Raw genomic sequence first — 72,089 nt, 5'->3', positions numbered from 1 at the left:
TGCAGACAGTGGGGTTCAACTGGGCTGGAATATCCAAGATGGCACCCTTGCACGGCCAGCGGCTGATGCTGCTGGTGGGCTGGGCTGAGCTGGAGCTGTGCAACACAGAGCCTGCCTGTGCCCACCCCCCTGACCCCCCCACCCCTGGTGGCGTGGGCTTCTCAGCAGCATAGCAGTTGGGTTCTGTGATATGATAAAACTGTAGATTTTGATCTTCATCCCTGGCTCCTGATCAGAGTTCCTAAAACCCTTGTAATTTGCTAGGAGACAAGAGTGATCATTTTTATTTGGTAATGTTTGTTGTCATATTTGGGTTTTGTCCCCAGCTCCTGGTAACATCTTTTGTTATTCATAATAAGCCCCTTTCAATCACACCTGAGCTTATATTAATGAGGTGACTTTTGGAAGGCCCCTAAGGTTGGGGCCTGGTTGCCAGGGAAACCAAGGTGTGATTAGAGGGTTGGAACTTTTAGCCCCACCCCCCGACCTCCCAGAAAGGGAGAGGGGCTGGAGGTTGAGTCAATCACGAATGCCCCATGATTTAATCAACCATGCCGATGTAATGGAGTCTCCACAAAAACCCTAATGAATGGGTTTGGAGAGCTTCTGGGTTAGTGAGCATATATGGAGGTGCTGGGAGAGGGGCACACCTGGAGAGGGCATGGGAGCTCTGCACCCCTTCCTTATACCTTGTACCTCTTCATCTGGCTGCTCATCTTCTGTGATATCCTTTATAATAAACTGGCAAATGTAAATTAATGTTTCCCTGAATTTTGCGAGCCATTAGAGCAGATTATCAAAACCGAGGAGGGGGTTATGGGAACCCCTGATTTATAGCCACTTGGTCAGAAGTACAGGGGACCACCTGGGACTTGAGATTGGCATCAGAAGTGGGGGGCAGGGCTTCCCTGGTGGCGCAGTGGTTGAGAGTCTGCCTGCCGATGCAGGGGACACGGGTTCGTGCCCCGGTCCGGGAAGATCCCACATGCCGCGGAGCGACTGGGCCCGTGAGCCACGGCTGCTGAGCCTGCGCGTCTGGAGCCTGTACTCTGCAATGGGAGAGGCCACGACAGTGAGAGGCCCGCGTACCGCAAAAAAAAAAAAAAAAAAAAAAAAGAAGTGGGGGGCAGTCTTTAGAGATTGGGTTCTTAACCGGTGAGGTCTGTGCTGACTCTGGGCAGTTAGTGTCAGAACGGAGTTCAATTGTAGGACACCCAGTTGGTTTCCTCCAAGAACTGGAGAATTGCTTGGTGTAGAAAAACCCACACATCTGGTGTCAGAAGTGTTTGTGCCTAGAGGAAACAGGAAGAGTTTTTTTCTTTAGGTTCCCAGAGAGGGAACCCAGGAGTGAGCATTCTATAAGAGACTCAGGTGAGAGCCGCAGGGCTTCTGACCCAGCCTGGATGTTACAGGCATCACTTCTGCAGCACTCTATTGGTCAAAAACAAGTCATAAGCCAGCTCAAGGTCAAGGGGAGAGGATTGCACACGGTGTGAATACTGGGAGGGGTAAGTTCATGTTTGGAGACCAGGTCCTGCACTGTCATTCCCAGCACCCCATCCATCTCTCCAGTCCTGGTTTCGAGGACTCTCTGCTCTTCAATTTCCTCTCTGTTGACCAGTGTTTCAGTCTAGCTCATCCGGGTGCTTGGCAGGGCACCAATGTCTACTACAGGGCCTGGCACCAAGTAGGTACTTAATAAATACTTGTTGAAGGAAGGAAAAGAGGAAGAGGGAACGAGGGTGGGAACAAAGGAGGGAGGGAGGAAGGGTTTCCTACAATCAGGGTCATAATCCAGCCTTCTCCCCAAACCTCAACACATCAAGCTCCTGCCCACTTTAGGTCTTTGCACTGGCTGTTCCCTTTGCCTGGAATCTTCTTCTCTCCCAAGTGTTTCATGACCAGGTCCCTCTTGTCATCCAGGTCTCAGCTCAAAAGTCACCTCCTCAGAGAGGCCCCCCCCGGTCACCCAATATCTCCATCCCCACTAGCCACTCTCTTATTACCCTAAATTAGTTGCTTCAAGAGCACTTACTGTCTGAAACGATCTTATTTATTTATGTAAGTGTGCATTGTCTTTCTCTCTGTCTCCCTGCCTCTAGACCAAGGTTTCCTGATCTTGGCACTATCGCTATTTTGGGCCAAATAAGTCTCTGTCTGGGGCAGGGTCACCCTCTCTGTTGTACAATGTTTAGCAACACGCCTAGTCTCTATCCACTAGATGCCAATAGCATCTCCTGCACACTGTGATAATCAACAATACCTGTAGACACTGCCAAATACCTTGGGGCAGGTGTGTGTGTGTGCACGCGCGCATGCCTGCATGCACACGCAAAATTATGCCTGGTTGAGTACCGCTGTTCTAGACCACTGGACCTCACATTTTGGCGTGCGTTAGAATCACCTGGAAGACTTAACACAGATTGCTGAGCCCCACCCTAGAATTTCTGATTCAATAGGGCTGGGGTGGGACCGAGGATCTTCATTTCTCACAAGTTCCCAGGTGATGCTGGGACTGATGGTCTGAGGACCATACTTTGAGAACCACTGGTCTGAATGCTCCATGAGAGGAGGGAGGTTGTTTTGTATCCCGAGTGCCTGTCACAGTGGCTGCACATAGTGGATGCTCACAAATACTTCTTGAATAAACCACCTTACAGTCTCAGCAGGAAGGAGACAGCTCCAGGGTGAGGGTGGGGAGCTTACAGTGAAAAGTTAGCTGGTGGGGGAAAGAGGGAGATTTACGTATTTGAGGAAGGGGCGTGAGAGAGAGTACTTGAAATTCCTATTGGTCCTGGTGTTTTAGGAGGCCAATTCCCACAGCCCAGAGTTGGGGCAGGGAAGGCTAACAGGGCGGCAGAGGACACTCAGCAAGCCTGTGTTGGCCTCTACCTAGGTGGCTATGTCTCGGCCATTCATCTAGGATTTCTCCTGCGTTCTCTCTGATCCGTTACTCCTTATCATCCAGAGATTATTTGCCACAGGAGCAACTGGCAGCAGGATTCCCGCGAGGCATGTTCCCTCCCTCTGAGCCCCTGGCCTCTATGAGAACTGATGTTTGCCTCCACCCCTTGCTGCCTGACACTTGGAGGATTCAGCAGCGGACTCGGAATGTGATGGGTCCCTCAGGGGTGAGACGATTCCTTATGCAGCTGCAATAATATTAATCGTGACAATGAGAGTTGACACTTATGGGGGTTTCCCATGGGCCAGAGTGAAGGCACGTGCAAGTGTGGCTTCATGTGCACCTCACAGTGGCTCTATGAAGTAGGTCATGTTGTTCCCCCTGTTTTCTGGATGAGAAAACGGCAACTCTGAGAAATGGCATCATTTGCCTAAATTCGCATAGACTAGTAGAAGAGATGAAGTGGGATAATACGTAGGTCTTTCTGACTAAAGCCTTGTTCTTAACCTCTCTACGTTTCTCAGACTGCTTTGGTAGATGCTAAAATGTGTCCTGGGTCAAGGGTGGGGGAGGGTTGGTGGCCTCCCCCTGCCTCAGGGCCTCTGCACTTGCAGGTACTCCACCTGAAATGCTCCCCACCCCCCAACCTGGGCTTCCTTGCCTCTTGTAGGTCTTAGATCAAATATCACCTTCTCAGTTAGGGCTTCCTCACCAACATACTTAAAACTGCAAACTGCTCTCCATCGCAGTTGCCTCCACCACACGGAATAGTCCCTGTTTTACTTGTTATGTTTATTGTCTGTTTCCTTCAACTGGAATGTCAGCCCCACAGGGGCAAGGAGCCTTGGTTTGTTTTGCTCACTGCTGTATCCCCAATACATGGGACAGTCCCTGGTGGATATTAGGAACTTACTAAACATTTGTAGAAGGAAGGATGAGAGGGAGGGAGGGAGGAAGGAAGGAGGGAAAAAATATGGAAATTCTCAGTTAAAAGTTAACAAAGTTTCCTTCCTTTCCTTCTCAGAGCCTTCATCACAGTAATGTATATATTGTACATTTAAAGAAAGAGATATAACTTCTGGCATTTCTCAAGCTTATTTGACGACAGAGCGCTTTTTGGTGGAGCTGAAAGTAACCTTGACTGTCCCAAGGCACAGTCTCTGACCACCCTCCCCCTGCCCACTGGCTGTCTCTTCTCACCCCCACCCTGCCTCCTGCACTAAGGGCACACACCTAGATATCAGGGCATGCGGACACCCACCTGCACACCCATTCGCCTGCTGTGGCAGAGATCTGCCTGTGTGACAACACCGACCTGCTTGTGGAGATGCAGGCCCGCCTTTGAATGGATCGATTGTCAAAGGCGGAGAAAGGCCAGCTCACCTTTGAAAGAGGCCACTCACCAGGCAGAAGCAGGGTGGCCTGAAGTGGCGACAACAAAACAGGGCAGACGATGAACCCGTGAGAAGAAGCTGGGAGACGCAGGGGCTACGAGAGCTTGACTTTCCTGCTCCAGGAGGACCACAAAAAGCCCAAGCACACTGGGACGGCAGTTTCTACATCTGTAACTGCAATCAGAACCAACAGCTCCGGGGGCCAAAGGACTCTGGAAATCAATGACATCTCACCCAACTGACCTCTGAGTTCCTGCAGCCAGGTGGACCTTCAAGGCAACCAGACCCAACCTTGGAGCCTTTGCATTTTTCTGTACCTGCAAAGCCACCGCTCTGTACGACTCCATCAGTTAAAGAGAAATGGTGTCAACAATATACACTTCGAAATCAACAGGCCTTGGTTCAAATCCTGGCTCAGGCAGTGACTGCCAAGGGGTCTCAGGCAAGTCACTCCACCACCCTGAGCCTCGGTTTCCTCCTCTGTAAAATGGAGCGATCATATCTGTCTGACTTACTTTTTTTTATTTTTTATTTTTAAATAAATCTTTATTTATTTATTTATTTATTTATTTATTTATTTTTGACTGTGTTTGGTCTCCGTTTCTGTGCGAGGGCTTTCTCTGGTTGCAGCGAGCGGGGGCCACTCTTCATCGCAGTGCGCAGGCCTCTCACTGTCGTGGACTCTCTTGTTGCAGAGCACAGGCTCCAGACGCGCAGGCTCAGTAGTTGTGGCTCACAGGCCTAGTTGCTCCGCAGCATGTGGGACCTTCCCAGACCAGGGCTCGAACCCGTGTCCCCTGCATTGGCAGGCAGACTCTCAACCACTGCACCACCAGGGAAGTCCTGTCTGACTTACTTTCTCCCTTTTTGTTCTCCCTACAATCAGGTTCCTTCGTCCACTCTATACATGCCATTCTGGGCTCTTCTGACCCACTGTGATCATCCTTGGGCTCCGATATCCTTTAGCATCTGCCCTCCCATGTGTGGTCCAGAGGAAGGATCACCGGGCTAGGCATGCGGAGGGCTGGGTTCTAGTCCTTGTTCTCCTGTGCTGCCAGGGTCCCACTGTGTCATACACAGTGTTATTAGGGGTGATATTTTCCTTTCTTTTTTCATAACCTTTTGTTTCCCCTGATTTCCAAAGTAATAAAAAATGAGAAAACAAAACTCAAGAGATGCACTTCTAATATTTTATGTATATCCCACCAATTTATATATATGTGTTTGTGTGTCTGAATATGTGTGTGTGTGTGTGTACATGCAAACACATATATACAGGTATATAGTATGCTTTTCCAAATGCTTACAGTGTGCCGGGTTTTGCACTAAGCAAATGAAATATGTCATATTCTTTAATCCTTCTGCTGACCTTATGATGTATGTACCATGATCATGCTCCTTTTCTGGATGGGGAACCTGTGGCTCAGAGAGATTAAGTGCTTACCTGAGGTCACACAGCTACTAAGTGGTAGAGGCTCCCACAGGCAGGCAGAGCTACCTGGGTGGGCAGGGAGAGCAGAACAAGTTGCCTAGACAAGGTGATGCAGGCCTGGAGTCCATTTAAAGCATGTAGCATGGTGGGTGGGTCGTGCTGTCTTATAGAAGTTATGCATGTTCTCTGCACAAAATGAAGAAAAGCAGATAAACACAAAGAAAGGAATAAAAATGAATGCCAGACCCACCCACCATCCAGAAATAATCAGAGTTAAAATACTGGTGAAATTTTTTCATTCCATCTAATTTTTTTCCCTTCCATCTAATTCTAGAATCAATGCCTCTCATCTCCGAGCTATGGCACCTCTTCTTGCTGCTTTATTACAGACTCTTTTTCCTTCATAAAACACCACGGTCATTTCCATGTGCAATTAAGTATTCTTTGGGAAAAAATTATTATAAAAAGTTGCATGGTTATTCTGACTATGGGGTAATTTATCCCTGATAGATTTACCCCCAATTTTACTTATTTAAATTGTGTCTATATTTTAGCTGTTATATAGCTGACATTGGGATGAACATTCTTGTAGATAAACCATTCCCCAACATCCTCAATTATTTCCCAAAAAATTCCTAAGGGAGGAATTGTTCTGTCAAAAGGAGTGCAAAGTACGAAGCGTTCGACGCCCATTGCCAGGACAAGAGGACACCTCTGCTTCAGGCCCCCGGACCTCTCAAATTCTGCCTGCTTCAGTGCGAGAAGCAGCCCACTACTTGGAGTAACCACTGAGCTCCCAGCAGCATTTGGCTCATGAAACCGTCCTGAGGTCTTTTTCTCCACAACCCCAGCAGATTGTATATATTTTGCCTATAGTATTGAATTCGGTTTGAAAACAAAAGGAAAGGTAAGGTATTAATAGGTCTAAAGAATCTCAGAGTAGATACCAATCCATCACTCTCTAAATGGTGTAAATCAGATAAAATCCTGCTCGGGTTGGGAGACCTGCATTCTAGTTCTCATCTGCGTGGTCTCTCCGTGGGACCTTGAAAAAGTCACTCCACGTCTGTTTCCTCCCCTTTCGTAAGGAGGGCATTGGACAAGACCACTGAGGAAGCTTCCAGATCTAAAGTGCATTGGTTTACCCAGCCCCTTGCTCTGCAGATGCTTACCTTTTAAGTTTATTGGAATGACTACATTTTAAAATTATGGAGCTTGAGGTCCAGCATGGAAAGTGTCTTGCTGAAAGTCACACCACAAATTGTCAGCAGTGTCAGGGCCAGAACCCAAGTGCCTGAAGTTCTCCAGGTCTTCATAGCTTCCTCTCTGCCACACATCTTCTGATGAGCCTGTGCCCACGTCTCTCAGGAGGGGCGTGTCTGCGTGCATATGTGCACGTGTCTGTACGTGTACACTTATCTGTGACTGTCCACAGTTCTGTGCGTGTGCACGTGTCTTTGTGTCCAGGTATGTGTTTGTATATGCGTCTACATGTTTTTCTGTGTGCTCATGTCTCTGGTATGTGCAGGTCTGAGTGTATGCACATGTCCCCATGAGTATATACTTCCGTCTGTGTGTGTCCACATCTCAGGGGACACGTGCATTTGTGACAGTCTTGTGCAGAGTGGGAAGCTGACCGCAAGGCAGAGCTCTGGGCTGGGCTGTCACCTCTTCGTGGGTGGGGAGCGGGGAGCAGGGAGCATCCCTGCTCCCTGGGGTGGTGGAAAGTGCTCCCTTAGAGAACATGGGTATCAGATCATCCCTCCGTGGCAGCCGAATCATAGGTTTTTACCCAGGCCGGGCATCTCCCGCTCTGGGAGTGCTGCTTGGGCAGCCCCTGGTGGAGAACCAGGACTCCTGCTTGGGGCTGGCCTTGGAACCACCCATTTTCTCACTCTACAGCTGGGCAGTGGCAGTCATTCTGTGGGGCACTTCACAAGCATGGGGTGCTTACCACAGGCCACGCCTCACGCTGGGGCGCTGGAGAGAGGAGATGGGTGATGGGCGGGGCAGGCATGGGGGAGGCTCTTTGCTAGAGTCCTCAGTCCAATGCGGGGTCGGGGGGGGGCAATAAACAGTGAGTATCCATAAACATTGGGGGCTGTGATGGATGTGAGAACCCAGGTTGTGCAGGACCCAGAGGCAGGCAGGAGCACACATGGCTGAGCTGCCTGCGTGGGCAGAGAGGGCAGGACAGTTTGCTTAGATGAGGCAACTTGGGCCTGGAGACTATTCAAAGTGTGAAGCAAGGTGGGTAGGAAAGAACTATCTTATACAAGTCAGGTGCACTCACTGTACAGAATGAAGAAAGCAGACAAACAGAAGGAAGTGAATGAAAATGGACTCCAAGCCCACCCGAGATCCAGAAACAAACAGAGATAAAATGCGGTGATTATTTTTCTGTGCAAGTGTATCCTTGCTAATCAAATTGGGATCACGCCTTCTATAGCATTTGGCAACTTGCTTTGACGCTCATGCAATACCATGTTCATAAACATTTCCTGCACCGTAAGCATAGCTTAGAGGTTCTGGGCATGGACAGTGAAGACTTGGGCCCAAACCAGGCCCCACTGCTTGTGTCAGACTGTTAGTTCTGAGCCTCACTTTCTGTATCTGTACAGGGAAAGAAAATCGGGGCCTCCCTCATGGGGCAGTTGTGAGAATTCAATGGGCCTAGGACACCTAACACAATGCCTGGCATGTCCTAGGAGCTTACTTTTCTCTGAGAGCAATTTTAATGGCTGCATACTATTCTAATGTATAGATTGCTCCCCATTTGTTCAATAAATCCCTTATTTCTGGGCATTTAAGAAGTTTCCACCCTTTTCCTGCTGTGAAAACACACTGCTTACTCTGATCACTGAAAGAAGAGTAAGAGCCCTCTAAATAGATGGAGCAGGGGCCTTCTAGGCAGAGGGGTCAGCAAGAAGCAGCCAGGCACCATAGGGAAATGGCTAGAAATTCTGCCTGGTGGGTGTTAGGGTGAGGCAAGGTTGAACTGGAGAGACAGACTGGTGTCAGGTCCTGGAGGGGGCCTGTGGCTACTTCGGCACTTAAACACTAGCTTCTTGGTGACAAGTCTGGCAGGGGATTAATAATGTAGAGTGGAACTGCCACTATTTGCAGGCCAGGGGCCAGACCAAGGAGGGAAGAGAAGATGGGGAGGGACATGTGAGAACATTCCAGCAATGAAAAAGAGGGGGAGGGGAGAAGGAAGAGAGGATGCAAACTCAGCATGACTCTGAGAGACTGACAATCTTGGCTCCACTACTTAGTAGCTCTGTGACCCTTGGCAAGTTACTTAACCTCTCTGTGCCTTAGTTTCCTCATCTCTAAGATAGAGATAATAAGGCTACCCACCTCTTGGGGTTGTTGTGAGGGGTAATTGAGTTAATATGTATTGTTCCCAGAACCATGCCTGATGAATAATAACTGCTGTATGTATCAACGATTGTTATTATTTCATTATCATAGGAGACAGAGTGAGAGGGGCCATCACAGAACGACCTTGTCGTCCTCAGGTGGAGCATACATGGGTTTAGGTGGACTGAGTCCCCCGGGACTGGAGGTTTGGGAGCTGCTTCCCCACTGGGCTCCTTGTCTTGTCCCCAGGATCCCATCAGAGCAACAGCACCCGGTCCTGGAGAATGAGCCTCCTGGGCTTTCTCTGTCCTGATTCTCTCCCCGCTGGTCCTTTCAACCCCTCCCCTTTCTGTGACTCCCCCAGCACCCCTCCACCTCTCTTTATCTACCCCTCCACTCTTTCCCATGGATTCAGATCCCGAGTGTGTAGGGTAGGCGTACCTTCAAGGCTTGGTCTGAGGTCCCATTGGAGTATTCAAAATGGACAGACAGACAAGGTAGGATCTTTGCCCTGGGAAGAGTAGCCTCCCGCATGACATTTCCTCTGCCGTGCCAGGCAAAGAGTGCATCTTCTTCCCCACCCTGAGCTACATGGAAAAGTCTCCCTCTACTGCCTTAGCCTGGGAGACACCAGGCTTCTGGAAGGAACTGGCAATGACAGCTCTGGGTGACCACGTGCTTTCCGCCCAATACTGCACTGATTTCTCTCCACAGCCCTGTGAGGGGACAGCTGCCATCCCCACGCACAGAGTGGGGAGAGGCCCCACTCAAGGCATCCTGCAGCCAGCAAACTCTGTGTGCTCCTACCCCTGTGCCCCTCCCCTGTGCCCCAGTTAGCAACAACTCAGCTGCCTGGGCTGCAGACACAAGGGCCTGGGCCCCTGCCCAGCCCCACCCAGGCCCTGCTGGGTGTGGGGAGCTGAGATAGTGGGAGAGATGCTGCCCAGGGCTCAGCTGATAGGGCCTGGGGTGAGGTCAGCGCTGGGAGGTCCCATGGAAGAAGTGAGTATTCAGGAGACATTGGTAAGAGGGGAGGGGAGTTCACTGCTGATGTGGGAAGCCGGAGCCAGTGATATGAATGTCCTGAATGCCAGGGAGAGACTACCTGTGGGAGGCAGGAGAAGCCTGTGTTCTCAGGACCAGATGGCCATGTACGTGCAGTGACACGAGCATCGGTGACCAGGACAACTTGCTGAGTGCCTGCTCGTGCCAGGCACTGTACCTTGTCCTCGTTTAGCTTCCCCCTCTTTCATACGGGCAGTTATTCTTGTCTGTACTTTTCAGATGAGAAAACAGGCTCAGAGAGGTGAAGTGACTTGCCCAAGGCCACACAGCTAGTGCCTGGCAGAGCCAGGTTCACTCCCAGGACTGCTGAACTCCAAACGGACATCTCACTGCAGAATTGTTTCAGGATCCAGGAGAAAGAAGGTGCACATTTCTAGTGTTTTCCAAACCTGTCTGCCTGTAGAGTCATCTTTAAAATACAGAATCCCAGGTTCACCCCAGAACTACTGAATCGGTCTGCATTCCTAGTGAGAGTCCCATCACAGAAAGGGTGCATCCAACCACCCAAGATTGGATCGAGGGCTATCTGGCACAGAGGAAAGTGCTTACAGAGGGCATGTGGACAATCCTGGTTGCAATCTCACTCCCCTCCTCCCTTGCATCCCTCTCTGCATACAGGGAGAAAAACTATCTGCCTTGTAATATGAAGGACTAAAGAGACTATCTGGGAAGCCCCTGGCTCACTGGGAAGCTCCCGAGGGCTCAGCGAGGTCTCTCTTCTTTGGGTTCCAGGATTGAAGGTAAGGGCTTTACCTTCCTTCTCTTGGAATCTTCCATAATAGCACCAGGCATAAGTCTTAAACCATTGACTGGTGCTCAGTATAGAGTTACTAACAAGTTCCAAGTGCATGTTTAGATATAAGCCCAGCTTTTATTAGTCATTAACACTTTAGTGTGAATTAGTGTATAGACCCACTAAGTCAGGAAGGTGGGGAAAAGCCCAAGCCAAACTGTTTGGGAACCAGGTCAGAATGTGAGGGAAAGTGCTCCTAAAGGAGAAGGCAGGGCCTGGGGGGAGATGTCAGAACTAGAAGAATCCCTCCCGTTCTTAGAGAAACTAAGGCTTAGAGGCTGAAAATGAATTGTCCAAAGTGGCCATCTGGTTGTGCCAAGGGCAGAATTTTCTCCCATGATCATCAAGCACTTACTCTGTTCCATTGTCCGCCTAAGCTCCTACCCCATTCAAGCTCTCCCACCCCAACTCACCCACCTCCTGCCTTATATCACAGAGTGATACCACAGAGTCAGGACTTATATTTAATGGAGCCTTCCCACTTTCCCATTCCAAATAGCTTCTTGACATCTTTTGGCACGCATCTCTGACTTAACATGTCCAAAATCAATGCTTCATTTTCTAGACAAACCTCTTCCACCCTAGTCTTCCCCATTTCAAATGGCATCAGTATCCAGGTGATCCAGCCGAAAGCATAGATGCTGTCTTAGATTGGCCTTCCTGGAAGCAGGGCCTGAGCCAGGGGTCCTTGTGAAATGGTTTCTTGGGGAAGAGCTCTCAGGAGGAAGGGAGTGAGGGAAGCAGGTTAGGGCAGCTCAGCAAGGAATGTGGTCTCAGCTGGAGACCAGCTTTAGCCGGATTCCATGGGGAGCTTTGGAGGGCGAATTGTGACTCAGAGTTAGTCCCACCTTGAAATGGGAAGGAGGCCTGCCTTTTGTAACCCTCTGTCAGTCAGTCATTAGTGGGCAGTCATTGGTGGGTTTCTGGTGAGTTAGATCCCTTTGGCTAAGGGCAATTTTCCAGACAAGGGGTTGGCCTACACTCACAGGAGTGGGGGATGGGTGCCCCAGCGAAGCTGGAGAGCTGGGTGGGGACCAACAGAATCCACTACACAATCATCCTTTGCTCCCTCCTCCATCACGTCTCACAACCAGTGCATGAGCAGACACGCTCAACTCCACCCCCAGGGTATCCCATTATGACCAGTTGTCACCACCCACACCCCCTTCATCGTGGTCTAGGCCACCACCACCATTGCCTAGACCAGCCCCCTAGCCTCCTTCCCAGCTGGTCTCCTGATTTCTACTTTTGCCTCCACCAGCCACTCTACATCTAACCACCAGTACCATCTTTTTTTTTTTGCTTTTTTTTTTTTTTTTTTCGCGGTACGTGGGCCTCTCACTGTTGTGGCCTCTCCCGTTGCGGGGCACAGGCTCTGGACGCACAGGCTCAGCGGCCACGGCTCACGGGCCCAGCCGCTCCGCGGCATGTGGGATCTTCCCGGACCGGGGCACGAACCTGTGTCCCCTGCATCGGCAGGCGGACTCCCAACCACTGCACCACCAGGGAAGCCCCACCAGTACCATCTTTTAAAAACATAAATCATATTAGGTCACTGTCCTACGTCTAAAGCCCTCCAGAAGATGTCCATTGCACTTGGAATAATACCCCAAACCCTGAGCTTGGTCTACAAGGTTCAGACTGATCTGACCTCTCCTTACCTCATGGACCTAATTTCTTACCATCCTCCTCACTTACTACACTCCTACCTACTACCCACCTCAATTCAGCTAATTCTACATTTATAATACTCCACTTTGGGATACCAATTTCTGAATACATCAATACTTTCTTAGATATTGCTAATAACTAGAAACACAACCCCAATGAGCTTAAGCAAAAAGGGAATGCATTGGCTCACATAACTGAGAATACTGGGGGTGGGACTGTGTCAGGCATTGCTAGATCCAGGGACACAAGTGATGTTACCAAGACCCTGACTGTCCTTCTTTATCCCTCTCTCTATAGTTTCAGCCCAGTTTCCTTCTGTGTGTTGGCTTATATCTCAGAGAAGCTTTTCTCCACGGGGTGAGAAAAATAGCTCCACAAAGCTTATGATCTTATAGGCTGTTCTCTCCCAGAGTCCATAGATCTGACCTCTTGGTAGGAATCTCATTGGCTGTATTTGGATCAACTACCCACACTTTGGGCCAATTGCTTTGTTCGGCAGGGCAGTGGGGGTGGATATCATGATTGGCCAGGCGGTAGGCACAGTAGAAGGAACTGAAATTGATGTTTCCACAGGAATCACGTGGTCTGAAAACCTGGGAGACAAAGCGAGAACTGTCCCTCACACTTTTCCACCCAAAGTTATCCTTGGTTCAAATGAAAAGGAAACAGCAATTACTATAAAAATCAGGATCCATAAATACTATAATTGTTTTCACACAGGTCATGATGCCGGTAATGCATCCTTGCTAAGGCACAGGGAGGTTGTGAGTCACGGGCAATTTCCAGGGCTAACACTGTAACTACATTCCTTCATCTATCACTCCAGAAACTGTCCAAGAGTGAGTGAGAACTATGATAATTTTGAATCCCCTCTGAATCTTAGGGACTTTGATATTTACACCATTGAAAGTATAAAATTAGTTGAGACATCTCCCACAGATTATCAAATACCAGTGCAAACACTAGAAAGCTGTTGTTACAATGAATGAACACAGTAGTTTGGGGCATAATACAGTGGTTCCTGTAGTGTGTTCCACAAGATATAGTTATCAAGGAAAGGAAGAAGAGTTACATGGTCAAATAAATTCGGGCAAAAAGTAGGTTAAACAAAATTAATCCAGTTTCTTTCATGCAGGACTTCTCAGAGCCTTTAATATGCTAAGGAATATTGTGACTTTCCAAGAGGGAGAAATAGTTTGCAACATGTCCCAAAATACTTTGTCCCAAAAGTTCTTTTTAGCATACCATCTGGTGGTTCTTACATCCCTTGGGAAACACTTGGGGCATGGAAAGATTGTAGGATTTGGAGTCAGAACACCTGGGTTTAGAGCCCAACTGTGCCATTTGGCAGCTGTGTGAACTCTCTATTTTGATCCTCAGCTTCCTCATCTGTAAAATGGGATCATTATAATTACTGCCTTACATGCTTTATTTTTGCCTTGTTGTAAGGGTTGTGTATATGAAGTCATCCATCAGAGTGCCTGGAACAACGAGCTCTTCTCTGACTTAAATTCAGCTCTTGCAGCAGAATTATCAAAGGATGCAAATACTGCCCACACACTGAATTCCCCAGGTACAGAAATCTGATAGCCTAGGGAACTCGATGGCTTACTTACGTCAGGCCTGTTAAGGCTGTCACCCAGAGAGCTGATGCCTCCCACCTATGTCACTGGGAGCTTCAAAAACGGTAAGTGTCAATGTCAAATGGTTCCTGCCAACAGGATGGGGTGCACGTATTGGGGGAGGGAGAGATTTCATGTCAGCCAAGAACAGAATCCTTCGGGGAATTTCTTTGTCCAGCAGCTATGGCTGTCTAATTACCCTCAGGACCATCAGACCTTTGAGTTTAGAAATCCTTAAGTTACTGAAACTTGTGTCATAAGCTTTGCAAATCCTACCCTATGAATATAGGATGTGCAAAAAAAATTTTTTTAAAGGATGCTGGATTTGGTGGCACTGAAGTTTTACAAGACACAGGGCTGGCTAAGAGGGTAAGTGAGATTATAGCGGGTCCTACCCAGAATCTGTTCTTTGGGGTACAAGTGGGGCTGGGAGGAGGTCACTCAGGAGCTGTCAGTGGCCATCTTCCCTGCTGAAAACAGGGGAGCCAAGCAGGGAGGAGAGACAGATGCACTGGCCCTGATCCCCAAAACTGGTCTTTCAAATCTGGGAGCTTCACCTGTCAGTCAATACATTTCCTTTTTCCCTTAAACTGAGTTATATTTCTGTCTCTTCAGCCAAAAGAGTCTTGATTAATAAAAGGAGTGTTTGAACTACTTATTCATAAGCAGTTATTCAACAAATGTTTACTGAGCACCTACCATGTGCCAGGCCCTGCTGTGAGCACTAGAAACGTATCAGGGAACAAAGCAGGCATATTCCCTGTTCTCCTAAACCTTCTAAAGTATAGCCTTATTGGATGAATCAACTTAAAATATTATTTTTATATGTTAATTATAGCTCAATAAAAAATAGAAAAAAATTTAATTCCTGGTTGTAAAACTAATACAAACTCATTGGAAATATAACGAAACAGTAGAAAGAAGACATATGCAAAGAAAAGTAGAAGGAAGAAAAAAAATCACTTGTAATTCCACCATCCAGGGGAAACCATTAATATTTTCATGTATTGTGGTTTTTTCAAAACAAATATGTTTTTAAAAAATGAAATAACATGGGATATATAGTTTTCATTGTGTGTTTCCACAAAAGCCATCTTGAATATATTCCCATGTCATTAAATATTCTTCAAAACTATCTTTTTGAAAAAACATGATTCAAAACAGCTGCATGACATTTTGCCACATGGATAAACAGAATTTTTAAAAACAAATCTCCTATGGTTGGGCAACCAGGTTATTTCCAACATTATGCTGTTATAAATAACAAGGAGATGAACATGCTTGTACAAAAAACTTTGTAGCTCTTGATTTCTTTAGATAAACCTCCAGAGGTGGAATTATGGTTGGCCAAAGGAAAGGAACATTTAAATGTCTTTTTTTTTTTTTTGCGGTACGCGGGCATCTCACTGTTGTGGCCTCCCCCGTTGTGGAGCACAGGCTCCGGATGCGCAGGCTCAGCGGCCACGGCTCACGGGCCCAGCCGCTCCGCGGCATGTGGGATCCTCCCGGACCGGGGCACGAACCCGTGTCCCCTGAATCGGCAGGCAGACTCTCAACCACTGCGTCACCAGGGAAGCCCCTTAAATGTTTTTTGATGAACATCACAGTTTGCCCTGCAGGGAAGTGTATCTGCTTGTATTGTTACCTGTGGGAGAGGAGCAGGCCCTTTTCTCCTTACCCTTCCTCTTGGGATTTAGCAGGGTCAGGATTGGGTGGGCATAAATTTTAAGGGAGCACCAAAAAAACTCAGTAATAGTATTTTAATGCACAACTTAAAAAATCAAAATTAATGCAAAAAAGTCCATGATGAACAAAATATCATTTTAAATAAAAACACTGCCATGAGCCTAAAGAAAAATGTACACCCCAGGTACATAGTTATATCTATTTTTAAAAAAATATCTTTTCTAGAATGTTAAAGCAGTTGAAAAAATATGAAAAAAACTGAAAAGTAGATGTTTTAAAATTCTCAATATTAAGTTTAAATATTTGGGAAGTATATTCACATCTTTTGATATGGTTTTATACTCATCAAACATATTTTCAAAAAGTTTTCTCTTATTTGTCATAATTTATGACTCTTCAATAGAAAATAAAACAAGCAAAGAAATAGATTTTGAATTTTGATTTGTATTGATGAGTTTGCTTCCATTCAAGCTAGGAAGGCAATATTACAATAAATTCTGGTTAGGGTATAAGTAAAATATCTAAACTTAAAATAATGTGGGTTTTAATAACCTGTTTTTCATTTTTCAATATTCTTTAATAATCTAGAAAACTTAACTTTAAAAAGCTATATAAAATATATCTATAGGGTGCACACTTTCTTTCCTTTTGTTTCAGGTTCTACTGTAGCATGGCATAGCACTTGAATAGCCCATTGGTTGTTGATTTGAAAATCAAAACAAATGTCATTTTGTCAACAAGATGACAATGGTTTCAGATTCATTGTCATTCAGTTTTGTGCACATGTTATGCTGGGTCCTGGGGATACATCCAGAGGTGAATAGAACACAATCCCTGCCCTGGAAGTGACTGTAATTTACAAAAGAGAACTGATGAGGGTGTAATAGATCATTAAGTGGACCTGGCCCTATCCTTTACCAGCTCTTTGATCTTGAACTAGCCTTCAAATTTCCTAGGCTCAATTTTTCCTCTTGTAAAACAGTGATTATAAAACCTCCCTGGCAAGGTTATGATAGGTGAGGCACTAAGCCCACCATGAATGCTCAACACTCAGTAACTGTAACTGTGATGATCAAGGTCATTTATACATCCAATTAGTTTGAGGCATTCATTCTGCAAATAATTATGGAACAGTATCTATGTGCCAGGCATGGTGCTTGGTTCTAAGAATTATACCAATAAAACTTAACCCTTGCCTTCAAGGATCTTATAATCCAGTGGGGGCAACAGACACACAAATGGCTAAATCCCAACATAATGCAATAAGTCCTTGACAGAAGTTGGGTCTTGCAGGATGAATAGGAGTTTGCTAAGCGGTGAAGAGCGGAGAGGGCATCATGGCAAAAGGGACAGCAGGAGCCGAGACATAGGGACAGGAAGAGCCTGGGAAACTGTAAAATCCGTGTGCCTGAAAGTGGTGGGTGGAGGTGATCCAGCAGGCTCTCCTCACCCTTGGAAGAGATTCCTCAGTGATCCCAGCAGCCAGGGCATGAGCTCATCCCTTCCTGTCTGCCTGTGGTCAATAGCGCTTGAGGTGCTGAGTGGTTGAGGGATTTGATCCAGGTCACAGAGCAAAGGACTCTGGGACAATTAGTTCAAAGAAGGCCAAACATCGTATTTGTTCTTTGGGAAAAGCTAGAGAAACCATGGCATTTATATTTGTTTTTCCTTTTTAAAAATTCCATCTATTAATTCACCATTCCTTCAACCATCATGCACGTGGACTGTCCCTGACATCTGGCAATAGGTGTGCTCAGAAACCATTGCCTGTAAACTGCATCTAGTCAATTTGGAACCAGGGTGAATCTGATCAATGTTAATCTTCCCACCCCACCCCACCCTGGGAACTCGGTGGAGGTCCCGGGGGTTCCTGTCTGGTTGTCTCCCTAATGTTGGGACTGTACCTGGTATAGAATAGGTGCTGGGCAAACATTTGCTGTATCAGCACAATCCAGATGACTCTGATGCCCTTTCGGGGATGTTTTTTCCCCAGGCTGGTTATGGAGACGAGCTCTCCCTTTTTCTCCGCATCTTCCCAGTTTCCCTTGCCCTCCATGGGGCCTCCCAGCCTCTCAGTCTGGAAGTTACTGAGCTATAAAGAGACACTTAAATGAACGAGAACAGCCTTTAAAGAATCCTTTGAAGAAAGACTGCAATGTGACTAATCATCTCGTAATTTATTGGTCTGTAAATTTGCATTTTCCTACAATACATTTTTCTTAATAGAGGGCCCTCCCACACGGTGGACAAAGGCAATATTTGTTAGGGTTGAGCTTCCCGTTTAGAAGAGTCATTATTATTTCAATGTCTATAGCAAGATCATATGCAGGCAGGGACCAGAAGAGGGTGGGCAGGGAAGGGGATGGCAGAGAATGGAGCTGGGGCACACAGCTTGGGCCTCATCTTTGCCCCACCCCTTCTCTTTACCCTCATCAAGAGCCCCCTGTCAGCTCCAAGTCATTCAATACCTGGAACTGCTCCCCCACTCCTCGCCCCTACCCCCTTCCCTCTCCTCCCCTCCCCTCCCCCATCCCTTGGCCAGGGGACAGGCTCGGGCAGGATTTATGGGGCTGGCCCCTGCGGAGAGGATCCGGGGATAAATCTCAGCTTATTTAGGAGCGTGATCTACATTTATTGCACTTAATGTGATCTTTAACGTGTCCAAGAGGGGCCCATAAATCCCAGCCTGGCCAGCTCAGCCAGCAGGGCCCCTGGGCCTGGCCCCTCCCCTCGCTGGGGTGAGCTAGTGGGAGTTCCTGGGTCTTTTGATTCCCTTTGCTTGAGGCTTCTGCCCTGGCTCCGCAGCTAAGGGCTGGTGCCCTCTCTGAGCTTCCTGATGCCACAGGGCCTAAGCTACACGCTCCTCAGCAGGTACCAGCGGTGTTCACCCTGCTGTCCTTCAGGCCTCTGACTAGGTAACTTCTAGGAGCCTTTCCCCAGAGCTAGATTTGAAAAGGCTAAGATTTTGCAATTAGCATGATGCAGGCGCAGAGGAGGGAGGCAAGCCTAGCAGAGGTAGTCTGCTGTAGCAGCACCCCAGGCAGGCTGTAGAGGAGAGGCAGATTCTCTGAATATTAGGATTACTATTATTCTACTAAATACGAGCCTGTGTATACAGAATAATCAATGTGGATAGCATTTTGCAATTTATAAATCATGTCTACACCCGTCCTTCCCACATCCCAGAGGAAACAATGGCTTGGAGAGGCTCCGACTCTCCCAAATTCACGAGGTTGATGAACAGCAAAGCTGGACTTGGAAGCTGGATGCCTGGCTCTTTTCACGGTCCCACGATTCCCATATGTATGGGTGCATGTAAGTGTCACTAAGAGCACATGTGTACGGCTCATACAGATGCCTCATACTGGGAAGCACACCTCGTATATGAGCAGATGCTGGAGCGCTCCCAGCAGGGATTCTGCAGACACACACGAGGTCACCACAGGTATCTTCTAATCCTTCTGCTTCTGGTTTTCTCTTAGCAAAGAGAAACCATGCCTTGCTGTTAGGAGGAGTGTGTATTGGCATGTGTGTCTCTTGAATGTGTGAGTGTGCATTTGGGGTGGGATGGGGAAAGGATGGGGAGAGAGGCCCCGTGAGCCCAAGCTCCTAGAAATGATAAAAGCAGCTTTAAGAACTGATTCCAGTAGTCAAAGGTCATTCTTGTCTCTGGGTTTGAGATGATGGCCCCAGCCCCTATTTTGCCATCGGCTGGTGGCATGCCCAGCTCCAAGAAACACACCTGTGTACACATGAGTCTGTACACACATGTGCACACACACATAAGACACAAGGGTATGAAGCCCAGGGCCCAGCAGTGCTGATGTGGTCATCAGGACCACCACTTGTCATATGTTTTCCTTGGGCGAATATCTAGAAATGGTGTCGTGTCTGTAATAGAGGTTGCAGCTGAGCAGGGGAAGGGTTAACAGTGGGTATTCCACTGAATTTAATGGAAAAGTTATATTTCTGTGCATTATTTTCTAATTATACTACTAATGCATATTCAATACAGAAAATGTAGAAAACCAGGAGCACATAATTAAGAAAAAAATTTTTTTAATCATTTGTAATGCTTCATACAGAGATGACTCATTTTTAATTTTCCAAAGTATATCTTATCAGATTTTTCCCATGTGTGTATATATTTCTTAAAAACTTGGATTTTCCCATGAATCCTACTTTGAAAACTCTTTTTTCCTTAATATATTGGGAACTGTCTTGCCTGCCATTTCACATCCTCCTGTCCAAGGCTCTCACAGGATGCCTCACATTCTAGGGCCCAAGACGGGCCGTGATTTTCCTCCCCAAGCAGACATTCAGGTTGATGACTATTTTGCACTCTTCTAAACAACACCTAAGGCTAAACCTCAGCACAACCCATTATGGGTTCCTTAGATTAAACTCCTAGAAGTGGAATTGCTGGCTCAAACGTTGTGCCCATTGGAGAGATTTCCAGTAACTCTCACTGGGCTAGAAAGCAGGATCTGCTCAAGTTGGGCAGGGACCCGCAGCTCCACTCGGTGTTGTGTAGGGTTTTGTTTATAAAGGAGAAGTTTGGGGGCTTCCCTGGTGGTGCAATGGTTGAGAGTCCGCCTGCCGATGCAGAGGACACGGGTTCGTGCCCCAGTCCAGGAAGATCCCACATGCCTCAGAGCGGCTGGGCCCGGGAGCCATGGCCGCTGAGTCTGCGCGTCCGGAGCCTGTGCTCCGCAACGGGAGAGGCCCCAACAGTGAGAGGCCTGCGTACCGCAAAAAAAAAATATATATATATGTTCTATAAAGGAGAAGTTTGGGAGTGAGCCCTTGGGAGAAGGAAGCTGGGGTCATCCCATCCCTTATGCTGTGGGGTGTGGTGGCAGAGGCAGGGACAGGGAGAGATGGAAGAAGAGATTCTGCCACCCTGAGTCTTTTGCCGGGGACCGGCCTGGCCTCCTGTCACCTGGCGCTCTGTCTTCCCGTCGCTAATGCCGTGTCTGTGATCCCCACCCTCGTAGGCACAGGGCAGGAACTGAGTCAACACGCACGAGCGAGCAAATATTTGTTGAATGGACCGATGTTTGCTGAACGTTCAAAAGTTTGCTGGTAGAACAAATGTCTGTTAAAAGAACACTAGGGTTCTTGGAAAAGCTCCTGCCGGTTCACAGGCTATTTTCCCTTCTCTGGGGTCCCTGGACCAGAATGGAGGCTCAGAACCCACCTCAGCAGAACCGCATGGATGACGTGCCAGCCAGGCAGCTTCTGGAAGACGGGCCTGGCGTCTGTCATCTCTGCGACTCTGGGGTGCAGCATATCCGCCCCCAGCCCCCCGCCACTGTCTGGGGTGTTCCAGAAACGTCGGTTAAATGAATAATTGGTTTCAGATCCCTGTTCGACTGCCCATTAAATCCCAGGGTGGCCCAGAGCAGCTGGCTTTACCCTCTCGAAAGCCCCCGTCTCAAATGTAAGATGAAAAGACGGGCCTCCCAGTGGTTTTGCACCTTTTTTCTCTAAAGTAGAATTTTCTCTTCAAACAAACCCCGCTCGAAAGTGATGCCTTCCCTCCATCAGTGCAACCCCTAGGGCAGATGATTTGAGAACTGCCAGCATCATTTGCATCTGAAGTCCAGACTAACCCAGGGGAGCCATGCCTGGGACTCGCATTGCTTGGCACCAGGAATTTACCCCAAACACAGCTGAACTGTCCAAGAGACTGGGAGGGAAGTGACTTTTAAACCCCCAGGGAGCGCTATGGATTAGATGAAAGCTTTGTATCAATGTTAGATTTCCTGGATTGTATAGCTGTGTGATCTGTTATGTAAGAGAAGATCTTTATTCTTAGAAAATATACACGGGAATATAAAGGCAAAGAGCAGCATCACACAGCCTACTTTCAAATGGTTCAGAAAAAGTACAAATGTGAATATATATGTATGAAAGAACAAAAAAGCAAATATGGCAAAATGTTAAAGTGATGCATATGGATGATGGATATCCAGGAGCTCTTGGTACTATTCTTGAAACTTTTCTGTAAGTTCAAATGATCTCAAAATAAGAAAATTTTAAAAACCATCAGTCTTTTTCAGAATGCTTGGCAAAAAACATTAAACAGGTAAAAATTCCTCACACACAAAAAATAACAGAAAAGAAGGGACTCCCAGGGAAGGAGACAATACATGTACTGTAGGCCTGATCAGATTCATCCCTTCCTAAGCTGGTAGAAGGCAGGGAAACCCCACATGTTAAGGAAGCTCACTGGCCAGAATTTGGCATGCACCGAAACGGGGGCTTGGATCCTTCTGTCAGAACCTGAAGTGGCACAAGTTCACGACACACTCGCAGTTCCCACTGGGGAATCTGGCTGAGGAATAAGAACTTTAAGATTGTGCCATTCTGAGCCTCTCAAGGACGAGGTGGAGGGGTGAGGAGGGTGTGAAGGTCCAGAGACTGTAGGAAGGGGATGCTGGTGTAGAGGGAGGGGTGACAGAGAAGAAGGGGTGGGGGTCAGGGAGGCCATGGAAGCAGGAGCTGGGTGACCACTTGGTGGGGATGTTGTCGAGAGGATTCGAGAGATGCTTCCGAGGCCCCTTCCAGGACTAGGAGAGAGACTCAGGATTCAGAGGGGCAAGACATACATGCCCCGGTATACATGCACGTGTGCGCGCACGCACACACACACACACACACACACTCACACCCATCCTGCCTGCGCCCACGAGGAGACCAGAGCTCCCAACATCCATCGCAAATGAGCACACATGTGGGTCCATGTGTGTGAGGCTGAGAAGCCCACCTGGCTGGGGGCCTCCCGAGAGGTCATCTGTCGCTTACCCGAAGTCCTGAAATCCAAGAAGCTCCGAAACTCGTGAGTTTGTAAAACAACTTGAACTGTCATGAAGCTATTTATGGTCTTTATTTTTTCCCACTTACTGTGAATATTCATACGTTCACTGCAGAAATATTAATGTATTTGCATACAGAGTACTGCTCAGGCCCCATGGGGATTATTATATCTGCGGTATGTGCACTGAATTACCCTTCTGGAATCTGAAATTCTCTGAAGTCTGAAACACGCGTGGCCCCCAGGGTTTCAGAGAAGGGACTGTGGACTTGTACTAGGGTGAAGTTGTAGTTTCCAGAAGAGGGATGGGGGAACAAATTGCAGTATGCTCGTTTGTGTGTGTGTGTGTGTGTGTGTGTGTGTGTGTAAAGGCTTGATTTGGGTGCCAGTGTCCAGCCGCAGGCAAACTTGATCTCTGTAACAGGCATCCAGATGTTGACTTTAGGTTTGGCTCCTAAATAGCAGAAGAGGATTCTTTCATTTACTCATTTTTATTTTGGAGCATCAATATGGTTGGTTGAAAACAGCAAAGCTCACTCTATACATACAGCTAAGTCTATACATATAGGTAACGTGCAGAGGAAGTGGGGAGCCGAGGGAGAGCCGGGGTCACCCACCAATCACCAGGACAAGGTGAAGCCTGGAGTGTTGTCTCAGCCACGGTCTGGCCAGGTCTCCTGCTTGACCTTTCCTGGCTCTTTGCCTTTGACCTGCCCCTTCTGCTTGCTTGCTTTCTGCTGGACTGTGCTTCACATGTCCCACCTGACACCTTCAAAGTCCCAGAGCTGGTGTGCTAGAGTGGCCAGGGCTGGTATATCTGGAGTGGACAGAGCTGGTGTGCCAGGGTGGACAGGGCTGGTGTGCCAGGGTGGACAGGGCTGGTGTGCCAGGGTGAACAGGGCTGGTGTGCCAGGGTGGAGAGGGCTGGTGTGCCAGGTAAGAGCTCTTTTAATTTCTCTTTCTGTGTGTGTTCCCAGCTCTGCCCTAGCTGGCTTGCCATCTGGAATTCCCAGAACACACCGGCTACAGTGGAGAAACAGATTCGCAGCTCTGGTTCCAAAGTCAAGACACATGAGCTGGAATCCTGGCTCTACTGCTGACACCACATGGCCTCAGGGAAGTCTTTGCTCCTTCCTGAGCCCCTCTCCTCAGCCACCCCACATGCCTCTGGGGCTGTTTTTCTCTTGGAGGATGGGATTCCGAAATGAGGTTATACGTGGATGGAGTTGTAAGCAGGGGACGTCATTTACACTCGAGTGGTGCGCTTGTTTCTGTTGTACGGCCTGTTTGGCACAGGGGCAGCCAGAGACCAAGAGGACCCCTGATGTACTGGTTCCCACCCTCTTGCACGTGTTCGAGGATCACTTTAGCAAGTATCACCCCTCGCTCACCTGCATCACCAGCTTCCTTCCCTCCGCCGGACCATTCCCATCAGCTCTCACACACAGGCAGGAATGCCCCCTCGTTTTAAAAAGAAAAAGGAAAAAAGACCCTCTCTACTAAATGCACCCTGGTATACTGGGGATTGGACTGGATTCGTGGAAAGCCTGGTGAAATCTGAGTAACACACCTGTAGTCTGGTTACTAGTCTGGTGCTGATGTCAGTGTGTTAGTCTTGACAAATGAAGTGTGGTTATGAGAGACCTTAGCGTTAGGGGAAGCTGTGTGAAGGGTATATGGGAAGGCTCTGTAGTATCTTTGCAACTTTGCTGTGAATCTAAAACTATTCCGAAATCAAAAAGGTTATGGAAAAAGAAAAAACTCTCTCCTGATTCCACACCCCAGCCCATTTTTTGCTTCCTATTTTATCGAAACTCCCCAAAAGAACAGTCACACTGTCTATGGTTCCCCTCCTCTCATTCTTTTGTGAGCTCACGTTCCAGTCAGGTCTCCCCGACACCCACACCCTCCACTCCCCCCAAACTGCTCAGTCAAGGTCTCCAGGGATTTCCCTGTTGCTGAATCCAACCTCCGGTTCTCCTCCATCCTCACCTTTCCTGGCCTCTTCGCAGGGTGGCGGATCAGCCCTCCCTTCTTGGACCGCTTCTCCGACGGGGCTGGGAGATGCTGCTCTTTCTTGTTTCGCCTCTCACATCGCAGGTTCTTCCTGCCCCATCACCTTCACTGCATTTCCCTCCTCTCTCAAACCTCTAACTGTGGCCTGCGGCCCCAGACCCCGTCTTTGGACTATCTTCACTCACTCCCCAGGTGGCTTCATCCAGCTCCACGAGTTGAAATACCACCTACCTGCTGACAGTTCCCAAGCCCACATCCTCAGCGCAGACGGCACTCCCCCGCTGCCCACTCATCGCCTGCCCTTGGACATGCGATGGGCCCTCGCCCTGAACTGCTCCTAACCCGCCCCACCCACACCTGCCTCCTCACTGGTCTCTGCCGTGTAAATGGCAGCTCCGTCCTTCTGGTTGTTCTGGCCCCAAACCTTGAATCTGCCCTTGACTTCCCTTTCTCACATATCCAGTCTCTCAGCAAATCCCGCCTCTCTCTTCATAATATGTCCACTGCGGTCCCCCTGTCCAAGCCGTATCACCTCTCACCTGGAGGAATTCAAGACCCCCCTCCTGGGTCTCCCTGCTCTGCCCTTGCCCCCTTTCAGTCTGTCGTCAAAACAACAGCCAGAGGATCCTTTGAGAACATGTCTGATCAGGTCAACCTCAAATCCAAACCCTCCCATTTCCTGCACATTGAGTCCTTACAATGACCGTCACAGTGCTACGTGACCTGGTCCCCCCTTTCTCGGCCCTCACCTCCCAGCACTCTTACCCTTGCCCACTCTGCTCCAGCCACACAGCCCTTCTTTGTGGCCTTCTTTAAGATATGTTGGCGGGCTTCCCTGGTGGTGCAGTGGTTGAGAGTCCACCTACCAATGCAGGGGACATGGGTTCGTGCCCCAGTCCAGGAAGATCCCACATGCCGTGGAGCAGCTGGGCCCATGAGCCATGGCCACTGAGCCTGCACATCTGGAGCCTGTGCTCCGCAACGGGAGAGGCCACAACAGTGAGCTGCCCGCGTACCGCAAAAAAAAAAAAAAAAAAAAAAAAAAAAATGTTGGGCATGTTCCTACCTCGGGGCCTTTGCACATGCCATTCCCTCTGCCTGGAATGCTCTATCTCCTCACTTTCTTCAAGTGTCTGCTCAAAGGTCCCCTTCTCAGTGAGGCCTTCACTGGCCGCCTTTCATAAATAGGAAAACCCCCATTCTCTCCCCAAGTTTTGACTTCTCTGTATCACCATCATCATGTGAAATACTATGTCTACTTGCTTATTGTTGATTGTCTGTTTCCCTGGCCAGACATCAAGTCCAGAAGACAGAAACTCTATTTTGTTTTCTGTTAGATCCCTGGGATAGGACCTGGTGGGTGAGAGTTGTTTTTGTTCTTGTTTTTGTTTTTTTATCAACTATCATGACTTAAGCTGGAATAAGAATCCCCTTCTGGACTGAAAACTGCCTGAAACATTCTCTGCAGTTTCTGGAAGGCCTTTCCTGTGGCCGCCAGGGCTAAGGTAGCCTGGCCAGCTGGGCTTTGAGAGCCAGCCTCTCCCTGTCCACCCATGTGAATCCCTCTGCAGGTGGGCATGGATACTCACTCATGTGCATGTGGCCTCTGTGTGTGTGTGTGTGTGTGTGTGCATGTGTGCAACAGGTGGATGAGAGTGTGGTACACACTGGTGGCTGGAAGACCCAGGTATCCATGTGGCTGCTGGGGGAGTCACTTGTCTGCTCTTGAGGATCCCTGTGACATCCCCGGGTGAGAGCAGGTCTAGGATGGAGGCCCGTGGATTTGGAGTCCAGGAGGCTGCAACCTCCTCCCTCCCCTTCTCTCCCAGCCACCTCAGCCCTGTGTCTGGCTGGCTGCAAAGTCCCCCAGGAGAGGTGTGGAGGGAGAAGAGCCCGAGTGCTGATAGGGTCCAGCCCCGCAGGGGAAGCTGGGGGATCCTGTCGGGGTGGGGTGGAGGTAGCCCCCAGTTAATGGTCTGGACCAGCGTCTCGGTGATTGGGCCCCTGCCCTGGTTGCTGAGTGCCCTGTCTGATGTGTACTCCTCCGTCTATCTCTCCTTCCTTCCTTCTTTGTCTCTCTGTGCTGCTCCCCGCTTCTTTCTTTCATCTTTTTTTAAATTAATTAATTTATTTATTTTTGGCTGTGTTGGGTCTTCATTGCTGCGCGTGGGCTTTCTCTAGTTGCGGCGAGCTACTCTTCGTTGTGGTACGCAGGCTTCTCATTGCAGCGGCTTCTCTTGTTGCAGAGCACGGGCTCTAGGCGTGCAGGCTTCAGTAGTTGTGCCACGTGGGCTCAGTAGTTGTGGCTCCGCGGCATGTGGGATCTTCCCGGACCATGGCTCGAACCCATGTCCCCTGCATTGGCAGGCGGACTCTCAACCACTGCACTGCCAGGGAAGTCCCTTTCTTTCATCTCTTTAACCTGCTTTTCTCCCTGCTCTTTCCTTACTTTTCTCCTAGTTTCACTTCCAGCCTTTCCCTCTGCCTCCATCTCTCTCTGTCTCTTCTATGTGCCCCCTTTTTGTGAGTCTCTCTTTGTTTCTGTCCTCCCGCTTCCTTTCTCACACCCCTCACCCCCTCTGCCTCTCTCTCGCTCTCTCTGTTTCTTTTCTTTTTCCAGCCATTCCTCCCTGGTTTGTCCGTCTGTCCCTTTCCGCCTGTCCCTCCACGGTGCCTAGTCTCGCTGCCTCACTCTCTCCCCGCCGGCCTGTCCAGTCATCTCTTCCTCGCCCAGCCTCGCCTGTCTCCCCGTCACCCTGTCTGTCTCTCCCTCTGTTTTCCGGGAAGGCAGCTGTGATTTACGAGCTGCGGACAGGGCCAGCTGCGGGTGCGGGAGGCCCTGATTACAGTTTCCTGGAGGAAGCTGCCTGCTCGGGGATGGCAGGGTGAGAGCGTTTATACAGGGCAGCCCAGGGCTCGGAGCACGGCTGTCAACCCTAGACGGATGGAGTGCCGGAGAAGGCCCATTACTTCATTCACACCTCTTCGGGCAAACAGTAAAACACTTACACACCGCCTTGATGCAGGGCGGGCCTCCCCCCACCCCCACCCCACCCACCCAGAAACATTCCCAGCCTGGCCCAGGGTCTGGGCCTTTCTGATGGGGAGGAGTATGGCAGGGAGCCAGGGGTGGCCCATGCCCCAGAGAAAGTCCCAGACCTCCTCCCAGGCTGGGCTTTGGCACTGACCCAGGCCAGCCGCTTGTCTCTGGGCCTCACTGTCCTCATCTGTGAAATGGGTTGTAATGCTCACACAGGATAAAAAACTAAAAATCATGTATAAACTGTAGCATGCCACACAATATAAGTAATATTATTAATATCAATTTAAAATAATATTCACATTATCTTAGGTAGAAAGAAAAGTACTCAGGATTCTAAATTTGGCCCTGCAAAAGAAGGTATCCAAACAAGGCTTGATATAATCCAAGGCTGACCTTTGATGGGCAGAAAAATATAAAGTTGGCAATTATCCCCTTTTGTCTGTTTCCTAGGAAACCCGTTCAACCCAGCACCCAATTCTAGAATCTTCATTCACATGGAGGGGAAAGTGATTATTAACAGCTACTGTGTAGCCCTCTCTCTGCCCCCAATCCCGCCTGTGGGAAGCTGCATTTTCCCAGCAGCAAAGCCTTCCAGTAGAAGGAGAGCTGCCCCGGTGAACTTCGGGCATCATCCAGGATGTGGAGAAAGGACTGGAGACCGAGCTGGGATGGTGCCACTGGCTCATGACTGGCCCCATGATTCTAGACAATGAAACCGGGGACATGTCAGTTATGGCACACTCACTGCAAGCCAGGCACGTGAACCGCCAGTGCCACCGCCATTTGTAGCACCCCTACCTTGTGCCAGGCACGGGCCACCTTCTTTCTTCACTGAGTGCCCCCAGCAACCCTGCAAGGTGGGAATTGCAGCCCACATCTCATAGTGGAGGAAGCTGAGGCTCAGAAAGAGGAAGCAGCTGGCTCAAGGTCACACAGCGCGTACCTAGTGAAACTGGGCTCGAAATCCAGCTCCAAAACCCACTTTAGTCCTCCAGGTGTGGAAGAGCAGTTGGTGGGTGGGCTCTGGGGCCCGGGCCCACTGCTGGCTTCACCACTTTCTAGCTGTGTGACTGTGGGCAAGTGGCTCGACCTCTCCTGGGCTCAGCTTCCTCAGCCACCCACGGGGGAGGATGTTCAGGAACAGCCCTTACGATGACCCTGAGGATGAACCAGGATGATGCATCGGAACTGCTGAGAGTAGGGCCTGGTACACATGGGCCACATCCAGTAAACATGAGGCCATGATTCAGGCACAAAGTGTCCTCGAGCCTCAGGCCAGCCCCTGTGTCCTGCCCCTCCCAGCTCCTGGGCTCCCACTACTGGTCTCAAAAAGGACTTGGTGTCAGTTGAACACCAGTCCTTGTAAGAGGTGAGGCAGAAGCCCAAAGCTGTAACATAAGGGGTTGGCCCAGAAATAGACTTAATTCATGAAATAAAATCCTTCGCCAACCCTCTCCCCAGTCTCTCCCTGTGCTCCCCCCCAAAAGAAAGCCTGCACAAACCTGCCTGGGGAAGGAGGGGGCAGCAGAAGCCAACAAACCAAAGTGTTAGTCTGTTTCTTTCCTTGTATTGAACTGACCGATTGGAGGCATCACACACCCAGCCAGGCCTGCAGTCAAGAGCTGAGAGACCTGGGTTTGAATCAGGGTCCACACTGGGTGTGTAAATTAACCAACTCCCTCACTTCTTGGAGCCTCAGTTTCCCATTTCCAGAATGGAACTGATTATACCTACTGCGAAGGTGGTTTAAAGAGTAAGTGAGATGACTCAGTCCCAGGCCATTAATCAACAATACTTATTGAGCATTTACCATGTGCCAGGCAGTGTCCTGGACCCTGGGAATACGGTGATGAACTAGATAAAGTGTCTTTCTTCCAGGAACTCACATGCTGGTGGGGAAATTGCAGACCATGGGGTTGAGGGGGGGGATGTCTGTGGAGAAGATACGATGAAGAAGCAGGCCACGGGGCTGGGCGAGTGTGTCTGCGGCCAGGGTGGTCAGGGAAGGCCTCTCTGCCTGGTCACTTCCCTCTTCCTCCTTAAATTATGAAAGTCCTGACCCCCAGGGGTTGTTCCTTCCATGGTCAGCCAACAAGGCCTGTGATAGGCACGGACCCCTTCCAGGAGCTGGGCTCCTCTACGCTCACAAGTGCCCTGACCAGGCCTCCGCGCAAAGAGGTAAACACACCTCTTTGGGGTAAACACTTCTTCAGGGTCTTCTGGAAACCAGGTCTCCTCCCTCCCCGAGGCACCTGGCCTGGCCTCTGGTGGCCCATCTCTCCTGCTCGAGCCCCACTCACCGGAGGTAACGGCCAGGACCCTTGGCCTAATACGGCCACCAAGGGGAGGTCCCTGGAGAGGGCCTCCCCTACTTCATCCAGGGTTGTAGGGCAAAGTTCACACAGAGGGCACAGCAGATAGAATTGCCTCGGGCCTGAGGGCAGCGGGTGTCATGGCCAGTGACCGTGGCGAGGGATCCGTGTGCACAGGTGACTGGACAAGGCAGCCTAGGGTCCTGGCTGCAGGCGTCGGGTACAGCCAGTGCTGAAGCTGAGGTCTCCAGCTATGGGGCAGCTGACCACCAGCACGTCCCACATCTGAGGGACTTCCTGGAGCCCTGGGGTGAAATTTCACAGCCTAGTCCCCATCCTCTGGCGCGTCCCATCCGAATGGAGCCCACTGAGGCCTACAAATGACCCTCTGACTATAGGAATTAAACAGTACAAGCCAGACCTCTCTGGACCCCAGGGCAGCTTTGCTATTCTGTCCTGAACATGGTTAAGGACCATGAGCTGGAGGCTGCCGAGCAAAGGTGAAAGGGGGAGATACTTACCTCCCTTAGGTTCAGTCAGAGGAGGCTTCCTGAAGGAGTGGGGTTTTTTTGTTTTTTTTTTGTTTTTTTTTTTTGTGCAGTACGCGGACCCCTCACTGTTGTGGCCTCTCCCATTGCGGAGCACAGGCTCAGCAGCCATGGCTCACGGGCCCAGCCGCTCCACGGCATGTGGGATCTTCCTGGACCGGGGCACGAACCCATGTCCCCTGCATCAGCAGGCGGACTCTCAATCACTGCGCCACCAGGGAAGCCCAGGAGTGGGTTTTTTTAAGATGACAAAAGATGGTATGATAAGTAAGTTACTGAGCGCGCCCTGTGTCTAGGACTGTGCAGAGCCCGATGCACACTCTGAGATCATCATTCCACATAACAAGTTCACGAGCCCGGTACTTCCAGAGTCTCTGACTGCAGATGGGGACACTGAGGGTGATTCACGCTGGGCGAGGTCGGAACTAGGATTCAAACCCAGGCTTGTCATTCTGAGTCCATGCACTTCGGCACCACACCACGGGGGTCCCAAGTCTTAGTAGGAGCATGGGAGACAGAGGACGTGAGACCCCAAGCCTGGCCACACTGGAAGGGACCCTCATCACCCACATCACCAGCGGGAAAGCAGAGGGATTTGGCTCCCCCAGGCCATCCACCTCTGTCCCTTTTGAGCTCGGGGTCTGGGGGTTGGGGTGGGGGCAGGCGGGGTCCTGAGAACTCACACAGATGAGACAGGAAAGGAGCCTGGTGGCCTGAACCACCACTCTCTGCGCACCTGCTGTATTCTGAGCACTCGCCACACCTGACTTCAGGTTGTCTTCACACCTACAGAAGCACCATTAACCCATCAACAACATCAACACAATAACAGATCTGTATTGTGCATCCATTATGTTTTCACAATCGTACTAAATGTGGGAGCCAGGGGTGGGCAGGTGGGGAACGGTGAACGTAGGAAATATAAGGCATGAAGCCTGCCTTCAGGGGCCTGTGATCCTTGGGCAGAGGCAGCATGTGTGCAGGAAGCTACACTGGAAGGGGAATTTTGTTGTGTCTTAGACATAATCTGTAAATGCTACAGGAGGCTGGAATGGGTTGAGGGCCCAGTAATCAGGGGCTCCTGGAACAGGGGTGCTCAAGAAAGGCCTTAAGGAAGTTTCTAGTCTCTTCTCGCTCATAGACACCCTGGCCACTCCTGACTGCATGTCCCTCGTGGGATGCTCACGTACCCATGTTCACGGTCCGCTGGTCTGCCTGGATGCTTTCTCCCTGGTCTACCTGGGAACACCTACCTCTCCTGCAAGGGCGTCAGAGATGGGCCTTTTTCCATAGCTTCCCCAGCCCTCCTGACTTCCTTTGGCAGAATTAGTGGCTTCACCATCTGAGGTCTGATGACTACAGCTTATGTGAATTCCCTCTCCCTTTCTTCACAGATACCGTGTAGGTGAGGAGTCAGTAACTAGCGGAGGTAAAGTGCTTACTTTGCACAGGGCCTGGTGCACAGCAGGACTGCAAGACTACTATTGCTGTTGATGGGCACTCAGGACAGCTTTTAATTAAGTGGAATTCACTGGATAGGGGAGAACAGGAGGAAGCACGTAGCTCAGGACAGGGGAGAGGGCGTGGGTGAGTGGGGCAGGGGCTGGCTGGCCGGAAGCCTGCCCAGGGGTGGCCAGGAGGGGGCAGGGCACGCAGGGAGGCAGCATCCAAGGGGCCTGGAGTGGTGTGAAGACCTGCGGACTCGGATGCTTGACGGGGGAGCTGAGGCGGAGGAGGAAGGAGGGAGGCCGTGTGATCCTTCATCCAGATGGATGGTTCCAGCAACAGCCCAGACAGGTAAACAGTGGGGCTGGGGCCAGACAGCCCCCGCCACCCCTTGCCCGCTGACTCTGTACTGGTGACAACTCCTGTCAAGGCTTGATGAGAGGCTGCTGGCTGCTTCTGCCCCCTTGGCCCTGCTTTTAGGAGTTTTTCCCAAAGTTGGGGCACCAGGGGCTACTCCAGTGACTCAGCTTCACAAGACAGCTCAGAGGGAGAGAGAAGAGGGGCCTTTGCTTTCTCTCTCCCTCCGTGGGAATTCAGGAGGACACTGGTCTGCCAGATCCTCTGTGTTGGTTAATGCCCCCTTCTTCCAGGAAGCCCTCCCTGACCAGTCTCTTTGATCTCCCCCTCTAGTCACTCCCTCCACCCCCACAGGAACTGATGCCTCCAACTGAAGTTCCCCGAATCCACTGTCCATCCCATTTACTTGACACTTGCACTAGCGTTTGTACAGCCGAAGCCCAGTTTGCCCTCTCTGGCTGAGTGGCCTGGGCCGCTCTGAACTGCAGTCGTTTCATCTACTTCATGGGGACATGAGACAGATACTCTGTAAAACAGATTCTGATCCTGGATCTGCCACTTCCTGGCTTTGAACCTCAGTTTCTTCATCTGGGAAATGGGGATCACCATAATGCTCCCCCTCACCATGTGTGTGTGAGGACAAAGTGAAGCCCTTGTGGAAAGAGCTCAGCCCAGGGCAAAGATGAGAGAGGTTATAATGACCTCTTCACGGACAGGTAAGCACAGGGGCTCACAGAGGCAGCCCCAGCATAGTCCCTGGGCAGGGGCTCAAGGCCCAGGGTCTTGCCCTCATGTCTTTGAGTCAGGGCAAGGGATTCAGGAGGGAGGAGGTGGTGGGGTCTGGCACATTCCCCTATCGTCCTATTGATCCAAAGACCTGTTCGCCCACATCCCTCCACTCTTCAGTGTATCTTGTGTTGTTTGCTCTGTTTTATTCTTCGTATGTTGATGACTGTTTAGTTAATTAGCCTAAAGACATTCTGGCTGAATTTGGGGGCTGATTAACCAAGTATCTCTTAACTATATGGTATTTTGATTGGGGGTGGGTGTCCTTTGAAAGTTTATTTAAATTACTTTGGAGGTCTTCAGGACAATATTTCTAGTTTTGTAAAATGTAAGATCTAGTCATCAAAATGCAATTTTAGTTAATTAACTTTAAATCACATTGTTGAGATACAGCCTCAGTTTTGTTTTGTTTCAGGACAATTGAAGACATAAAAAGAACACCCCCATCCCCAAAGCAGGAGCCGCTGTAGCAGGCGAGGGGCTCAAGCTGTTCCAGCATTTGCACAGAGGACGGAGGCTGAACCCCGCCCCCCAGAGCCTGATCTGGGGGTTCTGTTGCACTCCTAAAGAGAGCTGTCAGGACACCCCTGAGGTGAACGGAAACTGGGACCAAAGGGAAGGGCTGCAGCAGGCTCCCGCGGTCCCCCCTTCCTCATGAGGCTGGGAGTGAAAACCAGACATCCAGGTCATGTAGGTGGTGCGAGGGAGGACCAAATCTCAGCAGAACTGAAGCAACGTCCCTCCATGTTATCCCTCCTACCTGTCTGTCCATCCATCCATCCATTCACCCACCTACCCATCAGATCCATTCATCTACTTGCCCACTTTTCCATCTATCCACCCACATAACCCCTGCCCACCCTCCCATCCATCCCCCCTCAATCACCTATTCATTCATCCACCCACCTATTCATCTACCCACTTAACATCTATCCATTTACTCACCTACCTAGTCACACATTAATCCCTCCATCTTTCTCTCTCTTTCTCTCTCTCTCTCTCTCTTGCTCTCTCTCTCTCCACCCATCCACACATTCACCCAAATACCCATCCAACCACCCACTCATCCATTTCTCCAGTGAATAAATATTTAAAAAGAGGAAAATCGAAGTAACATTAAGATCCCTGGGGTAGGAAAGAAGAGGGAGTCTGAGGACATGAAAGAAGAACCACGGTGCTGAAAATGGTGAATAAAAAGGTGAAAAGAGGGGGCTTCCCTGGTGGCGCAGTGGTTGAGAGTCCGCCTGCTGATGCAGGGGACGCGGGTTCGTGCCCCGATCCAGGAAGATCCCATATGCCACGGAGCGGCTGGGCCCGTGAGCCATGGCCGCTGAGCCTGTGCGTCTGGAGCCTGTGCTCCGCAACGGGAGAGGCCACAACAGTGAGAGGCCCATGTACCACAAAAAAAAAAAAAGTAAAAAGAAAGAGAAATGCCTGAGGAGGTAGGTGGGCCAGGCCTGGTCCCAGTGGGCCACAGGAGGTGTGAGTCTGGGGCCTGAGGCTGAGCTGGTCGTGGGGCAGAGGTGACAAGGAAGGCAGGGGCCAGCAGGAACCCCAGACCCTGGGGTCTCCCTGTCACAGCCCTGGTGCCATCACCACCAGTGACCAGCAGCCTTGGCACAGGCAGGAGCTGGCACCGGAAGAAGGGAATTTGATATGGAAGAAAGCAGCAGCCCTGAGTCTAGATTGGGCTCTGCTTCTCATTGCTCGCGTGACCTCCCTGAGCCTCTGTTTCCTCGCTGGCAAAATGGACATAGTCTTTCTATCTCCTGGTTTGCTGGAGGAGCAAATGAAATAATGCTGGTGAAGAGCTGCACACAGGTGAGGTTGTTGGAAGCGGAAGAAATCCAGATGGGTCTGAAGTAGCTGGAGCAGGGCTGGGGTAGGGGTCCAGCTGCGGGGTTGGAGACCTATGACAGCAAGAGGTGAGCCGGCAATTATGTTCAGAAGGGATATATTCAACCCCGCTGGCCCAGCTGATTGAATGGCGAATAACAGGATGTTTTTAAAAAGGTTTCCATCTGCCCCTCCGGCCCGCAGGCGGGAGCTACCACCCTGGCACCCTCTTCACTCATCCACTGTCGAGGAGCGTGAAGCATGAAGGCGAAGGAAGAGCCCAGGATCCAGATCAGACCCAGCTGCCTCTGGCCATGTGACTTTGAACCGGCTGGTAACCTCAGGGCAAACTGAGGATGGTTGGGTGGTTGAGAGTAAATAAAAAGACATCCCTTCTCTCCCCCTCTGTCCTCACTTTGTTCCAGAAAATTATTCAAGGCTGATGTAAAGTACCTGGCACACAGTGGGCACTCATTCATCCAAAACCACTCTCAGAGCGGCCTCTTGGTGGCTGGCCCTGTGGCCCCCGCCCCTGTGGCCCAGCCAGAGACCCCATCCCGCCTCTCCCCTGGGACGTGGTGGGCTTTGGGGAAAGCAGGACCAGCGGCCCCAGAGGAGAAGGCTGGGGGCACGGGGGCCCGGGCAGCTGCCCTGGGACGATCTGTCAGGTGCAAGCTGGGCTGCGGAGATGCGTCGTCTCGGGGGCATCCCGGCATCTGCACTGCCTGTTTCTTTCCTGGCACTCAGTCATCAATGCGCGGCCGCTGAGCACAGGTTCTGGCTTCCGGAAGTGTTGGGGGTGCCCAGCTGGGGGCCCTCGAGCCTCCAACTGGCTTGGACACAGGGTTCACTGAGCCCAGGGCTGGGGAACCAGAGGTGGGGGTGGGAGGTGGGAGGTGTTGTCCCAAACAGACAGACAGACAGACGGACCGAGCCAAGATGGCCCCCAAGCTTAGTCACTGTTTCAACTTTTCACATTTGAACCCAACACAGCGGATGTCAAACTCAGGCCCCTGCCCAGACTCCCACATCCTCCCTCCCTGCTCCGGGCCCCTCTGCCTCCGCCTCCTCGCCCCCCACCCCCGCCGGGAGTTTATGGATGGCTCCCAACCTCACCCTGACACTGTGGGGTCCTCACTTCCTGTGTTTATCTTGGAGAGGGATGGGGCTCTCTCCTCTCACCCACCGGGGCGGCTGACTGGCCGCCCCACGCAGGTTACAGCGCCTACGCTCATGGCACACAGCACGCGCGCGCGCGCGCATGTGTGTGTGTACGCGCACACACACGGGCACCGGTGTGTTGGTGTCCCGGGCAGTGTCTGCGGGGCCAGGAAGCCCGGCTCTCCTTCCAGGATCTTCATGTCCCCTGAGCAGGTCTGTAGGGGTGTGAGGGGATAGTGTGTCATCCCTGGGGACCCGAGTCATGTCAGGTGGAGGCAGGCACACAACGGACTGGCTGCATCCCCAGGCACAGCTCTCTCCGGCCTCCCCCGTGTCGCCCTTGCTTTGCCAGGAGAGCCGAGGCTCAGCGAGGTGACGTGGCAGCAGAGTCAGAGAGCGGCTGAGGGGGTGGACGGGAGTCGCGAACCCAAGGTGTGCCTTTTTTTTCTTTCCTTCGTAGCTGCGTGGTTTTTCACCCCAATTGGAAACATTAAAAAGTATAATGAAGAAAAATAAAATAATCCATAATTCCATGAAAGAGAACCATTGTTAACATTTTGTATATATCTTCCAGACTTTCTTCATGTATATATACATGCATATAGAACTTGTTTAATTAAAAAATGGGATTGTATTATGCATACAGCTTCTTTCCCTCCTTTCCCCCTTCCCTCCCTCCTTCCTTCCTTTCTATCTGTTTTACTTTTTATTATTACAAAACTCAACATATACGAATGTAGAGAGAATAACACAAACCCCCAACACACGGGTACGGGGCACGGGGTTCCGGTAGTAAGTCTGGGTGAGCATCTTGTCCGGAAGTCGCTGTCCTTGCCCTGGATCATTTTCTCAGAGAATTGTCTGGACCAAGGGAGCACAAAGGGTCTGGAAGATTCTGCTCCTGGTACCCAGTGGCTTCCTCCCAGAGCAAGGTTAACCGTCCACCGCCCTTCTCCCACCTGCACCCCCAGGGAGGGTCCAGTTCCCTCCCCTTGGAAACACCAGAGGTCCCACTCTGAAGGCTGGGAGGGGTCCTTGGGGTCCCTGAGAGGTAGGACATGTGCAGGGAGAACCCAGACCTCCCCCATCTCCTCTCATACCATCCCTTCCCTCACCATTGCTCTCAGCAACCCCACAGCCAGCTCCAGCTGCCCTAACCCTTGGAACCCCTCTTCTCCCATCCAGAGGAAAATCTGCTCAGCAGCCAACAGACGTGATGCCTAATGACCAGTTTGATTTCCTGCACCGCATTGCTCACACATGGAGCACCCAAGGGTCCCAAAGGTGAGCAAGGCCCCTTGGAGATCGGGCAGTGGAGGAGGCCTCGTGTACACAGCAGACAAGTGTTGGGGGCTGTAGCCAAGGAATAGCATTAATCTCACTCAGCCTTGGTCTCCTCATCTGTGAAACGGGGATGATACTTGTACCAGCCTGGTTCGATTGCTATGAGCACTAAATAAGGTCATATACCAGAAGCACCTTTACACGTGACAAGAGCTAAACCTTGTTTGCTGTTATTTTCAAGGGAGCTGATGCCTGATCCAAACGCAGCATGTTGGTGGCAGAGCTGGCCCCCCTTACCCAGAGAAACAATGTAAAGGGCACATCCTCATGGAGCTTACAACTAAATCATTAAAACAAATGATCATAAATTGTGCCAAGTACCATTAGGAAGACAGAGGACTGGACTGGACTGGAGAACAGATTGGGTTACCAGTTGGAGGCCTCCCAGAGGAGGTGACATTTAATCAGAGACATGAAAGATGAGATCTCGGTCTTGGGAACAGTGGGGAGAAGAGTGTTCCACACAGAGGGAGCGACATGTGCAAAGGCCCTGAGGTGGGGGATGAGCTTGTTGAGTTTCAGGGAACAGAAAGGAAGCCAGAGTGGCTGGAGCAGAGTGAGTGAGCAGAGAGTGGCCGGACAGCGCTGGGGGCGGGGGTGGGCATGGCTCCTGGGTGTCATGCATCTCCATCCTGGCTGATGCCTGGCTGTTGTCTGATTAGGCTCCACCAAATCCCTCTTCCTGGCATGTGAGTCCACTTGCCCCTGGACAGGGCTTGGGTCTTTGTTCCCTTTTGCCTCCCCCAGTACCTCATTCAAGGCTTAGCACCCAGGGCCCCTCGAAGCCCCAGACCCCTGGGTGGGCGGGCGCCTTCTCCAGGCCTCTCCAGACTGTGCAGCCCTGACTTGGCCTTGACCAGAGTATGCAGTGGGCCTGGGGCCAGGCCAGGGCTGTGGGAGGCCGGTCTCCCTCCTGCTTTCATCTGCCGGTGAGATCTCTTTCATCGGATCTGTTGTTTTTAGACCATGTGCTGGGCTGTGGACAGTGAGTGAAAGTTCAGGAACACACCCTTATAAATCTGCACAGAATAAGAGAAGGATCCAAGCATCCGGGTGTACAACACCCCATGGGCCCTCCCCTCCCCCATCCCACCAAGGACTCCTTGGGGCCTACCGTCAGGGGAAAAGCTAAGAAAACTGAGGAACTGGGTGAGTGACAGGCAGACTGGAACTGGAGAGGAACTGGATGCATGGAACCCAGCACCAGAAGGGCAGGGTCTTGCTCAGCATCACATGGCATGTGGGACCAGAGCTAGACTAGAACCCAGGACCTGAGCACCCAGCGGGGGATGGATGCTGTAAGGGAGATGAACTATTGCTGTGAGAAGCACCCAGGTGTGGGATGGCACACCAGGCCAGAGTTGGGGCCTCTGGACCAGCTGGGTGACCTTGGGTGACCTTGGGCAAGTCCGTACCCCTCTGAGCCTCTGTTTTCCTCCTCTGTAAAGGGTTTCTGCCTATAATGTTGAGAGGCCCTGAAATCACATGACACCAGGCCAAGGGATTCTGTGAGCTGCAAACTGATGTATCTGTGCAAGGCTCTTCATCTTTGTTTTTATAGTTGTTTGTTATTTTTTAACCAATCAGTGCTGCACTCCATCCTTGCAGGTACATTCTGTTACTGTCCAGCTTGGGTTAAAGGTAGGTGGCAGGGGTTGAAAATCAGACTAACTCACATGACATATTTAGCAAACAACACAGTGCTGATCCAGCATCTGGCACCAATTTGCATGCCTCTGCTGACAGGCAGCTCACCACTGAACAAGGCTGCCATGTTTCATGGTGGAACAGCTCTGATTAGTCATACAGTGTCTCTCACATTGAGCTGAAGTCTGCTCCCCATGCTGATGTCTCTGGCCCTGGAATAATCCCAGTTACCCATTTCTGTGGTGATCCTTTCAGAGTCCCATGGCCCTGGGTATGCTGCCCTGCCAGCTCCAAGAGGCCAGGCTGATTCTGATTTCTGGGGTCTTTCTCTTCTCTTTTCTGAGTTTTCTATGATGACTATGTGCTGCTTTTTCTATTTTTAAAATTCATTTTAAATTATATTATTTGTGAGAACCAAACAATATAAAAAGAGGAAATAAAAGTCCTCCCATTTCTCTCCCTCCAAACCCCACTCTACCCGAGGCCCAGAGGAGCATCCTTCTAAGTTTTTCTGTGCCTTTGGTTATATATATACATAAACACAGAACCACATAGAGACCACTGAGCAGGCTACACAGGGAAGGGGTTGACCTTGCCTGCAGCATGCACTTGAATCCTACCCCTTAACCTCAGTTTGCTCATCTGTAAAATGGGGCAATTGTGGTACCTACTGTGCAGGATCATTATGAGAACTAAATGAGTTAATGCACACGAAGTGCTTAAACCAGTGCTGAGCACATGGGAGCCATCGGAGGTGTTTATTTTTCCAATTAAAAACAAATGGGGTCATATGTGCATTTCTTCCTGCAACTTGCATTTTCATTGTGGACAGCTTTCCATGTGGGCACAGGTAGTTCCGTCTCATCTTGTTAATGGCTGCACGGTGGCATGTTTGTGACTGTACCCATGATTTGTCCATTTTTAATACCAGGAAAAGTCATTTTTTAACAAAAGCCCCAGGGTGAGGCCCTTAGGCAGCCAATCGCCACTGTTGGTGTCATTTTTTTTTTTTCCCTTGGAAAACCTTTAGTTCTCTCCTTGGTGGCCCACAGTGTCCCTGAGCAGGCCAGGCCAGCTCTTGGGGGTAGGGACCAGGCTCTGACCCAGAAAGCAGCTGGGCTCAAACAGGATTTAATCCTGGTGGTGGTGGTGGTCGGGAGAGGGTGAGTGCAAAAGAGAAGTGACCCCATAATGCCTGTGGTGTGGCTAGGGTCCCTCAGAGAGTGGCAGGGCTAGTCAGGGAAGGCTTCCTGGAAGAAGCAGGATCCGAGTGGAGCCTTGAGGAGTAAGAGGGAGTTGGATAGAGCTATGTAGCAGATACGGATGGGGTTGGGGGAGGTGTACTTGTCGCAGAGATGAGCCCATATGGGACAGTGAGGGTTTGGGGTATCTAGAACTAAAAAGCCACACACAGGAAAAGGAAGACCTTGAATACCAGGCTGCATGTGGGCTTCCCCTGCCAGGAATAGGGAGCCACTGAAGGTTCTGGAGAGGGGGAGTCTCCACTCTGTGTGACCCTGAGAAAAGCTCTAAGCCTCTCTAAGCCTCAGCGGCCTGTGGGCCTGGAATAGATTTGGGGGAGGTGTAGGGGGTTCCTTAGGGGCTAAAATTTGGGATCGGGCCCTGCTTGCTCTAATCAAGGGGACCCAGAGAAGTGGGGGCAATGTCAGAGGTCAATCCCTGCCTTCAGATCCCTGCTTCACAGAATTCAAACCGTTTCCTTTCCTTTTAACCTGCCGGCTTTCCAGAGAGATCTGATTTTGCAAACATGTTTTCTTAGCCGAGGGGAAATGAGTGCTATGCAAACAATGAAGATAGCTGTGCGTGATAAGGGCCTCCAGGCTGTTCTGGCAGCCTGGCCTGAATGGAAAAGAGGGACCGGGGTCAGGTGGCCCTGGCGCCACTGGCTGCTGTAGGCATGGAGAAGGCACAGGGCCTCAGAATGTTCAAGCTGGATGGGGCCTTGGGCATTATCCTCCCCAGAGCGGTCCAGGGAGGGCAGGGACTTGCCTAGGGCACATAGCAGGAGGGCCTGACCCTCTGGTAGTGCTGTCCCCTGCACTCAGTGGGAGGGCTGGCCAGACTCCCTTTGTCTGTATCGGGCTGTGCTGCTTGACCCATGCTTGGATCCTGTGTCTGGCCGATGGTGGCCCTGGAAGGTCCTCTCCAGGTAGGGACTCATGGATCAGGGAGGAATTGGGTGCTTGGGGTCAAGGAAGGGGCGCTGGGGTAAAAGGTGTGTCTTCTGCCTGAGCACTGGTTTTAAGCCTTGATGGAGAAAAGGGCAAGCGAAGAAGCTACCCAAGCCGTTGTCATGGAGACCACGAAAGACCAGGGCCCAGGGATGGCTGCCGCATAACACGGTGACAAATCCTGAACTAGAGTTGGCCTAAGCTCACCCCGTGGCCACCTCACTGCAAGCCCCACAGCAGCTCTGGCACCTGGAAGCTCAGGGTAGGGGGTGGGCACACCCGGTGAGGCTCTTTCATGGAGCACCTGTAGCTGGGGCGGCAGTAAGGCCCCTACCAAGACATTAAGACTCTGAGCAAACTTGTTACAGGACGCGGTGGGCAGGGCACGCCTTGGGAGGTGCAGGGAGCAAGCGGCCTTCCAGCTGGGGGTGGGGAGGGGGCCTGGTGGGGAGATGAGGTCTAAGAACCTTCTTCACCTGGGTATTGATGTCAGGGTGATCTCATGGGTACCTGCAGGCCCGTGAGGCCTGGGTCCTTTGCTCTACATCGAGCCCACGTGCTTGGGGTCTACTGGGCTGACCCCTCAGTTCAGAATGAACAAGTCTCTCTTGCCCTCTGGGGTGCCGGGCACTGTGCCAGGAGCTTTCACACCTGGTGGGGCTGGTATTTGTTCCCAGATAAGGAGAGCGAAGTTCCTCAGCGGCCCTGAAAGTCCCCTCTCGGGGACATTCACACCCCACCCCACCCCCCGACCCCCCTGCACCATGTGCTTTTCCTAGGAGAAGCTGTTAACAGTGGAATTGCTGGCACTGCAACGGACTAAAAGTGGGAGACGTTGCTGGGCTATTTGCACTCCTGGGGGCACCCACAGCTCCAGCCAAGCACCAGGGAAGAGAACCAACTTCCATGGCTGCCCCAGCTCCCCATCAGTGCCTCCTGTTCCACTTTGGGAACCAGGGATGTGGGATGCTTTCCCACATCATTTCATCTTCCTGAGGACCGCTCCACTCAGAACCACGCAGCGAGGCACAGCCGTATCCCTTCCACTGTCTCTGCTGGTCAGTAAGATACCAAAGTCAGCTTAGCCACTGTCTCACACACGTGACCAGCAAAAGACTCAGGGCTTGGCCTGACCTAACCTTGGACAATGAGGCAGGCAAGAGGGGCAGGCAGTCCCAAAGGCCCCATCCTTCCCTGGAGCCAATCTCCTTTGTGCAACCTCTCTGGGCCTCAGTTTTCCCACCTGTAAAATGGGGGTCATAGAAACAATACCTCATAGGCCTGTTGTCTCTCTCTCCAATGCCTCACAAGGGCACTGATCAAACTTAGAGGCCAAGGTTCACCTGCTCCCTATCCTATACAGCAGGGGTCCCCAACCCCTGGGCTGTGGACCGGTATCGGTCTGCAGCCTGTTAGGAACTGGGCCGCTCGGCAGGAGGTGAGCAGCGCGAGCGAGCAAAGCTTCATCTGCTGCTCCCTATCGCTCCCCCTCACTTGCATTACCCCCTGAATCATCCCCGCCCTCCCCCACCCCCCACCCCGTCAGTGGAATAATTGTCTTCCATGAAACCAGCCCCTGGTGCCAAAAAGGTTGGGAACCACTGCTATACAGGACTAGATTCCCTGTTTGCTTCCCATCAAGCCAGGGCCACCAGCAGCCCATGGGCGGCCATGCTGGGTCCATAACTTGGCACCTCTACTTCCCAGCCTACTCCCCAGTGACCTTAGGCAAGTTCCCAAGCCTCTCAGAGCCTCTGTTTCTTCCTGTCTAGAATGGGGACTATAGCAGCACCTCACTCACTGAGTTGTTTTGAGGATTAAGTGAAACTTAGCCCGGGACTTAGTATTTAGTTTATACTCAAAAAACATCAGCCATGAATGCAGCTGAGAAGCACAGTAAATATGGAGAATAGAAAGTGTTTCATCCCCAGGGAGGCCACATCCATCTCGCTTTATTAGATCATAAGTGCTTTTAACAAGGCAAACAGCAGACGGCAGGCAGCCCGCCAGCAAGGGCCAAGAACCCAAGTCTAGTCCTTCAAGCCCCTGGACATCAAAAACAACAACAGAAAAGGCCGAACATCAAAGAATGAACAACAAGTCCAAACATTTCACTGAGCTCTTATCTTAATTAAAGCAAGTCATATGCAGGGGTTTTGATGACACAAGTTGAAAAGCCAGGGTCTAGTTTTATTGGATTTTGCTGACACCCACAGAGAAGTCTGTGACTTGCCCAAGGTCACCTAGCACCCTGGGGCCGGAGTCAGGGCCCAAACCCAGGCCTCAGATGCTAGAGCCAGGGTCCCTTCCATAACCCCTGGCCCCTGGCCTCAGCCTGAGCAACCAGGATCCAGGGTTGGAGTGTCAGGGAGAGGCATTAGTTCATTCATTCATCAATATATTTACTAATATTAAATGAAGATCTATCTTCCAGGCACTGTTCTAGGCTCTGGGTTTACATCAATGAGCAAGATACTGTGGTGGGGAGGAGAAGGGAAACAGATGTCAACAAATAATACAAATACCTATTTCATTGCAACTGTGGTAAATGCTATTCCCTATGCCCCTTCTCTGAGCTCTGGGATTCCTTAGTCAAAAGAACATAATAGAAGTGTTACTGTAACACTTTCTGGGCCCACACCAACTTCCCTTCTCTTGGAACCCAGCCACCATGGTATGAGGAAATCCAAGCTGCTCCATGGAGAGGTCCACACAGGGAGAAACGGACTACCAGTCATGTAAGTGTTCCATCTTGGAAAGGGATCCCCCAGACCCAGTCAACCAGCCCCAGCTGACACCCTGTGGAGCAGAGACCAGCTGTCCCTTGCTGTGCCCTGCCCAAATTGCAAATTCACAAGCATAACAAAAGATTGCTGTTGCGTTTCAAGCCATTAAGTTTCAGGGTGGTTTGTTATGTGGCCACAGGCAACTAGAACGGTACGTTTCACTTTCCTGGGGGTGGGGTAGGTTCAATGGTGACCTCATTTTATAGATGAAGAAACTGAGGCTCAGAAGGGTAAAATGGCTTGCTCGACATCACACAGGCAATGAGTGGCAAAGCCGGATTCAGTGACTTCAAATCCTGTATTTTTCCATCCTACCTCATTACTGTCGGCTCAGCAGCATGGCCACCAGGAGCATCTGCATGAACGCCTTCCTGACTCAAAAGCAGTAAACTCCAAAGGTGAGCTTTCAGGCTTGGTACAAAATGAGTGAGGAGACCATTTTTGAGCAAGGAAGCTTCCAGCATTCTTAGAGCCCTTCTAACTGTGCCATGTGGATGGGTGTCTGCTAGTTGTTTAGTAAGGAGACTCCATAGTGATGTTTGAGACAAGCAAAGAGAGGCTCATTTCCCTGTTCTGGGTCTTTCTTTCCCCATCTGCTGAAAGGGAATGAGAAAACCATCCCTGTTCTGCTCAAGCTGCGGCCGGAGATGAGCTTACAGATAACGTATGACGTCTTCCCCAGAGGCCCCTTGTCAGATGCGAGAATTCCATTTGGAAAGAAATGAATAATAGCTAAGACTCCCACGATGAGAATTTTAATGCAAGGAAGTCCATGGTAGGCAGGCAGGGAGAGGGCAAAACCTATCCCTGGAGGCTTTGTAAGTAAAGCCCCCTCCAAAATGTGTTGCTCCTGAGGCTGGAAACAGCCTAGAAAGCTACAGGTTGGGAGGCAGGAGCCCTGGGTTCTGATCCCAGCATTGCCCCTGATATGCTGTGTGACCTTGGCCAAGTCACTGTCCCTCTCTGGATCCTCATACATACAATAAGAAGATGAGCCAGCTGATTTGGAAGATCCTGATGGTTGCCAACAAATAGGCAGGGATGACCAATCCCAAAAAATCTGTGAGAAACTTCCCCAGCCCCCAACCCCAGAAGCTCACTGAGTTTAGCAGCTGGTGAAGAACAAATCCCTTGGGCTGTTTCTAGAAGCAATGATGTAGGTGAGCTCCACTAGACAAATCCCACCTCCCCTCCTCCTCCTCCTTCTCCTCCATTGTCATAGTTATTATTTATTTGACTTTTAGATGGGCCACCCAGAGTTCTTTTTAAAGATAAAAATATAACTCAGAGCTTCCACCAGCAACCCAATCCCATCTGCATGATGGAGGGTTGCACTCAATAGATTTGTTCCCTCTAGCTCTGACCCCTTTAAGGTCTTATAAGATGAGGGAGCGCACTTTAAATATCAGATTGAAGATAACGATGCCAATATTGATGCTGATGAAGGTGGCCATCCCATACCAGCACTCACTCTGTGCCAGGCACTGTGCCCACTTTATAGGTACCATCTCGTTAATGTCTCACACTGGGCCTATAGAGTAGTCAACTCTCATTCTTGCTTTTATACAGATGAAGAAACTGAGGCCTGGAGGAGGAGAGTAATTGTCCATGTTTGCAGAGTTAGTAGTCGAGATCCAGACCTAGGCAGTCTGCCTCCAGAGCCTCACTTCTGAATAATTAGGCGCTTTTGCTCCCTGGCAACAAGAGCCAGAATCAATACAACCACTACTGCTACCATTACTGCCTCCTTTACTGAGCACTTGTTACGTGCTTATTATTATGTGTGAGGCCAGGGCTCTACACCTTGTTCTCCAAAATCCATGCTGCAGAACCAATTAAACCAAAACTTGGTGACTTGAAACAATGGCAGTTCTTTCTTTTGTTTATGACTCTGCAATTTGGGTAGGGCTCAGTGGGGACAGCTCACGTCTGTCTCGGCTGGGATGCCTGCAACACCTGGGGCAGGAAGGGCTGGGGGCTGGCTGGCCGTCCCCCTCTGTCTTCGTGGAGGCTCAGGGCTTCCCTGCGTGGTCTCTCCAGCTCAGCTCCACTCAGGGTGGTCAAATTCCTTACAGGGCGATGGGGGTTCAATGAGACGAAAGCGAAGCAGCAAGGCTTCTCCTGACCCAACTGGGAAGACTGGCAGCGTCACTCCTGCCACATTCTGTTGGCTACGAGCAAGCACTGAGGCCAGTCCAGATTCCGGGGGAGAAGAACTGAGCCCCACATCTCAGTGGGAGGAGGGTCGGAGGATTTATGGCCATCTTTAATTAATTAATTTATTTATTTATTTTTGGCCGTGTTGGGTCTTTGTTCCTGTGCGCGGGCTTTCTCTAGTTGCAGCGAGTGGGGGCCGCTCTTCATCGTGGCGCGCAGGCCTCTCACTGTCGCAGCCTCTCTTGTTGCGGAGCACAGGCTCCAGACGCTCAGGCTCAGTAGTTGTTGCTCACGGGCCTAGTTGCTCTGCGGCATGTGGGATCCTCCCAGACCAGGGCTCGAACCCGTGTCCCCTGCATTGGCAGGCAGATTCTCAACCACTGCGCCACCAGGGAAGCCCTATGGGCATCTTTAATCCACCACACTTATGCTCTTGAGTAAGGACCTGTACAACCTATGAGATTCATTTATTCACTCACATTTATGGAGCGTGGACATGCAGACACTCTTGCAGGCCCCGGGAGAGAGCAGGGTATGGAGATGTTATTATACCCACTTTACAGATGAGGCAATGGAGAGTTAAAAAGGTTTAAGTGCCAGTAAAAGGGCCCAGCACTTTCCCTGTAGACTCTTGCTGATTCTCGACAAGAGCACGAGGTGAAGAGCTCGAGGTGAAGAGGTGATTCTCGACAAGAGCACTGTGATTGCCGGCCTTGAAGTGGAAGAGCTGGATTTGAACCCTGGTCGATGGGATTCTAAGGCCAGGCAGTCACCCAGCAGCCCATGCTGCCTTGTCTTAGCATGTTCTACATCTGCTCTTCACTGTGACACTGATGCAGGGGGCCCAGAGGACGTGCGGGCACTCTTTGGGAAGGGCCAGGCTAGTGGAAGAGAAGGCCCGTTGGTGCTGTTGAAAAGCCAACCCCAAGGAGAGCGTGAGGGAGGGAAAGGCCAGAGCACGGATGATGGCGCAGCCTGAACCGGTTGCCACGGCAACTGCAGGGCCTGTCTGGAGCCAGCAGCTTGCCAGGCCTTGGCCCCATAAAGCCTGGGAGGGAGGCAGAGGGGGTGGGCCGGCAGGGCATAAATCAGGGAGTTCTATGCCCCTGACTCCGGGCAGACGATTTATGGGGCTGCTCAGAGCCCAGTGGATGCGCTGGGGAGAGAGGAGAGGATCTCCGTTCCCACCGCCCCTGGGGCCCTGCTTGGTGAGGGTTGGGCAGGAAGAGGCGCCTGAGCCTGGGAGCCCCTCCAGGCCACCCTCGGCGCTGTGGGAGGGCCCTGCCCCCACCAGGCATGCACCGGTCCCTCTGTGCCCACCTAACCAGCATGCTGCCCCCATGCTGACAGAAAAACTTCAAAAAACAAGTCTTATCCTTGACTGCTTGAGATGCATGCCGATATTTTCCATCCTATTCCGTTCTGTTCCTTTTGTAAGATGCTGGTCACAACCCACTAAATTAATGTCATGATTCAGTCATGGTTTGTGACCTGCAATTAGATAAACACTGAGCCAGAGGAAGCCAGAAGGGGAAACTGAGGCTCCCTCAGCCCTCCCTCCCCGCATACAGCTGGAACAGATTTTATCGTCATCATTTCTTCTATCATCCCCAGAAGCACCTGGGTCTGCCTCCAAGATCCAAGCTCGTTCCACTATCCAGCCAACCCAGATAGCAATCCAAGAGGGAACCAACTTCCTTAGGAGGTAAGGAGCCACCCATCTCTGGAGTCATTCAAGCAAAAGTTGAACAACTCCCTGCTGCGGTGCTTCACAGGATCCCAGCATCCCTCACGGAGGGGGCAGACCTGATGCCTCTGAGCTGATACAGGATGGCAGGCAGGCAGATGCTGACTGCTGAGTCATGAATGGGATGGGAGAGAAGCTGTGTGCCAACCAGAGCAGCCGGGCTCAGAGCTTCCGGCTGGCTCAGACAGGGAAGCAAGTGTGTCATCAAGAAGGTGAGTGTGCCTGGTGGGGCCCTGGCAGAGACAGAGGGCAGGCAGCTGGGCCCATTAGGCAGGGGGCCCTGGCACCCAGCCCCCTCTCTCCTGGCACCTCTGCACCCACCTGTCCAGACCTGAAGGCGGCTTGTGCCTCCCTTGGCTGGTCTCTTCCTCCCTGAACAAGCCCCACAATCGCTCTATCCCCTCACCTCCTGCCCCGGTAAAGGTCTGCTCCTCTCGGCTGGCCTCTCAGCCCTCTGCCTCCAAAAGAAAGTTCCTCTTACCAGGTCCTGCTGAGATGCTAAGAATTGCTGGTGACAATATTTCAGCACAGCGGAGGGGCCTAGTGCTCCAGATTCAGACGGATCTGGGTCCCAGTCCCCGCGCAGCCACGCACCAGTTTGAGACCTTGAGCAAAATACTTCACCTGTCCAAGCCTAGTTCTTTCACCAATAAAATGGGGTGATAATTCCTACCTTGGGATTATTGATAGGGGAAGATGTCCACAGCACATTAAGTTAAAAAGGCAAATATGTTCCCATGTTTGTTAAAAACAAAAAACCTACGTTTATATGTTTGCGTGCACAGAAAAGTTTGGAAGAAAACACCCAAACAGGTAGCAGAGGGACATTGGAAGCAGGGAGAGGTGGACGATTTTTATCTCAAACTCTATACACTCCTAAATTTTTGAAAAAGTTGAAACCAATAAGCATGTATTAACTGTGTCACAAATAAAGTGAAATTTTAAAAGTCTGCTGCCCCCATTCATTCTTGTTGTGAGACTTAAAAGGGCAAATGTACAGAGAAGGCTCAGCCCAGCATCCACCCATCCCTCACTCCTGGTTCATTCTTTCTTCCAGGGCTTTTGTGGAATCCCAGGGTTGTTGGGTTTTTTTTACACTGATGAGTTAAAGATGTATAAAGATATATAAAATTTCTCTTCCAATTAATCGGACAACCGATGACTCTCCTTCACAACAGAGAATGTTTGCTGACCACAGTCTGGCCCGGAACAGCTGAGTGGTGGAGTCTCATGAGTATCAGTGGTCCTCCTTTCTCTGCCTGGGAAAAGCCGCCTTTAAACGTCACACCAACCCTATGGGGTAGACACTGTTATTGGCATTTTATAGAGAAGGCGAATGAGGTTCAGAGCTAAAGGTCTCATCCAAGGTTAAAGAGATTGTGAGGGGCGGGGCTGGGGGAACCTGAGTCCTTCCACCTGACCCTTGTGCCTGGAGCCTCTCTAGGGGTTTCCCCTGGAACAGGAGTGGAATTTCCGCTCTGGGTGACTGGAGGACAGGACTAGGAGCAAAAACATGAAATGGGGGAAGCGAGGCTCAGTTACTGCCGGCCTCTTCTGCTCCAGGCCTGAGCTCAGTCCTTTTGCTCCTTTAATCCTCACAGCAGACCTCCATATCCTCAGAGCCTCCACACTGGCTGTTCTGTCTGCCTAGAATGCTGTTCCACCACAAGTCTGAACTTTGGATTTTCTCAACATTCAGGTTTCCTCAGAGAGACCTGCTCTGACCATCCAGGTTCAACGAGGGCCACCCCATGACCCTGGCCAACCCCCATCACTGTGCACCCCTTCTGGCTTTATCGGGCATAACGCTGCCACCTGGTTTACTAGGAGTTAATAGGATACACTATTGTCTGTGTCCACCCTGGAGGGCTGGGCCTGGCCTGCTGGCTAGGGAGCGCCTTTCCATGTACTTGGAATGGTGCTCTGTGCACACAGTAGGCACTCAATAAAGATCTAGCAGGCAGTGTTGGTGCTTCACCCACATCCCCTCAGCATCCTCTTCCTGTGCATCCTGACCCCAACACTTCCAACTTCCACCCCCTGCAATTCTCATGGGGGGCTTTTCTGGCTGCCTGAGTCTTCCCTGTCCACACACTGGTCAAGCCAGGGGTGGGGTGTCACTGTCCCCGGGGCATCCTTCAGGCAAGGACAGATGGAAGCTGGTGGACTAGTACCCCAGCTCCCTCCCCTCGGCTGGAGTCACTCTGGGGCATTTTATCCACTGTCTCCCTGAGCTTTGCAGAGGGACCCAGCCCCAGTTTCCCAGGACAGCAGCAATCTGCTGAACAGTACGCTGCCCTTTGTTTATTGTTTCCTCCCCCGCCTGACTGCATTAGTTTCTAGGGCCACCATAGCAAAATACCACAAACTGGGTAGCTGAAAGCAACAGAAATGTATTGTTTCACAGTTCAGGAGGCCAGAAGTCCAATATTAAGATGTCGACAGGGTTGATTCCTTCTTGCACGCTCAGAGGGAGAACCGGTTCCGTGCCCCTCTCCTACATTCTGGGGGTTGCTGCCAGTCCTTGGCGTTCCTTGACGTGGGACAGCGTAACTCTGATCTCTGCTTCCATCAGCACATGGCATTTTCCCTGTGTGGGTGTCTGTCTTCGCATAGCTGTCTTCCTTCAGTGTGTGTCTATGGGCCCACATCCTACAAGGTCACCAATCATTGAATTAGCATCCACCCTAATCTAATATCACCTCATCTTCACTTCATTGCAGCTGCAAAGACCCTATTTCCATATATGGTCACATTCACAGACACCAGGAGTTAGGACTTGAACATTGTTTTGGGGGGAACACAGTTCAGTCCACAGCACTTTCCCTGTCTCAGTCCCCCTGACTTCCCTGTGGTTCTTCCTGGGAGCACTTTTCAAATACTTGCATGCAAATCCTTGTCTTGAGTCTGCTTCTGGGGAAGCACAGGCTAAGATAAAATACTTGTTGAATGAATGACTGAAGTTTGACAGAGGAGGAAACTCACAGGGATGAGAGCCCTTGATCAGGGACTGATGCTATTGCTGGTGAGCACAGAGCTGGAACTTTACCCCGCATCTGTCTGTTTCAACAGCCCCCAAGCAGAGGGGCTATGCAGAGCTGCCTGTCGACAGCACGGTTGCTCTTAAGGTAGTGAGCTCCCCGTCCCTGGAAGGCTGCAAATGTGCCAGCAGGAATGGCTGCACAAGGCTGAGAGTTGGTTTGGGTGACCTCAAAGACCCGACTAGCCCTGACATCTGAGTCTGTACATTTTAAAAGCATGTGGTAAGAAATCCAGGCCTCAGGGTCAGAGAGCAGAATAACCTTCCCCTGACCTCCCCAGAGCCTCGCAACAAAGCCAAGTTTCCCCAGAATCAGCTTTAATTTGATGTCTCTTCTTCTCGTTTATTAAAGGGACACAAAAGAGAGAAAACCACTTGAATTGTCCCCTAGACGGGCTGGCTATAAATGTCTCCATAAAAGGGCCCAGCCTGGGCTCTGGTGCCCAGCAATTACAGCTGCCGTGAGACCCGCCCAGACGACCAGCCCAAGGCACCTCTTTGGTCTCCACCCTGCCCAGGCAGGTCACTGCCAGCAAGAGTACCTCTTGTGCGGGGCAGGCTATGGACCCCGAGTTTCCCCCAGGAACTCTATAAACACTCCCAGCTCTTGTCCAAGCACAGGGGCCACCTGGATCTGGGGGGCGCGTTCCCCAATTTCCTTCAAGGTTATAGCAAGCCCAACTGGGAGATCATGGAGGAGTTCTCTTGCACAAATGCCTTTCCTCGTCCTTCAGTTTCCTCATGTGTCTCCAGCCTCAGGCAGAAGGCTGAGAAAAGTCAGATCCTCATGCCCCTCCCCCAGAGCCGTGATGGCTCCCCCTTGCGCAGTGAGCAAAGCCCCAAGCCTCATTCTGGTTAGAGGTAGAGGGAGAGAGATGGCTAACAGAACAGCGACTACAAGCATGGACTCTGGTTCAAGCCCCTGCTGCTCCACTCACTAGCTGTGTAACTTCAGGCAAGTTGTCGAACCTCTCTGAGCTTCTGTATCCTTATACATTAGATGGGTTGAGAATAAAGATACTGACTTCACAGGGTTGTTGTAATGCTTAAATTTAGAGTTAACCCATGAAAAGCCCTCAGCATAGTGCCTGCCACCAAAGTGCACTCAACAAAAGACAAGTTTATTACCTATTGAGTATTCTCTATGTGGCCCGTATCACAGAAGATGGTGATGTCACATTCATTATCTCATTTGATAATCCCAAGCACCTCATGAAGTAATTATTATCATTGTCCCCGCTTTACTGAAGACACAACAACAGTCAAGTAGTTCACCCCCAACAGTTTCACAGGAAAAGGGGTGGAGCTAGCATTTGAATCCTGGTTTCTCTGACTCCAGGACCTGGGGTCTTTCAGGGCTCTGGTCAGTCCTTGGATAGAAAAGGAAAGTCTGTGTCTGGCTCGCCCCAGTTGTGCCACTGTTTCTTCCTTCCTTTCCCCCTTCTTTTATTCATTTAACAAACATGCACTGAGGACCTGCTGCAGACTAGAGCCTATAGGTTCCACGCCCTCAGGGGACCCACAGGCTGCGGGTCCCTCTGGCTTCCTCCAGAAACTATGGTTTTCAAGTGTAGAGTTTCAGAGTCTACTAAACCTTCCAGCCCAGCTCAGAGTCTCTTTCTAGGAAGCCTGTCCCAATCTACTCTCTCAATTCAGTCACCACAGTTGTTACCATTTCGTGACATCAACTGTGTGCCAGGCATGGTGCTGGATGCTGTCCAGGTATGAGCCCATCGGCGCAGTAGAATGGGGCAGGCCCTAGGCTTTCTGACTGTTGAGGCAGAAGGCACATGGAGGTCCAGAGAAAATGCTACTCCATAGCCTGTCCCTCCTTCTAGGGGCTGGATCCCCTGCATGTTTGTAGAAGCCAAAGTGCTTCCAATGGCTGAACCTGACCTGGCCCAACCATGACTTCATCTCCTACTCCTTGCTTTCTTGCTCACTCTACTCCAGTCACACTGGGATCCTTGCTACATCTTGAGCCACCAGGCATAGTCTCACCTCAGGACCTTTGCACATACCCTTCCTTCTGTCCAGAAGCCCTCCTCCCAGACAGCAACATGCCTTGTTTCTTCATCTCCTTCAGGTTTCTGCTCAAATGTCATTGAGGCCTTCCCTGACTACTCTGTTAGAAATTGCAACCCAGCCCCTACCCCACACTCCCTATCCTCTGACCTTGCTTCTTTTCCCATCATAGTATTATCATCGCCTGGTATATTAAATATTTAAATTATTTGTTAGCATTTGTCTCCCCACTCACTGCTCCCCCAACCAAGAATGTGATCTCTAGGAGCTCAGTACTTTTTTTTCTCTTTTGTTGACTGAAGTATTCCCAGACCTTTGCATATAGCATATATAGAGTATACAACAGCCTCGTAGGTGCTCAAAAAGTGCTTGTTGACAGGGAATCCTACTCAATGATCTGTGGTGACCTAAATGGGAAGGAAATCTAAAAAAGAGTGGACATATGTATACGTATAACTGATTCACTTTGCTGTACAGCAGAAACAAATACAACATTGTAAAGCAATTATACTCCAATAAAAATTAATTTTAAAAAAAGTGCTTGTTGATTGAATGAATGAGTGTATCTCCATAGTTCCAAAAACGCTTTGTAAATGGTAGGTAATAGTTCATAAACAGCAGGTAGGCAATAAGTGAATACGGCTTTTTAAAACAGCTGTATTGACTTACTGCCTACCGACTGTTTATTATATAGCTTTTATAATATAGCTTCAATTATTCAAAGTGTACAGTTTGATCAGCTTTGACATATGTGTGCACCTGTGAAACCAGCGCTACAAACGAGATAGTCGCCTGATTCCTCCGTCCCCCAAGAACCCAGGAAACCCCGGATCTGTTTTCTGTCACTAAAGATTAGTTTGCATTTTCTAGAATTTTACATAAATGGAATCACAGAGTATGCATCCCTGGCTTTTGCACTCAGCATAATTATACTGAGATTGATTCACGTTGCCTCGTATATCAGAGTTTGTACCTTTTTTTTTTTTTTTTGCGGTATGCGGGCCTCTCACTGTTGTGGCCTCCCCCGTTGCGGAGCACAGGCTCCGGATGCGCAGGCCCAGCGGCCATGGCTCACGGGCCCAGCCGCTCCGCGGCATATGGGATCCTCCCAGACCGGGGCACGAACCCGTATCCCCTGCATCGGCAGGCGGACTCTCAACCACTGCGCCACCAGGGAGGCCCAGAGTTTGTACCTTTTTATTGTTGAGTAGTATTCCACTGAATGGATAGATCATAATGTGTTTATCAATTCACCTGTTAATGGATATTTGGTTATTTCCAGTTTGGGACTATTACAAATAAGGCTGCCATGAATGTTTACGTACAAGACTTTGTATGGATATATGAGACTTCTGACTTCTTTTCTCTTGGGTGAGCACCTGGACTAGAACGATTGGATTCCACGGTATTTTAGGTGTATTTTAACTTTATAAGAAACTGCCAAACTCTTTTCCAGAGGGTTTGTGCCAGTTCACATTCCTATAAGAGCTCCAGTTGTCCCACATCTCATCAATACCTGATATGGTCAGTCTTTTAGATTGCAGCCATTCTGATGGGTGTGCAGTGGTATCTCACTGTGCTTTAATTTGCATTTCCCTAATGGCTAATAATATTGAGCATCTTTTCACATGCTTATTTGCCATCCATATGTCTTCTTTGGTGAAGTAACTGTTCAAAACTTTTGCCCATTTAAAAACTTGGGTTGTATATTCTCTTACTCACAATTTTTACAGTTCTTTATGTATTCTGGATATAAGTCCTTTATTAGAAAAAAATTCCCAATCCGTGGCTTATCTTTTCATTCTCACAACAGTGTTTTTTGGATAGTAGAAGTTTTTTTTATATTTTAGTGAAGTATAATTTGTCCATTGCTTCTTTTATGGATGGTGCTTTTGGTGTCTTACCTAAGAAATATTTGCCTAACCCAAGGTCACAAAGATTTCCCCCTATGTTTTCTTCTATAAATTTTTATTTATTTATTTATTTATTTATTTGCTTTAAGAGTTTACTGCTGATCATCAGAGAAAAGACAGCCAGAAGACAGCAGCAATTTCACTTCTACAAGCTAAAGAGAGTCCACATAGCTTTGGTCTCTGGCCTAAAGTTCTTGATGGCTTTGTTGCTATAACTGGTAGGTCTGGGACTCCCTGTGCTTGCTTCTAAACAAGGCTACGTTTCCACTCATTGTACCCAGATGGAGACTGACCTCCAGCCTGCATCTCCCCAGCCTATTACTGAAAACCCTTCCTGATGTTGTCTCAAGGGACCAGGGGACTAGGTCACTGCCAGCTTGTGTCTTCCACTCCAGCCTCCTCATCCTGCTGCCTGGCCATGTCTCTGCTGCCTGTGACCCTCAGTGGAGTTCTCTGCTGCCACCACCAATCCTGCCTCAGATGGGGGCCGTGGGCAGAGAGAGGTCATTGCTCCCCCTGTTACCACGCCTTTCCAAGTGAGGGACAGGTCTTTCTCTGGATTCCCCACTGCACAGCCAAGGCCAGGCTCCTTTTGATAGCAAGTTGGAAGTTTAGGTATACTAGATGGGTCACCCTCCTCAGTAAGGACTATGAGCTCTTAGCAGATGAGCGTCACTCCGAGGGTCCTGAAACACAAACTACCTTTCCCACTAAGGAGCAGGGCCCTCCTCGGCCAGGCCACTGGCCTGGCTCCTACACTAGGGCCCAGCTCGCCCCTTCCCCGGGAGCGCTCTGTGGTGTCTGCACTTCAAAGTTCTGGTCGCAACAGCCCTGAAGACCACAGAGCACAGAAAAGATTTCCTCTTCCCTGAATCGAGTCCCATCCAGGAGTCTTCATTTCCTGCCATAAGGATGACTTCTTTCTAGGAAGCTTAATGGTAAGAATATTCACTTCCTTAGGGGAAAACCACCCCTACTCTGTGGTGTCTTTTTTGGCTTCTCTTCACACTTTTTTCTTGGCCGACTTCTGAAGTTTGGAGAGTGGCGGTCTGGGAATAAGAGGTACCCAAATCACTGAGATGATGAAAGGAGGATCTGCTGCCATGAGCTCATCACCTGTCTCTAAGCTGTGCACGGGGGAGCTAGGACTTCACAAAGAGGGAGTGGGGCCGTATGCCTGGTATGTTGCCTGCATCTTTTTTTTTTTTACTTCTATGAATTTTATAGCTCTAGATTTTATACTTAGATCTATGATCCTTTTTGAGTTAATGTTTTAATATGGTATTCAGTATAGATGAAAGTCCTTTGCTTTTGTTCGTTTTTTCTTTATTTTCCTTCCTTCCTCCTACCTGCATGCCAATATTCAATTGTTCCACACCATTTGATACAAAGACTATTCTCTCTCCACTGAGTTGCCTTTGCAGAGTCAGTTAGCCATACAGGTGTGTGTCTATTTCTGGATTTTCTTTTCTATCCCATTGACCTATTTATCTATCTTTATGCCAGTACCACTCAGTGTTGTATAAAAGTCTTGAAATCAGGTGGTGTAAGTCCTCTCACTTTTCAAAATTGCACTGATGGCTTTAGGTCCCTTGCATTTCCATGTGACTCTTGGAATCAGCTTGTCAATTTCTATACAAAAGCCTGCTGAGAATTCAACTCTATACATCAATTTGAGGAGAATTAACATTGTAACAATACTGAGTTTTCTAACCCATGAATGTAATATATCTCTCTATTTGTTTAGGTTTTCTTTAAGTTCTCTCAGCAATGTTTTGTCATTTTTAGGATACAGGTCTTGCACATCGTTTTTCAGTATTTTTTATTTTTCGATGCTAGTGTAAATGGTGTTTTAGATTTTCAATTTCTGATTGTTCATGGCTATTATGTAGAAATAAATTAATTTTTTATATTAACCTTGTATCCTGCAATCTTGCTAAATTCAGTTATTAATTCTGGTGCACATTGGATTTTCTACATACAATATCATGTCATCTGCAACAGTTTTACTTCTTCCATTCCAACCTGGTTGCCTTTCTTTTCTTTTTTTTTTTTTTTTTTTGTAATTTTCCCTTATTGCACTGGCTAGAACTTCCAGTACAATGTTGAACAGAAGTGGTGAGAGTTTTTGCTGAGAGTTTTTATGAGGAATGGGTGTTGTTTTTGTAAATTTTTTCTGCATCTGTTGGGATGATCATAAAGTTCTTTTCCAGTTTGTTAATATTGTGAATTAAATAATTAATTTTCAAATGTTAAACCAACTTTGCGCTCCTGGGATAAGCCCCACTTATTTAGATGTGTTATGCTTTTTATATATAGTTGGATCCAATTTGATAAAATTTCATTAAGAATTTTTGCATCTTTGTTCTTGAAGGATATTAGCTGTAGTTTTCTTTTAATGTCATTTTCTGGTTTTGGCCTAAGAATAATGCTGGCCTCAGAGCATGTGTAGGGGAGTATTCCCTCCTGTTTAATTTTGTGGAAGAGTTTGTACAGAACTGATGTTATTCTTCCTTAAATGTTTGGTAGAATTCACTGGTGATTGCTGAGGATTTCTTTATGTGACGGTTTCTAAGTATTCTGCAATTTCTTTAATAGATGTAGGGCTACATTTATTTCTTATCTATTTCTTTCTGAGACTCCTTCGGTAGCTTGTGTCTTTCAAGGAACCTGTCCTTTTCATCTAAGTCATTGAATTTATTGGCACTAAGTTATTAATAATATTCTCTTATTATTCTTTAAATATCTGTAGACTTTGGATGTTATCTTTCTCATTGCTGATATTGGTAATTTGTGACTTCTTTCTTTCCTGACCACTATGACTAGAAGGTTATTAATTGTATTGATCTTCTCAATAACCAGCCTTTGGTTTTATTAATGTTTCTCTTGCTTTTCTGTTTTCTATTTCATTTATTTCCTCTCTTGTTTTTATTATTTCTTTTTTTCTACTTACTTTGGTTTTAATTTGATCTTCTTTCTCTAGTTTCTTTAGGTGAAGGCTGAGGTCATGGATTTCAGACCTATTTCCTTTTCTGGTACAGATAATTAGACACATTTCCACCTAAGTACTGCGTTAGCAGCTTCACACAAATTTTGATATGCTGTTTTCACTTTCATTCTTTTAAAAAATATTTTATAATTTCTTTTTAATTTCTTCTTTGAGCTTTGGGTTATTTAGAAGTGTGTTATTTAGTTTCAGATATTGGAGGGATTTTCCAGAGATCTTTCTCTTATTGATTTCCAATTTAATTCCATTGTGGTCAGTGAGCATTCTTTGTATGACTTAAATCATTTAAAATTTTTGAACTTGTTTTATGGCTCATAATATACTCTGTCTTATAACCATTCCTTGTGCACTTGAAAAGAATGTGTATTCTGCTGTTTTGGGTGGAATGTTCTATCTATGTCACTAAAGTCAAGTCGGCTAAAAATGTCCAAGGCTTCTATAGCCTTACTGATTTTTGTCCACTTGTTCTATTGATTATTAAAAGAGAGGTATTGAAATCTCTGATTATATTTGTAGATTTGTCTATTTCTCCTTGCATTTCTATCAGTTTTTTTTCTTATATTTTGAACATCTTTTATTAGGTGCATAAACATTTAGGATTATGTCTTCTTGATGAATTGACCCCTTATAATTATGAAATGACCTGCTTTATCCCTGGTCAAATTCTTCACTTTGAAATCTAATTTGTCTGATAATAATATAGCCACTCCAGCTTTCTTTCATTAGTGTTACATGGTATATCTTTTTCTATAATTTTACTCTTAACCTATTTGTGTCCTCATATTTAAAGTCAGCTTCTTGTAAGCAGCACATGGTTGGGTCTTGCCTTTTTGTTCAGTCTAAGAAGTCTGTCTTTTGAGGTATTCAGATAATTTATATTTAATATGATTGTTGATATGGTTTAAATCTACCACAATATTATTTGTTTTCTAATTGTCCCATCTGTTATTTGTTTTATTTCTCTATTTCTGCCTTCTTCTTAGATTAATTGATTTCCTTTTATCTTCTTTGCTTATTAGTTATAACTCTTTGTTTTGTTATTTTCATGGTTGTCTTAGGGTTTCTAGTATACACATTTAACTTATCATTCTATCTCCAAGTAATATTATACCACTTCATGAATAGTATAAGAACCTAAAAGAGTATACCTCCATTTCTCTTCTCTTCTTCCTCTCCTGTTTTTATTATTTTCTTTCTTCTGCTTACTTTGGTTTTAATTTGATCTTCTTTTTCTAGTTTCTTTAGGTGAAAGCTAAGGTCATGGATTTCAGACCTTTTTCCTTTCCTGATACACATACTTAGTGCTACAAATTTCCAGCTAAGCACTGCATTAGCAGCATCCCACATGTATATATAGATGCAAAATGTATTGTTCTCATACATTATACATCTACATATGCTATAAATTTTCCATTGCTTTGCTATATTTTTTTGTTTGGGCAGTTATCTTTTAAAGAGTTTAAATAATAAGAAAAAACCTTGTATTTCAATCGTCATAATTATCATTTCCAGTGTCCTTATTTCCTTTGTGTAAATCCATATTCCATCTGGTATCATTTTTCTTCTGCTTAAAGGATATTTTAAAAAATATTTCCTACTGTGTGGATCTGCTGGTAATGAATTATTTTGGCTTTGTATATTTGTATATCTTTAAAAGTCTTTATTTTGTCTTCATTTTTGAAAAACATTTTTTCCGTAGAATAGAATTCTAGATAGACAATTTGGGGGACTGGTTTTTTCCAGTACTTTAAACACGTGGCTCCCCTGACTTCTCATTTGCATTGTCTCTAAGAAGAAATCTGCCGTCACCTTTATCTTTGCTCCTTTGTATTTACATTATGTGTCTATTTTCTTTGGCTACTTTTAAGATTTTCTCTTTACCATTGGTTTTGAGCAATTTGATTATGACGTGATGGTGTAGTTTTCTTCCTTCTTTCTTGTGCTTAGGGTTCTTTGAGATTCTTGGCTCAATTTGGAAAAATGTCAGTCATTATTTCTTCTAATATTTTTCTTTCTAATATTCCCTCTTTCCCTCATCCATTTTCTCTCCTGCCCTTTAAGGATTCCATTTACTCACATATTAGGGTGCTTGAGGTTGCCCTGCAGATCACTGATGCTCTATTCATTTTTATTTTTGTGTCCTGTTTCCTTTTGATTTTATATAAAATAGTTTTTATTGATATGTGTTCAAGTTCAGTGATCTTTTCTTCTGCAATGTCTAGTTTGCTATCAACCCCATCCTGTGTATTTTTATCTCAGACACTGTAATTTTAATATATAGCTGTTTCATCTGAGTCCCTTTTTTATATCTTCTATCACTCTATTTAAGATGTTCAATCTTTCTTCTAGTATTTTAAACATATGGAATACAGTTATAACAACTGTTTTATGTCCTTATCTGATAATTCTAACATCTATATCGATTCTGGATTGGTTTTGATTGATTTTTATCTTCATTATGGGTCATATTTTCTTTCTTCCTTGCATGAATGGTAATTTTTTATTTGATGCCAGACATTGTGAATTTTGCCTTATTGAATGCTGGATATTTTTGTATTTCTATAAAAAAATTCTTAATCTTTGTTCTGGGACACAATTTAATTATTTGGAAACAGTTTGATCTTTTCAATTCTTGCTTTGGAGATTTGTTCAGAGAGACCAGAGCAGCATTCAGTATAGGAATAATTATTCCTAATACTGAAGCAAGAGCCTTCTGAGTACTCTACCCAATGCCCTGTGAATTATGAGGATTCTCAGTCTGGTACATGGGAATAGCACTGTTCCAGACCCTATGTGAGTTCTGAGTACTGTCCCCTCTAATGCTCTGGGGTGTTTTTCCCCTAGTCTGGGGTAATTTCCGCACCTGCATATGCCTGTGCAACTTAGAGGCCCTTCAGAAGCCCTGAAATTACACACAGAAAGACCCTTTCATGTGCACTTGTCATCTAGGACCTCCATCTTATTTTCCATTGTGGTTCATACTCCATACATCACAGCAACAAAGGCCAAGAGCCCACTCTCCAACCTGGCATCTATTCTGAATCTTAAAAGCAAATCCAATGACAATGACATGAATCAGGGCCACTGCAGAACAGCCAGTTGCCATCCTTAGTGACTCACGTCACTCTTACATTTATCACTTATTATTCATCAATACCATTATCAAACTTAACAGAAAATCATCTATTAAGATGAGAAGCCCATGTAGTGTAACAAAAATTTGTTCTTGGCAACCAGACATGGAGTATGAATCTCCCTGAGATGTCAGAAGAGAATCAATTTGCCCCACCATCAATGCCCCAAGCTGAAATTCTTTTTAAACTGTACCCTACACCCCAAACAAAATTACATCACCTTTTTCCTTCATTTATCCAATTTTATACTCGTAATGTGCTATATTGATATCGATAGCATTTACTTTTATTTAATATTTTCATATACATAGTGCTATAATGCATTGCCACCTTAAAATGTACTAACTGTAATCAGATTCTTTAAGGAGTCAGTGACCAGAAAGCAAGTTAAGAGTAATCATCAGAGGAAAGACTTCTTAACACTCAAGGCTTCCCCAATCCCCCTTTCCTTTGTCTTTAGTTCTCTTCTCTCCCTACTCTCTCTGCTCTCCTTCTTTGTTATTCCTTGCCCTTTTCTCCCTGCTTCTCCCACTTCCACCTCAGGTAGAAGTCTGAGACCTGGGTTCAAATCCTTGTTCCACATCTTCTTGTTGGCTGACCTTAGTTAAAATGATTTCTTGGGCTTCCCTGGTGGTGCAGTGGTTGAGAGTCCGCCTGCCAATGCAGGGGACATGGGTTTGTGCCCCGGTCCAGGAAGATCCCACATGCCGCGGAGTGGCTGGGCCTGTGAGCCATGGCCGCTGAGCCTGCACATCCGGAGCCTGTGCTCTGCAACAGGAGAGGCCACAACAGTGAGAGGCCTGCGTACCACAAAAAAAAAAAAACCTCAAAACAAACAAACTAACAAAAATGATTTCTTAACCTTTCAGAACCTCAGTTTCTTCACACATAGAAGAGGGACAATGAAATTTACCTAAGACAGTGGTCATGGTCATGAGGATCAAATGAGATAATATGTATAAAACACCTAGCACATAGTGTGTGCTCAGTCACAGAAGACATTATTTCTTTATTTGGTGAACACTTATTGAGCACCTACTATGTGCCAGGCCCTGTGCTAGGTGCTGGAGTTACAGAAAGAAAGGAGTTTGATAGGGGAGACGGATGAACAACCAAATTACACTAAAGCAGAATAAGAGAAATTATAGAAGTCTGAATAAAGTTATCAAAGGACAGGGCTGCCTCTGTGCTGGTGGACTCTCCATCACTGAAGAGGTTTTAGATGGAGAACGTGGGCACCATTTTATTGCGATGAGAGCACATTTATGGTCTGCTGCCTGGTATCTGGGGATGAGAGTTGGGTAGAAGTTGTGCCTCTGAACTTCAGGCAGAGTTGACTCTATTCCCAGCTTGGGGTGGGGGTAAGGGGTACATGTGACTAAGCCTGGCCAGTTCGAACATAACATCTTAAGATCATCTGAGGGACTTGAAGATAAGGATCTGGAGTGGCTGGCAGCCATCTTGCCTCCTTACAATGCTGAGAACAAGGCCACCATGAAGGCAGCAGAGCCAAGGGATGTTCCAAGACCAGGCCTTGACAACATGGCTGGAACAGCTGGATCCAGCCATACCTGAAGCCAACACTCCTTAAACTTTGAAGCGAACTGAGCCATAAACTCCCCCTTGGTTTGTCATCTAGATCAGCTTAGGTACTTTTTTTATATTTCTAGTGGCCAAAAGAGTCCTATAACTGACACAACAAAGATGCTGAGATATTCAGTAAATATTTGGTGGGGAGGAAGGAGAAAGGCGGAAAGGGATGACCTTTAAGAGCCCTTCCGGCCAGAGGGGCTATGACTTGGGCATTGAAAGGACTGAATTGGTGGTTGTTTGAGGGACAGAACACCAGAACGGGCAACGCAGTGCCCCTGCATTCCTCCAACTCCAGTTTCCATTCCGGGGCACTTCCTGGTGCATTTAAAAGCGGCCCTGTGTGTGAGTGCCTTCAGGGGGTTTCAAAATAGCCTGAAATATAAACAGACTGGAAACCCACTCCTTCTCTTCCTCTGGCTGCCTTTTCTCTCTCCCTAGAGCAGAAGTGGGGGGCAGGGGCTGCAGAACCTCTACATGGAGGATTTAGAAAATATTTCAAATTAGGTCTCCCTCTTTCTGGGCTTGGCAAACCCAGCCTGCCTGGGGGGCTTTTTCCCTGAGTGCTGGGTCCAGGTGCGTGGGCAGGAAAAAGCAGTCTGCTGTGCTCTGGCTTCGAGTCCTTTGGGTCCCAGAACCTGGCCCCCCCAACCCAGCCTCCAATTTCCAAGGAAAAGGGGTCTGCAGGGAACAAGGAGCCATGGGAAGAGGCTGTTCCCCGTCAATTTCCTGCTGATGGAGCAGACCCTATCACAACGTAATTTAGTGCAACAAAAATTTATTAAGCAACTACCCTTGTGCCAACCCTGTGAGTGACCTGGGGTGGGCAAAAACAGGGATAGAAGGCACTTCCATCTGGGGTGCAGGAGATGTGTGAGCTTGCCACAGAACTGGGGTGGCTTGCTTCCAAATGTAGTTCCCAGCATGCCTCGCGGTATTCACACTCTGGAGTGGTCTCTTCCTCTGAGTCTGCAATGGCCTTGTGACTCGCTTCTGACCCACAGAATACAGCAGAAGTGATGCTATGTGATTTCAGAGAGTAGATCAGAAGAAGCCTTGCAGCTTCGACCTGTGTCTCTCTGAACACTTGCGCTGGGGGTGCTCACAGCCACCATACTGTGAGAAGCCCAAGCCACAGGGAGAGGCCGCAGATAGTGTTATGGTTAGAATTATGTCTCCCCCCGACAATTCCTCTATTGAAGTCCTAACCCTCAGTACCTCAGAGTTTCCTTATCTGGAAATAAGGTCATTGTAGATGTAACCGGTTAAGATGAGGTCCTACTGAAGTAGACTGGGTCCTAATCCAACATAATGGGTGTCATAAAAAGGGGAAGTTGGGGGCTTCCCTGGTGGTGCAGTGGTTGAGAGTCCGCCTGCCGATGCAGGGGACAGGGGTTCGTGCCCCGGTCCGGGAAGATCCCACATGCCGCGGAGTAGCTGGGCCCGTGAGCCATGGCCACTGAGCCTGTGCGTCCGGAGCCTGTGCTCCGCAGCGGGAGAGGCCACGACAGTGAGAGGCCCGCGTACCGCAAAAAAAAAAAAAGGGGGGGGGAAGTTTGGACACAGACACACACACACAGGGAGAACGTCAATGAAGATGAAGGCAGAGATCAGGGTGTTGCTCTGTAAGCGAAAGAACACCAAAGATGGCCAGCAAACCACCCGAAGCCGGGAGAGAGGCATGGAACAGTTTCTCCCTCCCATCCTTCAGAAGGAACCAACCTTGCCCTTGGACTTCCAGCCTCCAGAACTGAGGCAATAATTACTGCTGTTTAAGCTGCCCAGTGGGGGGGAGGATTAAATAGGTTTGGAGAAATGGAGAGAACTGGGGAGATGGGGGGCGTCCACATGAAACCCCCCTGAAGGCCTTACCTGTGGGGCCTTTCTCCCTCCCCACTTCTCATGTTGTGAATGCCAGGCCTCTTCTTCTGCACCATTTTGGGGTAAGGCTCAAACAGTTCAGGAAATCTGTGGCTAAAACTGCCCACGAGCTCAGTGTGGATCTGATTTGGGGACGTGGATGTGTCTGGCTCTGAATAAGAGAACCCCTACTCCCCACCCTCGGAGGTGCCAAGCAGAGGGTCACAGATCAGCAGAACCCCTTCAGCCCCCATCCCTGATCCTTACCCCACGCCCACCCCCAGGATGCAGGGCAGCAGCCCCTGTTTACTTACTAAGGGCTTTGCATTTGCCATCTGTAGCAGTCTGGGCATAGGCTCTGCCACCAAAACAAAAAGGCTCGGAAACACAGCGGCCCAGCAGGAAGGGGGCTCGCTTCTCTCTCGTGTCCAGAGGTAGACAGAAGGTCCAGGGTGTGTGGGCCAGCTCCCCACGATGGTCTAAGCTTCCCAGCCTCCTTCTGTCTTGTTGCTCCTCAATTTCCTGAGGAGGAATTTCCTCAATTTCCTCATCGACTTGGTAGAAGCTTATTCCACCCAGCATCAGGGTCCCACCAGCCTCAGGGTCCTGCTCCTGCCGGCAGGAAGGAGCAAGAGAGCATGGTGGGCAGGCAAGCGGCTGGAATCTGAAGGTTGCCCACCTCACTTCCACTCACCTTCCAATGGCCTTACCTTGCTGCAAAGACCGCGAACTGTCTCCAGACGTGCGTATCGGCACTCAGCCAGAGTCTATTAATAAAAGGAAAAAAAGATGATAAGTGGTGAGGGATAGCTAGTCGTCTCCGGCACAAATCTAATCACCAAGACGGTATTGTCAATCTCACATTCCAGGAGAAAAGGGCTCAGAGAGGGGTGGTGACTTGCCCAAGCTTGCCCAGCTAGGAAGCTGCAGAACCACACAAAGCCAGGCCTGGCTGCTGCCGCCTCAACCCCCTGCACAGAATTCAGACCCCGTTACAGTGTGGAGGTGGGGTGCAGGGGTCTTCCTATATCTTAGCCGTCCTGGGTCTGCCAATCTCAGACTTCCACCCTCAGCCTTGGATAAGCGGCTGAACGGCTCTGAACCTCAGCTTTGCCATCTGTTTAATGGGGTAATAGTTGTTGTTCATAAGGTTGTAGTGAAGAAGAGACGAAGCAGAGAAGGGGTTCGGTACAGAGCAAGGAACAGAGCAAACATTCACTCATTGCTAGTTACTATTGTTAGCAGAGCTACCTTGCTGCACCCACTGCTGCCGCACCAGCTGTTTTAAAGAATTTGTAATTCTGCCAGCCCACTGCAATTTGGGCCCTTATGCACCCTCAGAAGTTGTATTAGTTATCTGTTGCTGCATTAACAATAGTACCACAAACTTAGTACCCTTAGAACAACACACATTTATTATCTCAGAGTTTCATGGGTCAGGAGTCTGGGCACAGCTTAGCTGGGCCCCCTGGAGGGCTGCAATCACAGCGTTAGCCGGGGCAGGGAGCTCATCGCGGGAGAGGGATCCACTTCCAAGTTCACATGGTTGTCAGCAGGATTCAGCTCCATCTGGGCTGTCTTGCTGGCCGTGGGGACCATCCTCAGCTCTCACCACACAGGTCTCACCTTGGACAGCTCATGACATGGAAGCTTGCTCCATCCAAGCTAGCAAGGGAGAGAGTCTAGCAAGAAGCAAGCCAGGATCTCATGTAACATCATCATGGAGGTGATATCCCATCACCTCTGCTGTACTTGGTTGGTTAGAAGCCAGTTCCATTCAAGGGGAGGGGATGACACAAGGCATGAGAGCAAGAGGCAAGGATCACTGAGGCCATCTTGGTGTTCACCCAGAAGTCAAGGTCATGACAATTGACGAATGGACAGCTGCCTGGAACCATTGTGTCAGAGGAAAATGAAACCATACTGAGGTGTCCAGAGACACAGAAAATAGGAGCTACCATTTATTGAGCACCTACTATGCACCAGGCACTGTCCAAGTGCTTTAGACGTATTTGCTCATTTAATCTTTATAACAACCCTTTGAGAAAGTGGTTCTGAGTATCTATTTAGAGAAGAGGCCCAGTGAGACTCAGAGAGATTAAGTGACTTGCCCAAGGTCACACAGCAGAGAGGCAGCCAAACTGAGATTCAAGCTCAGGCCAACTCACATCAAAGCCCTGGCTCTAAACCCTGATGGTGCCTTGTCTGTGTCAGCCAGCTGAAAAAAGATTGGAATCAATGACTGCTGAATCTGGACTTTTCTCTAAAAATAAAAGTAAAGGTCAGGGCCCATCACATGAGGAAAGATGAAAGAATTGGGGGTGTGTGATGAGAGAAGAAAAGGAAAAAGGGGTCACAGTTGCTGACTTCAGACCTCAGAGGGCTTGTCTCAGGGAGGAAGGACCCTTTTTCTGGATGGCTCCAAGGCATGACGGGGGAGGGGCAAACTCTGGAGACCAGGGGGAGGACCGTGGTGGACCCCAACCCAGGCCAGTGTCTTCCCCCTTCTTGTGGAAGGAAAGACTCGTGAGCTTGTCTTTGCAGCTGAGCAAATATTTCTGCTTCCCCTTCGCAGGCTGGAATCAGCTTCTTCTCCAGCCAGCTCCGCGGGCCTTCAGAGCAGTGGCCTCGAGCTGTGAGGTGGAGGTCATCCCGGCCACCCCGACCAGATGGGACCAAAGAGGAGACCGCCGGGCGCAGGTCGGAGGGCACTGCTGACATCCCGTCTCCCTCTTCTGGGCCTCATCACCTGGACGACAGCAAGGGGCTCCGGGGTCTCCCCTCCTGCCCATTCTCCCTGTGGCAGCTGAGCTGTCTTTCTACAACTTAAAGCCAACCAGGTCACCCCACCCCTGCTCAAACCCTTCCATGGGCCCCTGCTGTCCTTGGGATAAATTTAACTCAGCCTCAAGGAGTTACATGATAAGGCCCTGCAATCCTCCCAGGTCTGACCTCCAGATGCTTCTCCCACCAGCTCCCATCCGACCTTCCAGGCCCCCTGAACAGTACACAGCTCCCCACACCCCACACTATCCCGAGCCTCCATGCTCACTCTGCCTGAACTGCCCTTCCACCTAGAGCACTCCTATACATCCTTTAAGAACCAATTCAAACACAACCTCTTCTGGGAAGCTTTCCCAGGCTCCCTCCGATGGAGTAGCTTCCCCTGCTCTGTGCCTAAGAGAAGCAGACATTTGTTGAGCACTGGCTCTGGGCCAGGCCATGTGCTCAGTGTTGTGCATACATGAGCTTACTAAGACCTCCCCACTTTTATCAGCATTTTTTTCACCCCCATTTTCCAAAGGAAGAAACAGGCACAGAGAGATTAAATACTTTATTCCAGGGCACACAGCCAGGAAGTAGTAAAGCCAGGACAGGAACCATCTCTGTCTGACTTCAGAATTAGTGCTCCTTGTTGTTTACTTGTATATGTGTTGAAACAAAGTAATTCATGCAAATGGTAACAAATATATTAGTAGCAAAGATAGAAAAGAAATGGTCTCTCCCTCTCTCCCCACTCCAGCTACATCATCCAGAAAACTTTTTTGAAGTTTTGAGGGCACAAATTTTTGATGGTTAAGAGTTGGTTAAGGCCTCTGGGAGTCAGACATCCTAGGGTTTACATCCAGTACCCACCCCTTACAGTTACTAACATCTCTGTGCCTCAGTCTCCTCATCCATGAAATGGGAGTGATGATGATAGCATCTACCTTGTAGATAGACTGTTCAAGGATTCAGTGAATCGACGCACACTTAGAACGACACCTGGTATGTGGTGAACACTCAGTAGGATTGATTATCATTATTTCTTATTTGAGTTCTTCTGGTCGTTTCCTCCATATATATCCATATATATAACACTTCTATTTCTTCGTGTGTCAACTTTAGACAATATCTCTTGACTCCTCACCATTAAAGGTGAGACTTTCTCTTAAATATCCCCATCTTCTCACCCTTCTTCATGATGCCTGATGGTTACATAATTTTCTTTCTCCAATTCAATGTCCACAACTCCACTCTACATCACTGTCCTTGGCAGGGACATATTTGCACATCACATTGTCCACTCAACTTGAATCCTGGAAAGTGGGGACCCAGGTGGGGCATCTTTACATCCCAGCACCAGACACAGAACTTGGCACAGGCCGAGGGGTCAGCTCTGCTTCCCGAATGCATAAATATTTCAGACAAGGGAATGGAAGCCCAGCAAAGGAAAAAGGTTGGGACAAGGACAAGATCCTCAGACTTCTAGACCTTTCCACTCACTTCATGGAACAAATTACGTTGTGACATTCTCAAGTTTCAGTTATGTCAGTGGCTCAGCCCAGGTGGACACAGGCAGGAACCGTCCTAATCCACTAGCAGGACCCCTTGGCCACAACCTCTGGCCAAAGAGAGGAAAAAGGCAAGTTTTGAGGCAAACAGGGCTGGACTGTTCTCCAGCAGCTGGAAGCTGCTCTCCAAATCTCCTGCCCCAAGACCAAACTGGGGAGGAGGTGCCTCGCTGGGCAGGGGGTCAGTGAGAGTCTTTTTCTCTCCTCTAAGGTCTGTGGGAGGTGTCCCTTATGTGGGGCTGGGAACAGAGCCGCAAGGGCCAGGGAGAAGCTCGATCCAGCAAAGCTGCCCAAACACCTGCGCTGAAGGGCCTTCTTACAGAAAAGACCAGAAATCGGCTGCCCACAGAGCTCAGCCCCATGGCAGGGCAACTGCCACCTGCTTCTGCACACGCCACATGGCCAGATGCCCTGAAACGGCTCAGAATATGAACATCAGCGAGGAATGGCTCCGCACACAATTCAGAGCAGATTTTGAGAGCTGGAAATTTCCACGGAGGAGAACTGTGCTGGAGAAAGACTCCAGAACCAGGCAAGTGTAGGGGACCATGCCCAGGTGAGCGTGTGGGGTAGATATTTTCAACCGTTTCTTGAGCAAAAAAAAAAGACCTTTTTTTTTCTTTATGGAATATTCCATTGAAACTGAATATGTAAAGTAAGTAGTAACGGTAGCTAGTATGTTATTAAACATACTATTTACCACAGGCTAGTGCTTTACTAAGCATTTTGTGACACACATTTCTTCAAGCCTCACAGCAACTCTCTGAAGTATCTTCATTCCCATTTCAAGATGGGGAAACTGAGGCTCAGAGGGATTAAAGGACTTGTTCAAGGTCATGCAATCCTGTATGTCATGCATACAGGATTCAAACCCAGGCAGCATTGTTCCAGAGCCCGTGTTTCTTACTTATTATACTAAACAAAGCCACTCTGGTTAAAACAGGCGTGGTAGCAGGGGAGGGAGATGAACCCTTGCACTCAACTGCCCCCCCCAACAACCCTTGACATACCTCTACTGAGCATCAAAGCTCTCAGGGACACAGCTTGAAAACCACTGCTGTCGGGCAATTGGGTGGTATCTCAAAGGCCTGGTCAAACCCTGTTCTTCTCAGATGAATCCTGTGACCTGGTTGGTCCTCCCCAGGGTACTCTGAGGGCCCCCGGGGCTCGGGTACTGAGATAACTAGGGGTGCCAGGAAGCAGGGTACTGCCAGGAGAAGCACCCAGACTCGGGAGACAGTGAGGCTTGAGGTGCAATCCTGCCACTGCCCGGCTCTGGCTCATCAGCTCAGGCTGACAGAAGCAGAGAGGAAACTAGAAAGAGAACAGGCTGCTCTGAGCCGACATGAGGCTGGAGAAAGGAGCTCAGGAGTGGCAGGTCCCTGGGGGCTCAGGAAGGCTGGGAGTAGAGGGAGCAGGGACTCTGCCTGTGATGTGCATCACTGTTCCCAGGGCCCCCAACCTCTGTGCCTGGCCTGGGGAAGTGCTCCCAGGTTAGCCACCGACTGAATAAATAAATGAGCATCTGGTAGCAGGAGAAGGCTGATCAGGACATCGCTACAACCATGACACAAAAGAAAGAAAAAAATCCCCAACTGCTGTTGACTGGTTTTGAACGACCACTCAAGGCTCAAAGGCTCAGCAGAGCACTGTCACCTGGTCAACTCGGGGTCGTATGCTACACCAGGGGAGGGAGACAAAGGTGGTGGCTCCCTCTATTCTGGGGGAGGGAGGGGAGCACTAAGGATTAGCCCCCACTGCCACCTCCACCACCAAGATGACGCACAAAGGGCAGGGGCCATTCACCCCAAGGAATGCAGAGGCTGGACTCTGGCAACCAACCCAACAAATGTCTGCTACAGCTACCTGATAATGTTGGTAGTGATAATCATACAGACATTGGCACTACTTACTGAACATAATACATCCCAAGGCAGTGCTAAGCACCTCCCATGCATTATCCTACTGATTCATAACAACCTTATAGTTATTACCCCCATTTTACAGATGAGGAAACTGAGGCTCAGAGGGACAAGTAACTTGGCTAAGGTCACGCGATCAGTGAGCGGAGATAACAGAACTCAGGACTGTTGGATTCCGAGGCCGTGTTCCCAACCACTACGACGTATTGCTTTCTCCTTCTCCATGATGCTGTGTGACCTTCAGCAAGTGACTCAGGCTCTCTGACCCTCAGTTTTCTCAGTTGTAAGGTGAAGAGTAACTTTGTCCTCACGGGGTGGTTGTGAAGTGTCGAGGAAATAGCCTGGTACATCACGGGCTGCTGGTTAGTGGAGCCAAGCCGAGCAGCCCCCAACATTGTTCCTGTTCAGAGCCCCCTGATGTGATGCCCAGGGAACTTAGCAAACACTCACTGCCTGCCTAGTCAGTGCCTGGGTTCTCTCACCATACGGGCTCAGACAAGTCACTTTCTGGCCTGAGCCTCAGTTTCCTCATCTGTCAAAGGAGTGGGTAGTGGAGGCAACCTCCAAAGGCACCAAAGCGTTGACATCCAATTTTAAGCAGCAAAATACCAGCGGCTCAGGTCCGGCAGGCAGTCCACACAGGCTTCACGATGTCCTCAGAACCAGCCAAATGCATGCTGTAAACTTCCCCTCCTCCGAGGACCTCTCTCCTTCCACACCCTCCTCCTTGAAGGCTCACACTTTCTCTGCTTTCAGAGAGATATTTTTCCAGCTTCCCGTGTGGGTGCCTAAGCGACAGCAGTGTGTAGAAGCCCAACCCCAGCGGTAACCCCGGGCAGAAAGTGAGTGGGAAGAAACGTGCAGGACGGAGGTGCCAAAGAGGAAGCCTCAGCCCTGATCTCCCAGCAGCGAGCTGGGGGTGGAGGCTGAAGACGGGGCCTTGGGGGAGTCCAGCAGGTCCTCCGAGAGGGCCTCACTGGGACTATTCATAGCCCAGGATCCTCGCCGGAACCTGGCAGGCGGGGGCAGGCACCAGAAGTGATCTTGCTTGTTTGTGGCACAAACACAGGCTGAGTTGTTAACGCTGCTCTTCCTTCCACCCCCTCACGCAGCCTCAGACCAAATACCATCTGTC

The sequence above is a fragment of the Mesoplodon mirus genome (genome assembly GCF_964341445.2).
Source record: "Mesoplodon mirus genome assembly, chromosome: 3".
Classification (NCBI taxonomy): Eukaryota; Metazoa; Chordata; class Mammalia; order Artiodactyla; family Ziphiidae; genus Mesoplodon; species Mesoplodon mirus.
Note: the sequence above shows the minus strand (reverse complement) of the source record.